General features: G+C 38.0%; 1 protein-coding gene across 4 annotated transcripts; it reads left to right on the top strand.

The window, feature by feature from the left end:
* Positions 1-29593: 29593 nt before the first annotated feature.
* LOC104219919 (aladin) lies at positions 29594-65121 on the top strand. 4 transcript variants are annotated; one of them, XM_009770687.2, is made up of 15 exons: positions 29594-29753; positions 29901-29956; positions 37922-38077; positions 42449-42563; positions 42758-42857; positions 42980-43153; positions 44934-44992; positions 46561-46648; positions 46755-46830; positions 47371-47470; positions 50873-50924; positions 63906-64043; positions 64229-64316; positions 64518-64585; positions 64752-65121. In XM_009770687.2, exons 1-14 carry the CDS (start codon positions 29696-29698, stop codon positions 64578-64580), a joined length of 1323 nt encoding a protein of 440 aa, XP_009768989.1. In that variant the 5' UTR covers positions 29594-29695; the 3' UTR covers positions 64581-64585; positions 64752-65121. The 4 variants fall into 4 exon arrangements, with proteins under 4 accessions (XP_009768989.1, XP_070012446.1, XP_009768990.1 ...); XM_070156345.1 differs by having other exon boundaries at positions 42980-43157; positions 44938-44992; XM_009770688.2 differs by having other exon boundaries at positions 29617-29753; positions 42761-42857.
* The last annotated feature ends 6968 nt before the right edge of the window (positions 65122-72089 follow it).

Below are 72089 nucleotides of genomic sequence, written 5' to 3'. Positions count from 1 at the left end.
GAATTTCTAAGCCTATCAAGTTGAAGAAACACAGTACCACTTTCGGTTTATGATATGAATACACTTGGGAGGAATTCAACCACTAGTCGCCACCATGGCGCAGTCCTTACTACCCACTGGAGCATCCAATACCTTGCTTGGAACAGACTTTCCAGCCCGCCAATGTCATATATGGGTCGGGAGAAGAGGAAGCACTAGGGGCGATGAGGAATTCATTTTTGGAAGATGACAATATGGACTGTTGTGTCATTTTAGAGGAGAAGGGGGAGGAAAGCCCTTCTATACAGGCTGTGAGCCGAGGAGCACGCCTCAACAATTGGTCCATCAGAACCACCAGGGCCCGGAAAGCTTCGGGTTAGCAAGGCTGAACAAAGCACCATGCATTATATTTATTTTTTCTCTAATTGCCTTTCTTTCCGCATTTTTAATATTTAAATAAGAGCTCCAATGTTCAAAACAGTTATAAAAATTTATCAAAGCATTTCAGTTTCTTATAAATCTTGCTTTTATTACTTTTTATCGTTTACTTTATTCACACAGCATTACTATTACTTCTCTTGATGAACCGACGATTGTGACGTGCGACGAGGCAACGCAACAAACGGATATGGACTCAGAAGAAGATGATATACCAGAAGAGGTTGTTAAAGAGGTTGAGGAATTTGAGAACAGACCTAAGTCTAACCTGGACGAAATTGAGATTGTCAACCTGGGAGATGCAGAAAATGTCAAAGAAACACGAATCAGCGTTCATCTGTCACCATCAGAAAAGAAAGAGTACACAGAATTTCTAAGGGAATATAAGGACATATTCGCCTGGTCTTATGATGACATGACTGGTCTTAGTACATCTATTGTAGCTCACAAACTGCCAACCGATCCGACATGTCCACCAGTAAAATAGAAGCTCAGGAAGTTCAAACCTGACATGAGTTTGAAAATCAAGGAAGAAGTCACCAAGCAAGTCATAGCCAACGTTCTCAGGGTAGTAGAGTATCCAACATGGTTAGCCAATATTGTGCCAGTGCCGAAGAAAGACGGGAAGGTTAGAGTCTGTATCGACTACCGGGATCTCAACCGGGCTAGTCCGAAAGATGATTTCAACTTGCCGAACATACACATTCTAATTGACAACTGCGCTAAGCATGAACTGCAGTCGTTCATTGATTATTTTGTTGGATATCATCAGATATGGATGGATGAGGAATATGCGGAAAAAACGGCTTTCATTACGTCGTGGGGGATGTATTGTTACAAGATGATGTCGTTCGGGTTAAAGAATGCTGGGGCTACCTACGTGAGGGCCATGACTGCTATTTTCCATGACATGATACACAAAGAGATCGAGGTATATATAGACGACGTCATCATTAAATCTAAGAGAGCCAATGACCACATGGAAGATCTGAGGAAGTTCTTCAATAGACTAAGGAGGTACAACTTGAAGTTAATCCCGCCAAGTGTGCATTCGAGATTCCTGCCGGAAAACTACTTGGGTTCATTATGAGTCGTCGAGGAATAGAACTGGATCTGTCAAAGGTCAAAGCCATCCAAGAATTGCCACCACCGAAGAACAAGAAAGAAGTTATGAGTTTCTTGGGAAGACTTAACTACATCAGTCGGTTCATAGCTCAATCCACTGTCATTTGTGAGCCAATCTTTAAGATGTTGAAGAAGGACGCCACTACCAAATGGACCGATGAATGTCAGAAAGCCTTTGACAGAATCAAGGAATACCTGTCAACGCCGCCAGTTTTGGTCCCGCCCGAGCCGAGTAGACCTCTATTACTCTACCTTGCAGTATTGGATGGAGCTTTCGATTGTGTTCTGGGGCAGCATGATGAAACGGGAAGAAAGGAGCAGGCCATCTATTATCTCAGCAAGAAGTTCACCCTGTCGAGGCCCGGTATTCTCTATTGGAACGCACCTGTTGGCCCTGACTTGGGTAGCTCAGAAGTTGAGGCACTATTTCTGTGCCTATACTACTTATCTCCTATCAAGAATGGATCCTTTGAAGTACATTTTTCAGAAGCCCATGCCCACTGGCAAGCTAGCCAAGTGGAAATTCCTGCTGAGTGAATTCGACATTGTTTACGTGACTTAGAAGGCAATCAAAGGACAAGCACTAGCAGATCATCTTGCTGAAAATCCTGTGGATGGAGAATATGAGCCTCTAAAGACGTATTTTCCTGATAAAGAGGTATCTTTCATAGGAGAAGACATTGCAGAATCCTATGACGGTTGGAGAATGTTTTTCGATGAAGCAGCAAATTTCAAAGGAGTTGGCATAGGAGCAGTCCTAGTATCAGAAACCGGTCAGCATTATCTGGTATCTGCCAAGCTCAGGTTCCTGTGCACCAACAACATGGCCAAGTACGAAGCCTGCATCTTAGGGCTCAAGATGGCCATTGACATGAACATTCAGGAATTGCTAGTGATCGGAGATTCAGACTTGCTTATACATCAGGTCCGAAAAGAATGGGCAACCAAGAACTCCAAGATACTCTCTTATCTGCATCATGTACAGGAACTGAGGAAGAGGTTCACAAAGACAAAGTTCCAACATGTTCCCAGGGTTCAGAATGAGTTTGCTGATGCATTGGCTACCCTATCGCCCATGATACAGCACCCAGACAAGAACTTCATTGATCCTATTCCGGTAAAGATCTATGATCAGCCAGCTTACTGCACTCATGTAGAAGAAGAAGCGGACGAAAAACCTTGGTTTCATGATATCAAGGAATATTTGGCGAAAGGAGAATATCCAGAACTCGCAAATCTTACTTAGAAATGCACACTTCGGAGACTATCTAACAACTTCTTTCATAGCGAAGGAATCCTGTATAGGAGGACTCCTGATTTGGGGTTACTAAGGTGTGTCGACGCAAAGGAAGCATCCAGGCTATTGGAAGAAATTCATGCAGGGACCTGCGGTCTGCATATAAACGGCTTTGCCTTAGCCAAGAAGATACTCCGAGCTGGTTATTTTTGGATGACTATGGAAACGGACTGCATCCAGTATGTCCAAAAATGCCATCGCTGTCAGATACATGCAGACATGATAAAGGTGCCTCCAAACGAGCTTACTGCAACAAGATCGCCATGGCCGTTCGCCGCTTGGGGAATGGATATTATCGGACCTATCAAGCCTGCAGCATCAAACAGGCATAGATTCATTCTAGTGGCAATTGATTATTTCACCAAATGGGTTGAAGCAGCATCATACAAAGTAGTGACTAAGAAAGTGGTAGCAGATTTTGTCCGCGATCGCATTGTTTGTCAGTTCGGAATTCCGGAGTCAATCATCACTGATAACGGTTCCAATCTCAACAGTGACCTGATGAAATCCATGTGTGAAACCTTCAGGATCAAACACAAGAATTCTATAGCTTACAGACCTCAGATAAACGGAGCTGTAGAAGCCGCCAATAAGAATATCAAGAAGATACTGAGGAAGATGATAGAAAAGCATAAGCAGTGGCATGAGAAGTTATCATTTGCCTTGTTGGGATACCGCACCACAGTCCGCACATCAACTAGAGCAACTCCCTATATGTTGGTTTATGGTACAGAAGCATTCATTCCCGCCGAGGTAGAAATTCCCTCCTTAAGAATCATACAGGAAGCCGAACTTGACGATACAGAATGGGTAGAGAGTCGCTACGAGCAGCTAGCTCTTATAGATGGGAAAAGAATGAATACAGTTTGCCATGGTCAACTTTATCAAAACGGAATGTCCAGAGCCTTCAACAAAAGAGTCAAGCCAAGACAGTTTACACCGGAGCAGCTGGCGTTAAAGAAGATTTTCCCGCATCAAGATGAATCCAAAGGAAAGTTCTCTCCCAACTGGTAGGGGCCATATATGGTTCACCGGGTTCTAACCGGAGGAGCCCTCATACTTGCAGAAATGGACGCGAATTTTGGCCGAAGCCGATCAATTCAGATGTAGTGAAGCGATACTATGTGTAACTTTTATGTTGTCCTCATATGATGTAATTTGAACTACGCCTGACCTGAACGTAGGCAGCCCTATGGGTTCGGTCATAATTCAATAAAATTTTCATTTTCCCCCGCTATTGGATACTGGGGCAGAATTTTGAGGAGGACCCTCAAAATTCCGAAATGATTTCAGCCATTCGACGCAAGCACCCGTTGGAAGAAGCAGCTCGGTAAACTGGGGCAGAATTTTGAGGAGGACCCTCAAAATTCCGAAGTGATTTTAGCCATTCGACGCAAGCAGCCATCGGAAGCAGTAGCCCGGTAAACTGGGGTAGAATTTTGAGGAGGACCCTCAAAATTCCGGAGCGAGAGAAGTTGCAGTATCTTGGGCCACGTCACAGTCGTCAGTTCATCTAAAGAAAACTATTCTTAATTATGTATTTATTGTCACATTTCTTTACTAAATCATGCATATATGTTACCAAAGTTGCTTCGTTTAGCAACGCTACCCCAATGATATGCCTAATATCATCGGAACGGAGCCAAGCAGAACCAGTGGGAATACGAACTAACCTCCCCTTTTTACAAAACTCACGATTTTTCTTTGAATGCAGGCACTTGAGTTGCAAAATCATCGAACATACTATACACTCACGAGACTCACATTGCTCAGGAATATAACTCTCAGGACCGTTGCACTTACTCACAGCTGCTATCCACACACAGTGCTCCCAGCAGACATAGTATCCCCAGCAATCACAATATCTCAATCCGCTATCAGCTAAGAAAATTCTATCATCATTTTGCCCTTTTACTCCTTGCATAAGGCTACCTTTCTACCTTCCGAGACTAAGCATTGTCTCCATCTGCATTCTTGCATTGCATAAGGCTATCTTTCTGCCTTCCGAGGTTAAGCTCTACCTCTATCTGCATTTCTCTGCATTGCATAAGGCTACCTTTCTGCCTTCCGAGGTTAAGCTTTACCTCCATCTGCATTTCCTGCATTGCGTAAGGCTACCTTTATGCCTTTTGAGGTTAAGCTCTACCTCCCTTCTGCCTTCCGAGACTAAGCACTGTCTCCATCCTGCATTGCTCTGTATTGCATAAGGCTATTGTTCTGCCTTCCGAGACTAAGCATTGTCTCCATCCTGCATGGCTAAAATTTCGCCACTTTATCACTTTTGCATCGACTAAAATATCGCCACCTTTTATTTACGTCTTGCATCGGCTGAAATGTCGCCACTTTCTGCATTTCATGGGCTGAAAGATCGCCAAATTATCCAAAGGCGTCATTGTTTGGAGGCACCATTTACATAGCCCGAGAACGCCATGCCATGGCCTGAAGACCTCATTTTATCTCTTGCATATCATTATTCAAAGGCATCATAGTTCGGAAGCATCATTCTCATAGCCCGAGAACATCATTTCATAGCCTGTGAATCCTTTATCATACGCTTCATGGCCCAGGACGTCATCCTAACCGTCCGAGGACAGCATTCATGGTCCAATGGTAACTCGCATCACGTTTAAATTTATGCATAATATATGCTCATTTGCAGGTAAACCGGCTAGCAATGGCCGTCTCAGCAAGGGCGATCTCGCTCCAGTTCCCACAGCTTATCAGACTCTGACCATCCTTCTCAACCCGAACATCGCGTCCGCTTTTCGAAGTCTCCATCGGCATATTCCGCCAATGGATCCTGAACTACATATGACCTGATTCCTATAAGACCAGGGATATGTAGGCAGCTCCGGAGCCAGGGCTCGGTCAAAATTCTTCAAATCGTTTCATTCGGTCAAAATTGGCCATCATATCTTTATCCGGCAACTCTTTCATCCTTCTCGGGTAAAGAGGGGCAGCTGTTGATACTCAATTTTTTCCTATGTATTTTTATATACCAAATACTTTCAAAATAGCATATATATGCATACATAAGCATACCCAAGTATTTTAGTATTTTCCGATCTTTTGAAGAGTTTTTAAAATCAATTTACTATCCATTTTAGCAGTACAAAATCCATAATTATTCCCAAAATCATCAATTTTGGTTAATAATTTATTTTATTCCCATATTTATACCAAAATATAGTTAAGATAATTTTTGTACATTTTTACAAATTTATTTGGTACTTACAAGACTAAATTGCATACAATTGCAATTCTAGCCTACTTTAAGATTAATAGCATTTTATAATTGTAAAATTGGTTCCAGTAATTTTAAATTGATATTTATATATTATTAATTGGCTCAGTACTTTTAATTTGCTTTTAAAATTATTTTTACTATTTTTTATAAAATAAAAGGAAAAACTGGCTATAACATTTAGCCCCATTTCATTTCAATTACAGCCCCATTTTATTTCAATTGTAGCCTCAATTTGACCCCAATACTAACCCCAACCGGACAAGCCTAATTCCAATTTTTACCCAACCCACGACCCGATTTAAATAACCCAACTTGTTCCCCACCTACCACTTAAATCTGGGCCGTTGATCACTCAAGATCAACGGCCAAAAATAACCCTTTCCTAATTAAACCTAAATGACTACCCTACTCTCCTTCAATTCCACCTCTCAGTCGCCTCTGAACTCTCAAAACTCTTCAGAATCGTAGCCTCCTCCTACCCCTTTTCAACCGCCTTTCACCGGAATCCATGGCTTCTCAAGCCATGGATGGTTGGTACTCACCCCCCTCCACCATCAAACCATGGTTGTTCGAAGCATCGAGGCCCGACTCCGATGGCTCTCTTCAGATCCTTCTCAGATCTGCAGTTCTATGGCTTCTCCGGCCATGCTCCGGCATATTCAAGCATTAGGAGCCTGATTCTAACTCATCCGACTCAAGATCGGACCTTCTTCCAAGCCTTTCTCATTTCTAGGGTTTCGCCAAAACCCTAAGCTATTCGAGGTTTTCCTCTGTGTGTTTTCTTAGATCTATGTTGTATCTGTACTGTACTTGATTTTTAAAGTGTTTTCCCCAAATTTTCTTTTCAAAATTATTTGTCTTTGATTTAGGGCTTCTGAAAGGGTTTTCAAAAAACGTCTTTCTAATTCTTCTTCTTCTTTTCTTTATGTGTGTTTGTATATATCATGCTCGTGTGACTTCTTTTTACTAGGCATGTACTATCCTTCTACTTTTCTTTTATACATGTTACTCTTGTGCTCACATGATTATCCTTGTTATGTTTTCATTACTCTTCTACTATATGTGTTTACTGTTAAGTTCTTCAATTTTGTTTGCTTTACTAGACTCTATTTGTGTTCTTGCTAAATGTGTTTCATCTACCGCTTCTTACGTTTGTAACAATTTTTCTTCTGAACTTGTTTAAGTTCTGAGTTTTTCTCAAAACGTGTTCTCTATGCTCTTGACTGTGTATCATGTCTGTTTGTTTCTCATGAGTCTCTAAAAGAGACCTATGAGCCTATTATATGTCCTTTCGTCTCTGCTTCTGATTAAAGTTGAAAACCCTAGGCTTTGGGATTTGGCAAGTTTTATCTTGGACTAGGGTTCTACTTCGGGACCCTGGACTCTCAGACTCATTAAGAGTCTACAAACTGAACTCGTACCCCTTTGCTTATGATTCTGAATCTTTCTATGTTAGACTCTTTTCTAAGTAACATGACAGTTCCTTCTTGATTCACATATTTGTGTGCTTTATATATGAGAAACTCTGCTTTCAAAAGGTTTTTACCAAATAATGATTGATTCTGAAATCCTCTAATGGGGGTTTGATTGATTGTTACTGATTTTCTTTGATTGAACCTCCTTTACCTTTTTCTGACTTGGTTCATTCGAATTGAACTTGTAATTTTGATTTTCCTGGCTGTTTGAATGATTCCCTTCCTTATTTTTCACAAATCGTGTTGCTATCAAACTCTTTCCTTAAATAGTTTCTATGTATTTGCCTTTCTTGTACTACTTTGGAAAAGATTTTAATCCAATTCTTTCCTTAATTGTCGTCTATCCATTTGAAATCAGAATCCCTTAACTGAAGGGAGATTCTGTATGATTGATTGCAAACTATTCCCTTACCTTTTCTTACTTGTTTTCTGCACTATAAAAGGGGCATGACCCTTCTGCACTTAGACACCTTGAACCTTCAGATCAACACTTCGAATTCAACACTTTACACGCACACCTCTCAATTACAATCCTGCCTATAAGTTTTCTGCATTCATGCACGTCATATAGAAATCCCGCCTATAAGTTTTCTACATTCATGCACGTCATATAGAAATCCTGCCTATAGTTTTCTGCATTCATGCACGTCATATAGAAATCATGCCTCTAGTTTCTGCATTTCTGCATTTTACATCTTTCATTAGGCAAATAGTTATAGGTTAAACAATAATCAGTTGCATTCTAGATACCATGTCTATAGAACTCCTACACTTTTATAATCGTCTTAAAGCAACAACGCCTAGAAATCATGCCTGTAGGAGTAACCAGTTGAATCTGATTCGTTTACTTTATCTACAAGTCTAAAATCAGTGGTAATGTCGTTTAACATCTGCAGAACTTATGTGTTTTGTACAATCAGTAAGCCTTCTTTAAAATTTGAGTAAGCACTGTTAGATATCATGCTTATAGGTCTCACTTAGGCAAACCATTAGATAATTAATTAACTGCATCAGTCTTTGATAAATTACAACCAGGGAAGGCTAATTCGGACTCCTCATCTAAGAAATATGTGATGAATCAACCTATCCTATGCTTTAATTTGATTTCAGACCATAACCAGTACTTGTAAGTCATGCTAGCCAATTTGTCTCTTTAAATGAGGAGGCATGTTTGAGCCATTTAAACTATTATGTGTTATCCCATACCTGCCTTATATGTTTTGATTGTCGCCCTAGAATTTTATCCTTTTAAAACTCTGAAAATCCAAATTTCCTTTCCTTTAGGACTAGTAGTCCCAAATGCCTCCGGGACTGATAGGATTGGGGCAGGTACTAGCATGCAATAAGTAACAATACTATTCCGCGCTTAATACCTGAACGGGGTGGGAAAGGGTAGATATAGATATGATGACCGGTGCACTAATACCACGTGCAACCCCTCTTCTGAGGAGCGATTGCCGGGTATTGCATTGATGTGATCCATATTGTTTGTAAACCTAGGACCTCCTTCCTTTTAACTTGTTTTATTGTCCGAACTATTTCTGCTTTCCTTATTCTCTCCAAACTTTCAATTTGCTTGCAATAATATGTGAAAATCCCCTTCTATTTGAGGCCCTTAATTGTTTACTTGATTATGTGAAGTCACAATTGTAACATGGCCGGGAACCACACTAGTGGATCTTGAGGGGTGCCTAACACCTTCCCCTCGAGATAATTTCTAGCCCTTACCCAAACTCTGGTTCTTCAAACTCAAACCCTTCTTAGTGTCCTAATGCACTTATTCATTAGGTGGCGACTCTTCAAGTTCCAAAACTCAATTCCCAAAAGGGAACGAGTTGTCCTCCTAAATGTCACAAGCCTGATTTCGCAAGAAAAAGGGGGCGCGACATAAGTTGACTTGTCCCGACAACGGATCTTGTTCGACGGGGTTCTTGAAGGTCTAAGTCAACGTTAAAAAAAGGGAATATAAGGACTCTTCCTGATGACGGATCCTTTAGACAATTTCTTGAGGGAAGTAAGTCTAGAGAAAAGACCAAAAAGATTTTTTATTTTTAGGTAGTGTAGTAACTCCCCCTTGGTTTTTCTTTGGGTCACAGTTCTTTTTCAGGAGTTTAGCTTGAACCGGGTGTAGGTAGTTTTTGTTTATTTTGTTTTTTAGTTTTTAGTTAGTATTGATAGGCTACGAGCTGAAATCGAAAGAGAAACCCTGGCGTTGATACACTTGAACACAATAGACACTAGAGTATAACGCTTAGTCTTAGTGGTTGATTCTTGCTAAAGTGCCTTAAATTGTATGTTTGTCACTGACTTGAATACTCAAACGTGATAAGCCAACCTAGAGTGAGTCATGTGCCATGTGTGTATGAGTTGTACTATATTCTATGATTTATATTTGATGCCTAGAACTTGCCCCGTGTGTTTGCAAAGCGAAATAGTAGTTTCATTCAGTCTTAGAAGTGATATAGGCATTTCTTTGTTGAGCCAGATATATAAAGTAGACCTACCTAAATGTAATGCATCGTAGTCAACCCTGTTGAGCTTATAAGCATGTTTCTTTGGCAACCACATTGAGAACCTTACCCAATTGTTTGAATGGACATCTGTTTGAACCCCTTTACCTCCCATAAGCACTTGAATGGTATTGAAATTATGCAAAAGCAAAAGTGTGGGGTGGTGGTTTGGTTTTTCAGTGGAACCGATGAAATAGAGGAAAGGTGCAGTGTTTGGAAAAGTAAAAGAATAAGCACCACTTAAAAGAAAAAGAAAAAAAAAGAAGAATTTTTTTTAGCAAATGTAGTAGTCGATAAGTTGTGGTTTGTTACAATTGCACCTAATGGGGTGAGATGTTATAAATAAAAATGGGGTGGAATGTCTCGTTGACATAAGTATGGTTGAAGGTTGATGTGATTGTATTAAAAGTTCTTAGGGAGGTTAGTCACTATATCCAAATATATCCTACTGGTCCCTTAGCCTACATTACAACCAAGTGAAGTCCTAATTGATCTTAGACTGGGTGGGCTCGATTAGTAGAGTAGTACACTACAGGCAAGCCTATGGTGCGTCTTTGTGGCATGTGAATGTTCTTTGTGAGGGTGAGCAAATTTTGTTTATCTACGTTTCTAATTGTTCTTAAACTTAATATTTGTGGAACTACTCTCTTGTGTGATGTGAGGGCATATGATTCATGAAGGAAAGGCAAGTCTTGACTTTTGTATAGAGTAATTTGAGTAAGTATGAATGTTGCACGGCACGTGAGAGTCGACTTTTGAGTCAAAGATTGTTCACTACTAGGCGTAACTTTGGTGATTTGTTCTTGGTGTGATACGTTAGGGAAAAATACTTAATGAAGGAACCTCTATAGAGTGCGGTGGATTGCTCGAGGACTAGCAATGATTTAAGTGTGGGGTGTTGATAATAGGCTAGATTTATGTAATTTGGCGACTGTTTATGCCCTAGCTTGGCTATGTTTCACTGTTATAGGATAGTTAAATGATGATAAATTGGCTCTAATTGTGAATTTCGTGATTTGCAGGAGCGAGTTGCATGCATGAGAACTTAGAACTGTGATTGGAGATAAATTGAAGCAAGGGAAGCCCCTCGGAGCTGAGTACGTGGTAAAGAAGAGAGAAAGAAGAGCTGAAATGGTGACCCAGACTAGCGCGCCCACTAGCGCGACCGCGCTAGCCCAGGAGTTCGAGGCAGAATGATAGGCCATATGTGCGGTTATTAGCGCACCCATTAGCGCGACCGCGCTAGCCCAGTTCCGGAAAAATAAAGTTTAGGGGTAAACTTGGAAGTTCGGGCGTAAATCCACTTAACCTATAGAAGGTCCAGCTCGCCCAAGGGAAGATTATCAAGGTTTTTATAGCTTAGTTCAAGGCAAGGAGAGGCAAGAGGCAAAAAGGATAATTCAACATCGAGTTCTTCCTTTCTTCCTTTTGTGTTTTACCAATTGTGATGAATTTGATTATTGTTATGATGAACACTAGTATGAGTAGCTAAATATTTAGTCTATGGCTTTGATGGAACCTATTGAAGGATGAACTTCTTGTTATGTTAATATAGTTTGCCTGGTTTAATCTCTATTTGTTCAACTATGTTCTTGTTGTAGTTAATTGATATGATCCTCAATTAGTTGTGCCTATTTAGTGTGCATAACTAGGGAGAGAGTGCATATTTAGGTAATTGTTGAACACCACCACTCCCAAAGTATATGAGGGATCAATAACCGAGGGTTTAAAGGCGGGATTAGGGATAACGAAGCCTTGGGTGCATTCTAAAGTGAGCTGTAATAAACAAAGCCAGCTAGCGTAACTCGGGAGAGTGCGTCTAGTAAATTGTCGTGATTACTCGGGAGAGATTTACGGTAATAAGAGTGCTCGTGATTGATAGAGACGATTAGGCAATTCTATGTGAAACATTACCGGAAGGGATTCCATCAATAGAGGAAATCATAACCTTAGATCCTTCTCTTAACTGTTTACACCTTAATCATAGTTAGTCTTTATTTGAGTACTTACATTCAGTCTTAGTTAGTACAAACATCCTCAATTTTTATTCAGAACGTTTGGGAAGTTGACTACGTAGAATTAGATAAGTCTAACGAGAGTAATTGATAGGTTAATTCCTTGTGGGTTCGACTCTAGGCTAAATACTCAGATTATATTTGCAACGTCCGCTTAGTCCTTTTCATAAGGCATAGTTGGGCGTGATCATCGATATTACGTTCAGCAGTATTATATTACGACGATGTTGCACCCTGTAGTATTGTACGTTGAATTTGTCGTAAGAAAATTGACATCAATCCAAGGAAAAGATTATTTGGGGATTATAAGGATCATAAGTGATGAGTAAATTCGTGAAGGTAAGAGGGTAAGTAAAATCGAAGAAAATGAATTTTGCCAAAGTTTGGCATTTTGGGATAAAATACGGCCCGGGCTAAAATACCTGGTATTTATGGACTAGTGTCATACAAGGTACTACATGGTCATGATAGTAAGGTGTACAAGGTATGTTAAAATAGAGTAATATTTAATTAAGTTGAGATAACTTTTAAATTATAGGGGTAATTGATTAATTATCGGGTAACAAGGCATTACCCAGTTAACCAATAAGTGGATAGGAATTACACGTGGCAAGAAGCCACAATTCAAGAAATGACTAAGGATCTTATTTGCTTAGGTGGCTACCTAAGGACACTTGAAATTATATAGGAAAAGACTTAATTTTCAAGTCTTATCCATTTCATTCTTGGACAAAGACAAGAAACGTTTCTGACCAAACAACTAAAACAAATGCTTGGTTAATTCATTCCAAGTTTAGATGCTTCATTAAGCAAAAGCATTTCAAATTTTTAATGAAATTGCTTCTTGTAATTCCTTGTAAAAGGCCAACCAATCTGCATTTGGCTTTAAAAGCCAAGAACGGTGAAAACAAAAGCTTTTTAATTTCAAGCAAAAGCTTCAATTGAAGCAATTTTTGTCCAAATTTTGCCAAGATGTCAAGTGAGATTTCAAACCAAGAACATAGGAACATCTTTCCAAAACTTCAAGAATCAGAAACATTTTGCTTTTAAAATTTCAAACCAAGAATGTAGGAACAGAATCCACCAATTTTGTTCATCAAGTTCAAAGGAGCAGAAGCTTAAATCCAATTTTTTGGTTCAAAATTCAATCCACGAAGGTTTCTTTGGGGCGCTGACTAGCCCTGCTCAACTCCCTACACCCTTCTCTTGAGCGCTTTATTGAGCATTTCTCTTTCCTATCCCGTCCTTACGCTACGCTATACAACGGGATAATTATACAGAGTTGTTCCTACTCCAGGTATATTAAGGCTAAGCTCTTCCTTCATTTTGGCATGATCTCGTCATTATACAAGTTTGATAACGAGGCATAAATAAAAATTCATATCCCGAAATTTAGGTATATTTTGCTAGTCTGGAAAATTAAGTATATTTTCTTAGTTTTGTTAGTTACAATATTCTCCTTATTGGGACTTCATATTTAATTGAGTATTTCCTTCTTCCAGTCAAGAGAGCAGAGAATTTATATATACAGTATTAAAGTATTTCATTACCATCGAGCTATAATTGATGGGCAGGCCCCTATTGGGCAACCTCTGATTAGATGATAAGTTATATACTAAGCCTATTGTGGCCGAGCACTGATGAGTGAGCCCAGTTGGTCAAAATACACAGCCTAGTATGCCCGAGCGCATACGAGCAAGCCTACTATGACAAAGCAGTTTTATATATATATATATATATATACCGAGCCTTATAGGGCCGGACAACTATTTTACTTACTATATTGAGATAATTGAGTCAGCACCAGCAGGTAAGCATATCTTCAGATTTTCTTTGACTTCCAGCTACTTGCAGTTATTATATTATTAGTTCAGTTTCAGCTTTCAGTATATTGCCTTACATGCTTAGTACATTATTTCGTATTGACGTCCATTTTGCTTGGGGACACTGCGTTTCATCCCCACAGGTCCCGATGAACAAGTCGAGAGCCCTCCAAGTAGGCTATCAGCTCATCGGAAGTTGTTGGTGCGCTCCATTTGCTTCGGAATTGCTTGTTTAGTTAGTATGATTTAGACGTATATTGTTTGGTATGGCGGGACTCTATCCCGACTTTTATGATATTTATGTACTCTTAGAGGCTTGTAGACATATGTCGTGTACGTGAAAGATTGTACGGCCTTGTCGGGCTATGTTTTGAGTTTATAAATGATCATGTTGGCCTATTAGGGTCGTATGTCACGTGTATATGATGATGTAATAAAGAAGATACGTTACGTTGGTACTCGGTAAGTAAGGTACCGGGCGCCCAGTGTGGCCCATCGGTTTGGGTCGTGACATTTCTGGGCCCGGTATGGGCCTTAATAAAAGAGTCCACAAGCAATTCAAAGGAATCTATGGAATGCTCGGGTAACAACGAATACCACGTCAAGGCTCCTTTCGTGAGAGTCTCTTTGAATTTCTTCAGCAAAGCAAATTCAATCTCGTGGGGAGCTAAATCGTCCCTCTTCACCGCCGTTGTATAGGTGGTAATATGCTCCTAAGGATCTGAAGTTCCATCATACTTCGGCATGTCAGGCATTTTAAACTGCTTCGGGATTAATTCTGGTGTCGCACTTGGTTTATACGGCAACTGAGTATACTTCTTTGAGTCTAGCCCTTTCAACACCGGTGGTGCACCCGGGATTTGGTCCATGCGAGCGTTCACTTCCCTCATAAATCGTAAGAGTTCGCTCTTGAAGGGATTGTTCTCATTGTTGGGGACGGATCCGCTCCCCCAGCCCCATAGGAGCCAACCTCACCCCTCGGGGTGTTGTTGTGGACCCTATGCATTGTTTGATTCGCAAGAGCACCGGGAGGAACTTGACCTCGTCCATTTGCGTTATTAGAAGACCCCGACTATGCTTGCTTCAACTCCGTCATAACCTTATCCTGGCATGTGAGATGGCCTAGAATGACTGCTTGTTGCTCTTGCAGGACCTTTACCACTTCAACAACATGCTCCTCTTCATTATCATTAGGAGTCGCCTCCCGAAGATGTCGCGAGTACAACGTATCGTGGATCCGCGTAGCATCATTTCCTAAATTACGAGTGTCACTAACTGAATCCTCGTGATGAGGATGGTCTCCTTAGGCCTCGATATTGTGTGTGTTGTTAACACCATTATCTTCCTTTTGTGATTTTTTTCTAAGAATCAAAACACGTTAGTAAAAGAGGCAAGGATCAACTTAATTATATGTCCATCTATGCCCCACGGTGGGCACCAAACTGTTTACCCATAAAATGGTACAATTGAATTTATACGTGGTTTCTAGACAAGAAAATTAATTCGATCCTGAAATAATAAAAGAATTGGAGAAATACGCAATTCTTAGCCGTGGGATGAAGATGAAATAGCAGAAAAAGTAAATTCGGGAGCAAGGCTTCCAGGCACAACAATAATGAAATGAAAAAGTAAGAAGATAAAACTGTATAGAGTTTTGAATAGATTATAGCGTAGGTTTGCCAGAAAAAATTCGTGTCCTTTACAATAATAATAGAGCTCACTATTTATAGTTGCACCTAGGGAACAAGGTCTTAGGATCATGCCCTTCTTTAATGTCAATTATGAGGCACATTGAAGAATGCGTAACGATGAGCATAAATGACAAATTCTTTATAACGGGCAGTGTACTAAATGTTATAAAATATTCCCCATTAAATGCTACCGGGTCACAAGTAGTTATTGCATCTTTATGAGCGTCATTCTTTCCGGTGACAAATGGAACAATTGTCTTCGATTTTAACGATCCTCTACCTTCGGCTCCACATGTCACTCTCTTATGCAACCACTTAATATAGCATATTTTACCCTATACACTCTTATTTCATGGATTTTCTATAAGATTCAAATATAGCTATGAATGGTAAATTTGTTGAACGTATAGGTACGAATAGTAAATATAATGTAAATGTTTGGACAAAAGGAGTCGCTCAGATGTTCAGCACTCCCACCTACAACCCAGGATCGTGGGTTCGAGTCACCAAACAAAAGGGAATTAAAAAAAAAGTAAATGTTTGATGTGTGGCGTACCCCTTCTATCTTCCCATTGGCAAGGTTAAGAGCCCGTTTGGACATACAAAATTTTTCCATTTTTTTCAATTTTATTTTGAAAACAATGTTTGGTTATCCTATTCTTACCAATTTTTCCTTTTTAATTGAAAATCTATTTTCAAATTTGAAAAACTGATTCTCACCAGTTTTTCAATTGAAAATTGGAATTTGCTAGTTTTTAGTTTTATAAATTTACCCTATATTTCTAAATTTATAAAATGACCCCATCAGTTTTTCATCTTTTTCAAATACATCTTTGGCGATTGATGGTGGAACATCCGTCCTAGTTAATACTTGAACTCTGCCTATTGGAAGTTTGATTGTATGGTTATAAGAAATATGTGGCTATGCCTGTTTTTGCACATTCTCTGTGTGTTAGTAGAATTAAAAAATATGATATCGATTTTGCATCTTCCGTGTATTGCTGTAAAAGAGAATATGATAACAGTTAAACAATATCATTTTGATTGTTTATTTAAAGTAGGATAACGCCTACTAAGGTCTTATTTGTTTTTTAAAAAAATTAAGACGTCTGAATCTGAATACACATCTGAATATCAAGATGTGTATTAAGATTAAGACATCTGAATCTGAATACACATCTGAATATATTAAGATGTGTATTAAGATCTGAATAGAAATAATTAAGACTATTTGATTTTTAACATCTGAATGTATAAAACTTATTTTTATTTGAAAATTAATAAACATAAAATTCAAATGAAATACTAACTAATCTAATATTCTACCAATATATATAGTTTTTTAAAATATGATTGTTATTAGTGGTGATAGCTAATGGGTGAATGTCGACTAGAGACGATGGTTGGTGGTAATTTTGGTTGATGGTGGTGGTTCATGCTAGTAGCTAGTAGTGATTAGTAATGGTGGTGAATATGATTGAGGATGGTGGTAGTGGGTGGTGATAGTTAATAATGGCGGGTGATGGTAATAGTTGTGACTGATGAAGGTGGTGGGTGGGTGGTGGTAGGTTATAAGATGGGCAGTACCGGTTGTGATTGTTGATGGTGATGGGGTGGTCAGTTGTGGTAGTTGAGGTAGATAAGTGTTGATTGTGGGTAAGAATGATGGTGGCCGGAGTGGTGGGGATAGTGGGTGGAGTTGGTTGATAATGGTGGCAGCTATGATTGAGGATGATTGTGGCATGGTGGTGGGGGTGGTGTCGGTGGTTGAGTATGGTGGTGGCGGTGGTATGTCACACCCTAAAACCGAGGGGCATGACCAGCGCTCAACCGAGCAAACCCAACTGAGCAAGCCTATTAGGTTTCATTCTATCCAAAATTAATTTATGAATAACAAGGAGATGAACTCCATAAATCCTACTTTATGAGCATTACATTGACAATTTTTATCATTGTCTTTCATTAACAGTTCAACCATACCAACCAAATTATTACAATTAATAGATACGAAGGAAACATTCACCAAATAACAACATATCTAGCTCAAATTTTTAATACCCAACACCACCTACAATCTGTCTAAGGAGCCTCTAAATACAACTGAAGAGTAATATGAAATGCCGGCAACAAGGCTCCGGTTATACCTCAAAATATAAAGCACATGATAAACAACGATACAGGACCCCAAAATGAAGTGGGGCTCACCAAGTCAGCTAAAAGGGAGATGCGTCACTAGCTACAACCAACACTGCCTGCTATGGAACCACCTACATCCATATAAAGACGTAGCGCCCCCACCAAAAGGGACGTTAGTTCCATCGAATAGCACTAGTATGTATAACTAAACACCATCTCATTAGAAAATACAACCATACAAGAACAAAGAAGTCATAAGGATTCAACAAAAGCTTTAAACAATCACTACATCATCAAATAAAAGGAATCACATAGCTTTTACATAATTTCCATAGCTTTAGTTTGGGGCATTTAACACAGTTCATCGCCATTCACAATACCACCGCTTTCTTGAGCGGAGTCCGTTCACGACCCGATCGGCTAGGTTGCCTCATTTGAGACATGTACCTCAATCACAATCTCATTCTCACTTTCCGGAACTCAATATCAGCATAATACCACCATGTGTGCGGCATGACGTCTGATCACGGCCTGATCGGTTATGCCACCTTACCAAGGTGTTGTTCCTTTCTCATTAATCATCTCATTTCAATCTTTACTTCAAATATATCAATTCATAGGCACTTAGGGCCACAATTATCACATCATACTTGGCACTAGGCCACATTTCATAACTCACATTCCACATGACTTTCACTTTCAACATCAAGCTTGCAATTTAAGATAATGGGCACATACAAGAGCAATTCAAGTTATAAGCATAGAGGGAAATTCTCATGATTCGGTATAATAATCACAATTTAAATTTGACTTGAAATCTAGGCAATTTAGCATATAGTTCACATTCTCACATATCCCAAATTTACCAAGAATAACATATTAAACATATTGAGACACATATTTCACATATATTCTTGCAATACCAAATCCTTTGAAATAACAAATACTACATAAATCAGATTCAGGACTTACAACATATGCGGGGATATCATGGGAGCTCCATTTCTAACAAGAGGGGTTTTTAGCCATACATAACTCAAAGAGCTTTTTCTTAAGTTTCTACAATCCATCGACACCTCTAGCAATAATAATATGAGGACATAGCGGGAATCGATTAATAATTAAGAAGATTACCCATGGTGTAACTCTCTTAGGAATTTCATCAAACACCTAACATGTGAAGTAGTCTACAAGGTCTGAAAATGGAAATTCCTTCCTCCCTCAACCAATTTTAACAAGAACTACCCAAATTAGTTCTTTAATATCACATACTACAACTTAGTCCCACATGCATGGCCTATTTCTAATCCTGCAACATATTCGAACCCTTAACCTCTTACATGAAATTTTGGAAGAAGGACTTACCCGGATGGAGGACAATCAAGTGGTTATCTTCTTTAATTCTTGAAAACTAGAGCAAGATTTGGGTGATTATGAAGCTAGGCTCCTTCTCTGTCCTTATATCTCTATATGCTCTCAACTCTCTCTAAAATCAGTAGAAAATGACCCCAAATGAAGCCCAAAAGCCTATATATTAAAATGGGGTCGGGTTATAAAAATAAGAAAAATAAGCCTCCGAAATCGGGTCTGCGGTCGCATAATGGACCGTAAAATTGTGGGTCGCAAAATGCATAGCAGAACTAGTGTGCAAAATTGGGCTACACTAGTCCAGTTTGCGACCAGATTTGCGATCGCAGATCAATTATGCGGACAGCATAATGGTTTTGCGATCGCAGAACTGACACATGATCGCATTTTTCAGCCTTTGGTAATTTGAATATAACTTTGTATAGGAATGCCCAAATGACGAACAGTTTGAAGCGTTGGAAACTAGACTAGAAGACCTCTCATATAATAGGGTTTTCATACCTTATATATATATATATTTAGATATGCTCGTTCAAAGTGTGGACTTGTGCAAACGCATTTGGAATTTTAGCCCATTATGAAATTTTCGATTTGACTTAGACTTAGGCCCCTCCTTGGACCCCACATTACTTATTATACGACCTATACACTTATTTACCAAATCCAATTGATGCCCATCATGTTAATAGCACATAAAATATTATAGTTAGCTTACCTGGCACCACGAAATCCTAAATTACTTAGCGAAATTTTTCGGGGCCTTATATTCTCCCCCGCTTAGGATCATTCGTCCTCGAATGAGGGATAGAGTCCTCCCTAAATGCTTAACATAATATATCTCTTTTCTCACCTACCTCAAGTGCCTAAATTTTGACTAACTCCTAAATTTTTCAGAAATTTCGATAGCATCTCCTTTGTAACTAGGCCTATCCACCTTCTAGAGAACTATCAAAACATCCTAACAACTCATCCACAACTCGACAAAGCATCACAATGTATATTTCCATAACACTAATCTTACCATACAAGCGCTACATTATCATAATGATACTTGAATATGGATAGCACATTTTTAAATCATAACACCTATAAGGTACCTTTCAAGTCGAAACTCATTGTTACACAATCAAGCGAAAATATTTTCTTTCCACGACACTTTCGGCCTTCAAGGTGGCCTCCTCGACTTACAGGCTTTACCATAACACATTCACGAAAACAATCCCAACCTCCAAACTTATCTAATAAGGATGACAACTAGATACCTTGCATCAACTAACTATCCATTAACTTCACCTTCAATAGTTTCCACCGGGATGATACACAAAGGTTCTCCAACTACCTTCTTAGACATAGACATGTGAAAATACAAAATATATGTGGAACAACTATGGGGAAACTTCGTACTTCTAGTGCGGTCTAATGTAGCACACACTTATGCAACCTTCATTATCAAATCACATAACATCTTCATGGGAAAATATTCCTAACAACCTGTTCGCCCTCCTAAATTCTAAATCTTTACGCGAACACCCACACTAAGCCTTTGATGACCTTCAATGATTACACCAAGATGTGTTATCCTGAACTGACCATAAAAATTACCTATCGAATATATGTGATCACACGAGGGTGCTTCCTCTTTGACATGTTTGAACCTTCAATACCCAATAGATTTAATACAATAAGGAGCAACGGAGTTCAAGATCCGGCTGGAATTATTCAAGAACCTATTAATGTACGGAGTAGAGTATTTCATGAGGTTATATACTAAGAGACATAAAGATTACTATTAATAATATGGACATGGTTAATCATTGTGACGAAATCAATTATTAGACAAATGAGGCATATGGGTAACTCGCACATTGGCAATAGGAACCATTAAGGAGGAATATTCAAGTACGTGACCCATTAGTCTCCTGGAGTGTAGGGAAAGTCAGTTAATCAAGAATAAGAATACTCTAGCACCTTGAATGCGGTATAGGTTTCAAAATACATGAAGTTGAATTACACTCTTAACATTAACTGACACAAGGAATCTATGCCACAAGCCCATGAGGATGAGAAGAAGTTGAACACTTATGAGATTATCATATTTCAAAAAGCTTAACCCTTCCTGATAATTGACCCTATATGAGAGAACTAAAGATACGACAACTTGTCTTCCAAATCAATATGCTCATGATATGTGCAAAAATTTGAAGGCATCTAATCTCAACCTTTCACGAGTGAAACTACAAAGCTAGGACATCCTACCATAGGGGTGAAATCATGTATTGGTTAGAGGGGTTCTAATGGTTGACGTAACGCTCCGGGAAGAAAGACAATTAAAACTCCTATCCTCCTTAAGGAGGTGGAATGCCAGGGGTAGCAAAATTTCCTTCACATGACAATGACGTTGTCAATAATCCTAGAAGCTGAGTGAGTAGAAGGCCATGTAACCCATCCAATCCGACCCATTTAAGACTTTTGAAAAGGGGACACACTTTGGTTTGAAATCATGGCAATACAAGCTTTATTTTAGGGGAAATCATTACTTTTGGAGCCCATGAGACAAGCCCACGTAGTCCTAGAAAATTGTTAACAATGGCGAGAAAGTACTTAAAACCATTATGAGTTGGTATAGAACAAGGCCTCAAATTGCCCACATGGATAAGTTTGAAGTAATGAGACGTCATAATGTATTTATCGGGGAAAAGTAACCTAGGTTATCTAGTCACAGCGACAAGCAAAGTAGATAAATGAAAAGAAAGTGAGAGAGCCTATGGAAGTAACCTTTACATTGTAACCACTAGGAAGGGTGGTAATATAAAGGGATTACGAGAAGCTAAATTTCTGAAAGAAGATCTCTGTATGAAGTCACGTGATGTATAGCTCCAGAGTTCAAAAATCCAATTATGTTTAGCAAGTCTACTTCATAATGAAGCACTACAACATACTTCTACACAATCAGCTATTACAAGCCACATTGGAAGATGCTATAAGACTTGACTGAGAGAAAGGCTTTGACATATGAATGTGTTACTAGGTGTATTGCTCCTTGGTCAACCCAAAACCAAAAGGCGAGAGTTATAATGATAAGCATATCATTGGATTAGCACATGTGTAGGTAATCCATTATCGAAAGGAGATCATTCAATCTCAGCAATTGAGGCATATTATCAACCCTTGATGAACTTGAAGTGAGGTGGGGGACCCAATGAGATAGTATAAAATAGCCATAGAAGGTTTGCAGATAATCATAATGAGTTCTCTATGGATTTTGACTTGAGAAATACCCCATATGCTAATGAAAGACAAAAAACAGAAGAAACAGGCGTTGTGCTATGATAACCCCCAAAGGTGCGCTTGGTCTTGACGGAGAGCCTAGTAAGGGTCCTTACGAGAAAGGAAGTGTGTGAGTTTTAAAATGAAATTCTACGTTCTAAGGCCTTAAAAACCTCTCTTAGTATCACCTCGATTTGCGTGCACAGTCTGGACGCGTAGCCGAAAAGCCTATATGTAAAAAATCTATGAAAATGATAAATTTTGACTATAAAATGAATTAATTTGACTTTGGTCAACGTTTTGGGTAAATAGACTCGGACCATGATTTGACGATTCCGGAGGGTCCGTAGGAAAATATGGGACTTGGGCGTATGCCCGGAATTGAATTCTGAGGTCCCAAGCCCGAGAAATGAATTTTTGAAGAAAATTGTTTTCTAAAATTGTTTATAAGGTTTTGAAATTAATTTTGATTAGAACATGTTGGTATCAGGCCCGTATTTTGGTTCTGGCGTCTGGTACAGGTTTTATATATGATTTAAGATAATTCTGTGAAGTTTGGTAAAAACGGAATCCGTTTGACGTGATTCGGACCTTAAATGCAAATTTGATGTTTAAATAAGTTTTAAGAAATTTCATTGATCTTGAGGTTTAGTTCGATGTTTATGATGTTATTTTGGTGATTTGAGTACACGAATAAGTCCGTAGGATGTTTTTGCGGTTGTGTGTATATTTGGTTTGGAGCCCCGAGAGCTCGGGTGAGTTATGGATAGGCCACGGGATGCATTTTAAACTAAGAAAATTGCTGGTGTGTTTCAGACCTCCAGGCTTCGCATGCGAATCCAGTCTCGCAAATGCGAACCATGCATCGCAAATGCGAGAGGTGGCCTGGGCAGCTTTCTTCGCAAATGCGACACCTGTTTAGATCCTCTATGTTCGCAAATGCGAGTCCCCCAGTCGCAAATGCGACTTCGCAATTTCGACTCCTTCTTCGCATTTCTCAACCCTTCAGAGGTCGGGGTTCGCAATTGCGAACCCCTGTTCTCAATTCCCATACTTGCAACCTGCAACTTTTATACTTAGTCAATTTTAAACCCATTTTTCATATCCTCTCAAAACATAAACACATTAGGGCGATTTTTCAAAGACTTCTTCTTCTCTAAATCAATTGTAAGTCGTTTTTCACTAGTTTTCTTCAATTATTAACATCCTTTAACATGATTTCAACTTCAAATTAATGATTTTTATGGGGGAAATTGGGTGTTTCGGGTAGAACCTAGGTTTTTCAAAAATTGGGAATTTGGACCTTGATTAGAGGTCCGATTTCAAAACAAATTATATATTTGGGTTGTGGGGAAATGGGTAATCGGATTTTGGTTCGAACCTCGGATTTTGACCATGTGGTCCCGGGGGCGATTTTTGACATTTTGGGCAAAACTTTAGAAAACTCATTTTTATGCATTCAAATTGATTCATTTGGCGTTTATTGATGTAATTAAGTAACTTCTGACTAGATACGAGCGAATTGGTGGTGGAATCAAGGGGTAAAGCTATAATTGAATCGTGAATTGCGTTCGTGGCATCGAGGTAAGTGTTTGTTCTAACCTTAGCTTGAGGGATTATGAGTCGAGTCTTATTTGCTATGTAGTAGTTGTTGAGTACGACGTATAGGCATGGTGACGAGTATCTATATGTTGGTATCTAGCATGCACGTGAGTCTTTATATTGTGATTATCATGGCTTCGTTGTATCTTTCATGGCTTAGTGGAAACTTCTATTTGTTGTATAAAGTTTGTGGAAGGAATTGTGATCTATGAACATTGAGGAGCGTTGGCTCAAGCTATATTACGAATTGTGAAAGTATAAGAGTTGATTGAACCCTTTGGAGCATTGGCTCAAGTGGTAAAGTGAGTTGTGAAGTAAAAGTAAAAAAAGAGAGAAAGAAGTCATTAAATTATTCCCTTGCTGGGATATTGTTGCTTTATTGGTTATCTCCCTTACCAGGATGTTGATATTATTGATGTTGTTCCCTTGCCGGGATTTAATTATTGACCTGCTATTCCCTTGCCGGGATTCCTATTATAATTTTATTTATTCCCTTGCCCCATTGATTGTGATTGTTGTTTGGGTGAGTAAGAGTGTTAAAGCACTAAGGGTGATGCCGTGTATTATTTGTTTTGTGAGGAAAGAGTGTAAAGCGTGAAGGGTGATATCGTGTATGATAGTGAGGAAAGAGTGTAAAGTACGAAGGGTGATGTCGTGCCGCACGATGTACCATTCCGTGTCGATTTTATTGATTATATGGTGAGGAAAGAGAGTAAAAGCACGAAGGGTGATGCCGTGCATATTTTTATTATATAATTGCTTTGGTGAGGACGAGAGTAAAAGTACGAAGGGTGATGCCGTGCATTTATTGATTCTGATTCTTTGTTGATATCCGAGTTATGTTGTTTCTTGTGTTTACTTGAAGTCTTTCTATTCGGAACTGTTATATCCCCCACAACATGCTCCCCCTCCCATATTGACTGGTTATTTCTGTATTTCTTTTCGCTGTATATATATTTGAACTGCACAAGTTTATTTGGTAGTTTGGTCCTAGCCTCGTCACTACATCGTCGAGGTTAGGCTAGACACTTACCAACACATGGGGTCGGTTGTGCTGATACTACACTCTGCACTATGTGCAGATCCTCGAGCAGCTTTTGGACCGTAGTGTAGAGGCTACCTTCATTCCGCGCGGAGATCCAAGGTAGACCTGCAGGCATCCGCTGGCCCTGACATCTCCCTCTATCCCTATTTTCCTGTTTCGTTTTCCTTATATTCAGAAATAATGTATTATTATTTCTTCAGACTTTGTATATAGTAAATCTTAGACCGTCTGTGACACCAGATTTTGGGTGGTTAAGACTTAAGTATTTGTAATAGATGCAATTTTCAGATATTTAATTGTTATCTTTCGCTTAATTATTTAAAGTTCCGTTGTTTTCATGTTATCGCCTTATATTTGTTAAAAAGAAGTAATTGGATAATGAAGTAAGCAGTTAAGGATTGGTTTGCCTAGCTCTCATTAGTAGACGCCATCACGACTCTTGAGAGTGGGAAATCCGGGTCGTTATAAAGTGTTACAATGGCACATAGAAGGAGATGTTCTCTCATGGTTATCAAACAAGTGTGGGGAAACTAGCACAATGAATTCACTAACTAAGGAACACAATCATCACACGTTGTGGAGGTGTAAAGAGAAAATAAACATTTGTTATGAGCTGGACATGCTTCTGTTATATTAACTCCCAACTGCAATACACGACCACGCCACGGGCAACCACGATACTAGGAACAAAGTGATCTACTTACTGCGGGATGTCCCAAGTGGACACGAAAGTTATGCTAAGATGGCGACACAAGATATTCCTATGACGGGGATGTGAGGATCTCAATTTTCAGAGAGACTTTATGCACATGGTGACAATTTCGATTGACATGCACTCATGTGATAGGTGTTAAGGTATACGCTTATGTTACTAGACATTGAGAAGCTTTCATGATGATACTCGCAAGAGCTTATAGTGATTGTTCAAACCATATAAGCCATATACACAAGTGAGTAAAAGAGTGACTCGAGAAGGATCGCAACACTAGGATGCTTTACATGGAACTTGACACCACATAGGTAAACTTTACAATGGTGCATGCATAGGCACAAATGAGCAGACGTTGTCCATAAAAAAAGATTTTGTAACAAATTCATCGGATGTAGTCCCCTGTTGAGAATTTAGGAAAGAAAGTGGGAAGTATTATTCCTAGAGTTATAACTCCATTCAAGGGTGTATTTATAGAACTTAATTCTACAAGAGAATGTAAATAAGAGAATTTGTGATAGAGTGGATTCACGAACAATACATATCCTTCAAGGAGTAGGTACACACAAGTTTTTGTGACTCACATCTTATTAAGACCATGTTTATGAGGACTCTTCAATATGGATGTAGACATACAATGAGTAAAATTTTTGTTGTTCATAATGATGTACTAGGGAGTGACTTACTTGGTGACTTTAGGTTGATAGGGCAATAACTTAATCGATGCCCCTCGACTCTACATCCCTAACGCACGTTGGTAACATACTAATATACTACATTATCTGGTGGTGCAGTGATATTAATAGGAACAAGGGTATTCCCCTTAGCAACAAGTTCTACCAATCCCTCCATGGCTCGATACATTCTCCTAACAAACGCTTGGGCAATCTTCCTCAGATTTAATGGTGTGGTCATTCCCTCCTTAATGCTTCAAACTCGTGGATTATGGTATCGAGATTACGCATCTGGAGAATAAGACATAACGAGGAAATCAGCTCCCTATCTTGGGTTCTACCGCACGATCTGGAGTATCAAAGAAGGGTGAAATTCCTAAATGTCTGAATAGCCTCAAACTTATAGATGTGGTCGACAACACACTGATAAGAAGGACTCTACTAGACACGACTTCGAGACATTCTAGGACACTTTAAAATCTTAGGCTCTGATACCAAGTTTGTCATACCCCAAAACCGAGGGGCGCGACCGACGCTCAACCAAGCAAGCCCGACTTAGCAAGCTTATTAAGTTTCATTCTACCCAAAATTAATTTATGAATAACAAGGAGATAAACTCTATAAATCCTACTTTATGAGCATTACATTGACAATTGTTGTCTTTGTCTTTCATTAACAGTTCAACCATACCAACCAAATTATTACAATTAATAGATACAAAAGTAACATTCTGCCAAATAACAACATATCTAGTTCAAATTTTTAATACCCGACACCACCCACAATCTGTCTACGGAGCCTCTAAATACAATTGAAGAGTAATATAGAAATGCCGGCAACAAGGCTCCGGCTATACCTCAAAGTACAAAGTACATGATAAACAACGATACATGACCCCGAAATGAAGTGGGGCTCACCAAGTCAGCTGAAAGGGAGATGCGTCACTAGTTGCGACCAACACTATCTGCTATGGAACCACCTACATCCATTTAAAGACGTAGCGCCCCCGGCAAAAGAGACATTAGTACCATCGAATAGCACTAGTATGTATAACTAAACACTATCTCATTAGAAAGAACAACCATACAAGAACAAAGAAATCATAAGGATTCAATAAAAGCTTTAAACAATCACTACATCATCAAATAAAAGGAATCACATAACTTTCACATAATTGCCATAGCTTTAGTTTGGGGCATTTAATACAGTTCATCATTATTCACAATACCACTACTTTCTTGAGCGGAGTTCACGACCCGATAGGCTAGTTTGCCTCATTTGAGACATGTACCTCAATCACAATCTCATTCTCACTTTCCGAAATTCAATATCAGCACAATACCACCATGTGTGCGGCATAGCATCCGATCACGGCCTGATCGGCTAGGCCGCCTTACCAAGGCATTGTTCCTTTCTCATTAATCGTCTCATTTCAATCTTTACTTCGCATATATCAATTCATAGGCACTTAGGGCCATAATTATCACATCATACTTGGCACTAGGTCACATTTCATAACTCACATTCCACATCACCTTCACTTTCAACATCAAGCTTGCAATTTAAGATAATGGGCACATACAAGAGCAATTCAAGTTATAAGCATAGAGAGGAATTCTCATGATTCGGTATGATAATCACAATTTAAACTTGACTTGAAATCTAGGCAATTTAGCATATAATTCACATTCTTCACATATCCCCAATTTACCAAGAATAGCATATTGAACACATTGAGACACACCTTTCACATATATTCTTGCAACACTAAATCCTTTGAAATAACAAATACTACATAAATCAGATTCCGGACTTACAACATATGCGGGGACACCATGTGAGCTCAATTTCTAAGAAGAGAGGGTTTTAGCCATACATACCTCAAAGAGCTTTTCCTTAAGTTTCTACAATCCACCGGCACCTCTAGCAATAACAATCTATAAAGAGATAGCGGGAATCGATCAATAATTAGGAAGATTACCCATGGTGTGACTCTCTTAGGAATTTCATCAAATACCTAACATGTGAAGTAGTCTACAAGGTCTGAAAATGGAAATTCTTTTTTCCCTCAACCAAATTTAACAGGAACTAACCAAATTAGTTCTTTAATATCACATACTACAATTTAGTCCCACATGCATGACCTATTTCTAATCCCCGCAACATATTTGAACCCTTAACCTCTTACATAAAATCTTGGAAGAAGAACTTACCCGGATGAAGGACAATCAAGTGGTTATCTTCCTTGATTCTTGAAAACTTGAGCAATATTTGGGTGATTATGAAGCTAGGCTCCTTCTCTCTCTCTCTATATGCTCTTAACTCTCTCTAAAATCAGTAGAAAATTACCCCAAATAAAGCCCCAAAGCCTATATATTAAAATGGGGTCGAGTTATAAAAATAGAAAAAAATAAGCCCCCGAAATCGGGTCTGCGGTCGCATAATGGACCGCAAAACAAGAATGTGGGTCGCAAAATTCATCGCGGAACTGGTGCCCAAAACTGGGCTACACTGGTCCAGTTTGCGACCAGATTTGTGATCGCAGATCAATTATGCGGACCCCATAATGGTTTTGCGATCGCAGAACTGACACATGATCACATTTTTCCAGCCTTTGGTAATTTGATCATAACTTTGTGTAGGAAGTCCAAATGACGAACGGTTTGAAGCGTTGGAAACTAGACTTGAAGACCTTTCATATGATATGTTGTTCATCACATAAAACCTTATATATATATATATTTAGATATGCTCGTTCAAAGTGTGTACTTGTGCAAACTCATTTGGAATTTTAGCCTATTATGAAATTTTCCGATTTGACTTAGACTTAGGCCCCTCCTTGGACCCCACATTACTTATTATACGACTTATACACTTATTTACCCAATCCAATTGAAGCCCATCATGTTAATAGCACATAAAATATTATAATTAGCCTACCTGGCACCACGAAATCCTAAATTACTTAGCGAAATTTTCCAGGGCCTTACATGGTGGCACGATGGTAGTTGATAATGGTAGGCGGTGACAGAAATTAATAATGAATATGTGATAGCATCTTAATGAAATTAAGTCGCTGTTATAGATTTTAATCATAAGACTCATTAAGTGGTTATTAAGTAAAAAAACAAATGCACTTAATGTATAATATTTGAACAATTAATAAGATTTGAATAATTAAGATTTAAAATTGCATCAAGCGTAAACAAATGATAACGCTAGCGGAAAAGGGAATATACCACAAAACAGAAACCATAACCCTATTTCTCTCTGTCCCTCTCCCAATAAAGAAAAATGCCGTCATTTCCTCGAGCAGGTTCAGTTACCATCTGCGAGATCAACCGAGACCTCAGTATGGAACCCCTTTCACGTTCGGTTATTTGGCTTGTTTTTCCTATTTATTTCAAACAAACATACATGGCCCAATTGCTCTATTTTGCTTTAGAAATTCAATGGTTCTTCAACTTTGCATTTGAGTTTGCTTTTGATTAAATTTCAGTCACTGCGGATGAACTCTCTGATGATGGAGCTAAGGAAACCTACGGCAAGGTTCTGGTAAGTTCTTGAACTTGTAAAAGAATATTGTTAAAAATTCATCCAATTAGGGTTGGTTTTCAGTTCTTTTTTTCTTTGGGTTTTGTTTATTTTCCGTAGAATTGGTATTGGACTGATTTCCTGCTATTGTTTATGCCAGACAGTGCTTATTCTCTCTATTTGGTGGTGCTCATATTATGAGTATATTCCTATAGTTGGTACAAGAAATAGTTGTGAAGTGGTGCAGATACTGAATTTCAGAGGAAAAAGAAGCTAACTAAGTCTCTCAGTTAAAGCTAAGAAGAGAAGAAAACTAGGGCAACAATAAGATACTTTCCTCGCATAGGTAGTGGAGGGACTAAAACTAAAAGAAAACTGAGAAGCTAAAATGTAAACAACATAAGTAATTAGACTAATGTGGAATAAAAAGAACTATGGTGTATTTAATAATATCATCAACTTCACAATATTAGCATCTTCCAAACTTGTAGCAGTAGCATATCTGTCAGATCCCTCCCCTTAAAATAACCCTTGTCCTCAAGGGTGGTAATTCCACCAGAATCAAATGGAAATTTTGACGAATCATAAAAAACTGGAAGACTTTGATCCTTAGCTGCAATAGACCACAACAGTCCTTCAAAAGGCACTAGTGGCAAGTTGGCAAAATTGTGTTTAATTCCTCTTCAGCAATGTTTCAATACCAGCTGGAGTACAAGATTTCTCATAATTTTGACATGCTTCAGCAACGAGAGAAGCAACCTCAACGTCTTGGTACTAGCGTTATCAATTTTAATTTCAGTGTTATTGTCATGAAACAGCTCAGCAAGATTACCTATAACTTCAGTATTGATCAAAACAATTGTAGGCTGGTGCTTTTGATAGTGATGAAGTCCAAGAAACTGAAATTTCATATTCTCAGGCTACGATGAAATGCACCTCCATTCCCACAGTTCCTACTTGTTCAAGAGCGTTTGCTGCTTCTCAAACAGCTGCAGCTTCTCCCATGTCAAACTTCATTAGCTCATGCAAACAACCAGGTCCAATCTTGATTTTATATCCACCATTGTCAAAAACTAATCCCTTTCCAACCATTAATACTCTTCCTTCGCATTAGCTTGTACCTCTGAATGTGTTAACTGAACATTAAAATTACTCCATTTGATGTCTCCAACACATAGAAGTGTGTGGAGACATTTAAGAATTTTCATGTTTATAACCCCATACAACACAAACAAAATTAGAGGAAGCTTGACTACATAGAAGTGCTTGCAAAGTCGATCTTCTTTTCTGACCCAATGTAGAGCAAGCAAACAGAGAATACCATCTTCATCTTTCTTCACTGAGTGGATATCATCACTCTGTTCTTTCATAGTCATCAATAGTTCTGTTTGCAACAAATTTTCAACAATACGAAATATAATTGCAATCACAAAACAATAGAATAATTTTATTATTCAATTGTGAGTACAATTCTGTTTCTCCTTTAATTCTTCTTTCTGGATTATCTCCGTGATTCAAGGGTTGGAGCAGCGTGTTTCTCGAATGTAAGATGATGCACTTACTTGGATGTATCTGATATTCATGAAAGTATGTTGTGGATCTTCTTGAAGTGTTTGATTATCAAAAATTATTCGGCCACATTTTGATCTCTTTGTGAGTATCCCGCGATTTCATGGGATATTCTAGATGATCTCCACTTTTTGAGATCCCCTTTTAAGGGAATATGTAACTCTTTTTATAAAAATGACCTAGGTTTAGGGTAGAGTAGCCTCCAAGTTAGGGTTTTGGTAGTGTAGCCTCCAAGCAACTCTAAGACTCCTAAAATTTCAAGAGACGTCTTGTAGTATCTTGAATTTAGGATTTAGGTTGATCCGTTAAAATTTTGATGTCTACAAATGCCCCCTACTTCAAGGTTTGGCGGTGTGCAGGTTTGCTGAAACTTGAAGACAAGACTTGAAGTACCCCGTCACCGTAACAAATATTTTTGAAACTTGTAGTTTTCGATTTGCAGGAGGAAGAGATGAAGGGCAAAATTGGTCCCACTGGGCGTGCTAATTTGTTTGCAACAAGTTTTCAACAATAAAAATAATTGCAATCACAAAAGAGTAAAGTAATTTTATTAATCAATTGTGAGTACAATTCTATTTCTCCCTTGATTCTTCTCATGATTATCTCCGTGATTCGGGGGTTAGAGCAGCGTGTTTCTTGAATGTAGGATGATGCACTTACTTGGATGTATCTGATATCCATGAAAGTATGTTGTGGATCTTTAATTGTTTGATTATCAAGAATTATCCGGCCACGTCTTGATCTCTTTGTGAGTATCCCGCGAGTTTATGGGATATTCGAGATTATCTCCACTTTTTGAGATCCTTTTTAAGGGAATATGCAACCCTTTTTATAGGAATGACCTAGGGTTAGAGTAGAGTAGCCTCTAAGTTAGAGTTTTGGTAGAGTGGCCTCCAAGCAACCCCAGTAGACTCCTAGAATTTCAAGAGACGTCTTGTAGTATCTTGAATTTAGGATTTAGGTTGATCCGTTAAAATTTCGATGTCTACAAGTTCATTTATGAAAAAAGATACAAAGGGCCTTTTACTCAATTGAACAGCAAATACTTCATACTCTTGGTGCAGATTTTCACCAACCATTGCCTCCAAGTAATCTGCAATACCAATTATCTTTGGATGATAAGTAGCTATGAGGATCATCATGCCCCACTTTAGAACTCATTGTATGACTTATCCATAAGCCCACATGAGTGATTAATACACCAAGAAACTTCTGTGTTGAGTAACTGGAATATAAACCTTCCGTTGGAATGGCAATTAGCATAAAAGTGTGCTCGCCATTATAAAGAATTGCGGGTGAGCAAAAGAGTTGAGTACACAACTTTGTTAACCATGGTACTTAGACTGTCCATTTGGACAAAAGAATCAGATGCACCATGATAAAATTTAGCCGCATAGCAAGATGCACAGAATAGCAGCCTATCATCATTGATAAGACCTTTTTCCTCCAATCTTCTTTTGTATTGTTCACGCAGCATGACATAGATAACCATATTCACTGAGGTTACCACTACGTGCTTCACCAATGTCTTCTCAATTTGATCAATTAATAGTTCGGCTAATAAAGAATTGGAGTCCGTTGCATGGTCCTTTCTACTAACACTTAGAGCATTTCCAATATAAACATCTGCTGGCTGCTCTCCAACCACTAAGTTGACAGTTGCTGCCTCCATAAAATCTCTTTCCAGAGCTACATAGTAGTCTAGGCCATTGCATGAACCATCTTTTGAAATTCCAGCCGACGAGCACGAATAAACTACTTGGTCATTCACATGAAGCCGACAAAAGTCGGCAACCCGCTTCTCTATCAAGTCACCCTTATCATCAAAGGTGATATGTGGAAATGAAGAAATAACAACACTCTGGATCAAACAAGTTGATAGAAATCCCCAATTATATGATTCCTTACTAACACGAGAAAAACTAGTATTATTAGTCAGCAATTCCCTTAGTGAAAGCACTTGCTTCATGTATTCGTCAACAATACCATATTGGCTAAAATGTGTACTTGTCACCCTTCTCCAATGCAAACAATTCTACACCTGCTATTTCTGGCACATCTTTTCCATTCAAAAATGTATCAACACCAAATAAGGAACAAAGTTTCCCATAGTATTGGCATGCAAGCTTCAACAAGTGAAAACTTCTTTAGCTCCTCATAAGTGGTGTGGAGAAACTAGGCCAAGAGGAGATTTAAGGACCTCCTTCAAGAACTCAAAGCATTCCTCATACAAGACATATTTAGATGTGTTTAAGATATTGCTCAACCATTTCTCCAAATCCATGAGCTCTTGGTGAGCGGCAATGACAAGAAGTCTAATGCCGAAATCATAAAGAATCATATCCAGTATGGTTGATAAACTCTTTAGCTTTTGACAGAAATCCAAAACTGTGTGCTTGTTGTGGAGGTCAACGCTCAAAGCATCTAGTAGATTTTGCAACAAGATGCTAGGATTAACATGCCACCAATAAAAAATTATATCGCGAGCGACAACATTTCTTTGTATAATTGGGAAAACAATAACCGAAACTTCTTCCTGGAGTAGAGCCCGAGCAGTTTTGATGTGGGCCATCTTAAAAAGCATGTTTTTGGAACATTGCTTTAGAGGGTGATCCAGCATAGAAAATGCACAACCTCTCCCAGCCTGCATTAGCTCCAGCAATAGCTTAAGAGCAGCTCACCTCTTCTCTTTCAATGCCTTGGTGTGTTGCAATATTGGCATCGTGATCCAGATTGCAAGCTTTGAGGGAAACTTATCTCTTGCCTTATGAAAACTTTTAAAGAATTCTCATACATTTCTAACTTTGCAAGAATAAGACACTTGTCTTCACGTAGTGGACAACATTCCCATGTCAAGCACAAGACCGTCATCTTGCTCATAGGCCAATTCCGCAACAACCTTAGTTTGAGGAGAGAATTCTTTGAAATTAGCATAGATGCACATTCTTTGAAATTAGCATAAATGATTGCATCTGGAGCAATTGCACTAGGACTTGCTGCAACAACAACTTAAGTGCTCCAATCAGTACCAATAAAAGAAGGCAAATTAGAGGACTTATTTTTTTCCACCCTCAACATGTTCTCTCCATGGTTCATCCATCTTTTGCTTGACCTCATAAGCATCGAAACATGTGCCGTCACCCCTGTGCTTCTTACTTTTCCTAGATCTTAAGAGACGTGCATTAATCCATCAAAAGACTCCACTACTTCATCAATGCTAATTTTGAAAGAATTTGAAATGCACGTCTTATCCCTTGTTTTTTCTCTAGCTGAATTGAATTAAGCCTCCTGCACTCCTTAATAGTGGAACATGTGCCAGTGAAGCATTCCTCGGTTCTGATTATATTCTCTTCAATAGCAAGGCTGTCATTTAGGGGAAGCGACCCTATTTCTTTTACATCATTCAACAGAAGGGTTTTTCCTTCCCTTGTTGAACAAGCACCAAGTGCCAAATCCAACTCCGTATGGATTATAAATTCATTATGTGCAATAACATCATTGAGAAATAGAGTTTCAAAAGTATGAACCTCGCGAGAAGATATAGAATCAGTCTCAAGTCCATGGATAGGAGAAGAGGCATTTACTTGATGACCATAATAGACAGTACCCTTAATTGGAGGTTGTTGATGTTAAAATGGCAATTAGCTCTCTTGTCCTAGATTGAGACTGTATTGGGGCTAGCAACTCACTTTTGTTATTTTTGTATATCTGCTTCTTGTACTCTTGCATCTTCTTGATGGCTTTTTATTTCATAAAAAAAATGGCAAAGGCGGATGGAGATGTTCAGTGCTATGGTTTGTTCCCACCATCCTTGTGCTAGAGAAGGAAGTTGTGTTGTTGTAAGAGATAAAACTCATAGTAGCCGCACCTTCTGGAACCACGCTGGCGGTCCAGAAATTCAAGGATGCCCTAGCGAACGCTGACGATCAGTAGAGATAGGGGGAAGCTTGGAAACTTGAGGCTTGCCACAAATGTCTAGGACTGAAATTAGAAGTGTATAGAGCAGTGTTTTAAATAGCGCTCGCCTCAGCGCTAATAGCATGAGGCGATGCGATGCGATCTTCCAACGCTATTTGCCTCTGTTGCGTGGCGATTTCAAACAGGCAAACGTCTCTGCCTGTCTAGCGAGAGGCGCCCTGTAGCGTTGCTATTTGAAAAAAGAAAAGAAAAAGGCAGTAGACCGACGATTAAAAGAAAAAATTTAGGGCTTCAGCGATTTCTTCTTCTTTCTCCTTCAAGTCGACCTAGTCACATGAGCGATTCTTCTTTCTTCTTCAAGCTTCTTCATCAGGTATGCTTCTCTTCATCTCTTTTCTTCTTTCTTTTTCTCCTTTCTTCGTCTTCTTCGCGTTTCCGCCCTTTTTTTACTTTCTTCTTCTTCTTCTCATTCTTCTTTATCTTTTTTGCTCTGTTGTTTTTGATCGAGCAACAGAGAACTTTTTCTTTCTTTCATTATTTCTTTCTTCCTTCCTTCCCTTTCTTCTTCTCTTCCTTTTTTGGCTCTGTTTTTCCATTGGCCAAACCCATAAGCGGCCCCTTTAAGTTGGCTCCGCTTTTCATTTTGACACCTCTACTTAGACCTTTTCCATTTTGACACTCCAACCCCTTTATCTCATGTGCCATTTAAACACAAAACACTGACCTGTCACATTGAGTTAGCCTCGTCACCCAGCTCGCGCGTGAGGCCTCTAGGAGGGTAAAATCACTCACCTTTTAATGGTATTAAATTTTACCCCATTTATACCCAACTTCCCCTACCCTTTCTCCATTATCATATGTAAAAAAAAGTCCTAATTCTCAAAGGCTCCATCTCCATGAATATTCAAGCTTTCTTTTTTGCAATTTGTCGAAGCTTTAGTCGAAATTAATAGGAAAGTGAACCCTATTGCCCTAATTTGTTAGTTGCTTCTTCTTCTTCTTCCCTGATTTTTAATTCGAACCCCATAGCCCTAATTTGTTAGTTGCTTCTTCTTCTTCCCCCATTTTTAACTCGAACTGCATAACCATTATAACCATGTCAGACAGAGAGTTCTCAAAAGGGATTGGATATCTGTTGTTGTGGTTTTGCACCAAACGCAGCCAGATTAATATTTGACGAAGTCACATAAGCGACTGGACTCCGAAAAGGAGCTTCAAAGAGATTTCAACCTAGCCTCAACGTAGAAAGGAAAAGAGATCACCAAAAATCGAAAACAAAACAACACCAAACTGATATGTATCCCCAACAACAGAAATGATAAATATAGCATAGAGAGAATCAAAAAAAATCAAAGACTCATATAGTAAAATAATGGCTAATCAATGGTAAAATCCGGCAAAGCCAAACGACGAGCACATGCAAAACAATTTAATTTTACCGGGTGCGGGTTATTTTTCATGGGCATAGGTGCGGGTTCATATTTTTTGGTAGGGAATTACGTGGATAATAAATCCAAGTGGCAGTAAATAATTCGTTAGCTTTACATGTTGGCAGCGATCATGAACACGCGCCTGAGTTATAAGTACATGTCAGTGTTTTTTGTTTAAATGACACATGAGATAAGCGGTTGGAGTGTCAAAATGGAATATATATATATATATATATATATATATATATATATATATATATATATATATGTATATGCAAATTTAATATTTTATTTTTTATATATATTGTCGCTTCACATAAAAAAGTAGAGTGCTTCGCTTCTCGCCTCAATGAAGCGGGCCCTCATCACTATTTGTCGCCTCACGCTATTCAAAACACGGGCATAGAGGGTATATTTGATTGAATTGCTGCCGATGCCCAGAGTAGTGAGCTCCATATCCTGGTGCAGTAGCTAAAGCATTTAATACAACGTTCAACCATAACTGTGTAGCACGTAGGTCACTATAGTAACAACGTGGTGAGAAAAATCTTTCGATGTCCATTACAAAAGAGGTCAGATGTTCGACGCTTTGATACTGAATTTTAGAGGAAGAATAAGCTAACTAGGTCTAAGCTAAAGCTAAAAAGAGAAGAAAACTAGGGCAAAAATAAGGTAAAGATTTTCATTCATAACTTTCTTCTGCTGATTTATAAGTTAAATAACGCATAGGTAATGGAGGGACTAATACTAATAAAACATAACTTACAAGCTAAAATGTAAATAACATAATTAATTAGACTAATGTGGAATAAAAAGAACTATGGTGTAATTAATAATATCATCAACTTCACAAGATTATCATCTTCCAAACTTGTAGCAATAGCATATCGTATCAAATCGTCTGCGATATTCTCTAGATTTGTTGTGTATAATTATTGACTCTTCGTATAAGAGGTTCTTACTTGAACTTACACCAATGTTATGTCTTTTAGTTATAGTTTATAGGTTGACTGTAGAATTTTTTGGTGGTCATGGTCCATATTAACTGTGGTTCCGTTTGTAATTGCAGGGAATTGTATTCAGTCCCGTTCCTTTTCAATCAGAAAATTTGTCGAGTGCACTGAGCCATGAACAAGGTCCCGACCAGAGGAAGAGTGGTTTACTTTGGGCAGCATTGCAGGCAGTCTCTACTGGTTCACCAAGCCGCTTTTTTCGCCCCGTTGATGTAAACATCCATTTCTTAATCTTTATTCAAATAGAAAAAGGAACAATTGATTTCTTAATCAATATAAAGCAGCTTCTCGTTGCATGTACGAGTCCATGCAAAAACTTTTCAATGTTGTGAACATCTTTTACAACTTTGTAAACAATTTACAGTTTTAATTTTCTAAAACTTTCTTTGGAAACATACAGGTAAATATGATTAAGCTTGAGATGCTTGATGGAGGATGTTGTGTCTAGAGTGTTATAAAGAAGTTATTTTGACTGAGAAGCCTATAGTCGATAAATGACATCAACAACATTGGATTAGTAGTGTTTCAACTATATTGCGTAGGTCCACATAACAACTCAATTGGAACAAATTTCTAAAAAGATAGACTAATCAGAAGAGGGAAAAAAGGGATTACTGTTAATTGCTACCACTAGTTTGAGCTGCCTTTTGTATATGACTTCATACGATCCTTTTTGAAATGGAAGTTGCTTTACAAAAGGTATTCACATAGATAATACTGCTCAATATGGGTATGCTTTGACTTACACACAAATAAATAGAAATTAATTCGAGTTGTTTAAAAAAAAATTAATTCAAGAAGAGGGAAACAAAAGGTAAAAGTAAAACCAAACACAACTAATTGGTATTTTGGTCCATTAGTTTTGAGAGGTTGTAGGTCATTTAAAAGAATATACTTTCATGTGATTTTAGGTTTACCTCATTCCTTTCACCTTCAATTTTCATAATATTGCATTCATTGACTAGAATTACCTAGACATGACAAATCATTTCAGGCGACCTTGTTTTATATTATCCTTTCTATGTTAATTGCACACTCTATCTAAGATCATTTATAATGTTTGCTTATATTATATGGCCGTACAACGATCTTAATGTCTTTATTTTTTAAGACATCATCATGTGGATCTATTGGGCCATAGTGGCTACGCATTCACGCCCACATATTAATGTTATCACATCCATATTATAGAACTCACCTTTTACTTTAGTGTGTATCTTCTTTTCCATAGCACCCTAGCAAACTCAACTACACTACAACTACAACTATGCATCAATCCCAAATTTGGGATCAACTTTAAGAATTCTCATTTGCCATGACGCTCTACAACTACAACTATGCATCAATCCCAAAGTTGGGATCAACTTTAAAAATTCTCATTTGCCATGACGCTCTATTTAAGCTCATCTCAGACCCATATTATACAATCTAAAAATAAAAATAAAAGTAGAAGCTTAATATATTTTGGAAAAGTATATAAATCTTTGTCATGACAAAAATACTTCTAGACAGCATAGGACATGAAGTAACCATACTAACATGACTAAAACACATCCCAAACTAATTGGTGTCACTTGCATAGATCATTTTCTTCCATTGTACTCCACTTTTATCTGAACCTACATGGAGTCTAAAATATTGTAGGTCTTTCAAGACAATTTCCTTCTATGTGATTTTGGGTCTAACTCCTCTTTTAACATCATCACTTATCATGATTTCATGCATATAGACCAATGCACCGGACGTGACTAAACCATCTCAAGTGATCTTATCTCATTTTATCTTTTTGTGCTATTTGCACCTTTGTCGAATGTAGTCATTTTTAATCTTGTCTAATCTTATAAGGCCACTCATTCACCTTAGCATCTACATGTGTGCGACATTTATCCTGTGGATGTGTTGGACTTTAGTATCCATTTCAACCATCGTATTTTGATTCTAGGTGTAACATATTCATCCGTCATACCATTCTCCTAAAATATCGAGTGTGGATATTTGAATTGTTTGCATATACGTACCGTAATCCCATCTATTCTCACCTCAATTTCATGCTTCATATGTTGACTAATCTTATCCTAAAACTCTTACTTTCTACCGTGCTTCTCCATAGTGAAAGCTTTTGGTTGATACCCTTGTTGGTTACTTCAATTAGCACAATATTGTTACCAAATAACATACACCATGTGACTTAATCTTGTATTATGTTAGTTAGCTCATGCAAGATTACGGTAATGAAGTATGAGCTCAGTATCGTTCTTTAATGTAAACACACGATTATGGGAAACTCCTATTGTATCTCCTTGGACTATTCTTACACTTGTGATGACTCCTCCATACATATCCTTTATGGTATTTATATATTTCATTAATATGAATTCTTTTTTCTCAAACACCCACCAAACGACCTTTCTTGAATGAACACCATGTGTGCTCTTTCTTCCTTTTGCAATAAATTTTCATTAATCTTTTTATCAAGAATATAGTCTCCTTTGTTAATTTACTGGGCATAAATCCTAATGGGTTCTCGTCACTTTCATAGTGCCCCTAAGTTCACGCTGTATCACTTTTTCCCTAAATTTTATCTATGACTCATAATTTCACACTTTGAATTCCTTTGTTCTTATATATTACTATTAGAATCATGGTACTCTCTCCACTCGTCGGGCATCCTACCATTTATTAGTATATCATCAAAATAGCTTAATAAGCCATCCTAATACAATGTCTCCATGATATTCCAGACTTCTATGAGGATACTATCTTACCAGTCTTTTCTAAGCCTTATATTTTTCATTACATCCTCTATTTCTGCCGGCCGAATTCTATTAGTGTATCTAAAGTTTCCATCGCACAGATGTATGGAGACCTAAAAGGTTATCTCGTGGTTTGAGTTGAACATTTGGTCAAAGTAGACTCTCCATTTCTTCTTGATCTCATCATCTCATGTCAACACTTGTTGAAAATCGTCTTTAATATATTTCACTTGGTTTAAATTCTTACTCCTGTTCTCTCTCCTGCACTGCTTGTTTACACATTTCTTTTTCGTCTTCTTGTGTCTCTAACCTTTGGTACAAACCATTTGTGGCTTCTCCTACGGGCACTACTAATAGTCTTGTTTAGCTTCTATCTTATCTCTCTTATAGTCTTCAAAGACTTCTCCGCCTTTTGTTTTTGATAATATCTTACAACACTCTTTTGCTTTAATAACTCATTCCACTGCCAAGATTCTTATGGTCAACAAGATCCTAAGCCTTTAGAGACACCTAACACTCACTTGCTAGTTTCTTAATGCTACCTAACATTTCCTTTTGCAGGGTGTCTTCATCCCGTTCGCAGTCCCATGCTCCCTCATCGCATAGTTTTTCTTGAAAAGCTAACTGGTTTGTTCCTTTTAATGCTCACCACCGAATTTTTAGTTACTTACAGGTGTTCTCGCTCTACTCTTAGACTATACATCCAAGACCACCAACCTATGTTGGGTGTTCATTGATTCTCTTAATATAATCTTACAATCCCTTGGTTCTATAATTCTATCACGCCGTCGGGTAAGGCTAAACTCTAATTTATAACTCGTGTTGCCCATCTCTCCAGCCTTTGGCCCTACCCATTTGGTTTCTTGTGGGCATGCAATATCAAATCTCTCTTTTTTAAGGTATCCATCAATCCAATCGATTTTCCAGTTAAAGAGCTAAAATTCTGCCCAAATCCGATTCTCTTGGACTAGTTTTTCCCCAATCATCTATAATGCAGGAAACCTTTCTTATTTTGCACTACGTACAGATGTTTAATGTGGCGAAACTGACTTCTTTACTCATAGTCGTCCATTATGTGGGAACCCTTTCTAATTTAGCTCCACATGTGGGCACTGATCTGGCAGGACTAACTTCTATGAAGATGTAGGAACTCTAGCTCATATTCCCTCACAGCCAGGTGACAAGGTGATGGAACCCCTAGCCTAGTTTTTATCACATTAGGGTGCCGATGTAATTTATGCCTAGGTGAGCACGTTCCAACGACATAAGTATTGTGAAGATTATCATAAATTGACTACCGCAATCGTCCTCCTTTATCCCGGTTTAGGACCAAGAACGTGAGCACGTTTACACAGAGTTAGCAACTTCAACCATCCTGTTATAGAATTTCCATAATGTTTCTTCCCCTTCCTTTCTGGTGCTCCTTTATTATATGAGTATGCCTGTTATTGATGAAATTCTCTTGATTAAAAGAACATTAATTCATAGAAACAAAAGAAGTTAGCTGAATATAGCCCATTAGACTATTCTAAATCATGAACTTGTACTCCTTGAAGATTTCTCAGCATTGCACTAAACCCACTAACCTAGTGATTTAGATGGTCTCTGATTTTATCTTGTGCAAAACTTTATGCTTATGACTAAAAGTGTCCGCCTTAAAGTATCCTGGGAGTGGGGGTGGGGGTGGGGGTAAATGACAATAGATACAGTAATTTTTACCTTTTCAATTAGATATATTTATGCATTTACCTACACTGGTGGTTAATTCAAAACTGTAAAGGAAGTAAATCGCCAATGCTGTTTTCATTTTTCTTAAAATGTGTTTTGTAGGTCAAATTGTTACAAGATGTTGATTTACATGGCCTTGGTTGGAACCAGCACAAGCATATTTTAGCCTTTATTTCAGGGTTGCATCAGGTGACAATTCATGACTATGAAGATTCTGGTTAGTACTTGTATGGCCCTTCGTGCATTTACTTGCTTGGTTCTATTTTTAGTTCAAGCCAAGATATCCTACTTCATATTGGTTATTGGACTCTATTGCTTTTGTCTGGCAGTGTTAATCTTTCATCTTTATATGCTGTTCTCAAGTGACGTTTGAAATTTTTCATGTTTTGAAAACCTTTTTATCTGCGCCAGAAGGAAAGAGTCCCTGTACTTTGATCAATGAATCCCAAAAAGATGTTAGAAGTCTAGCATGGCGGCCAAATGGTGGGAGGTCACTCTATGTGGCCTGCAAGTTAGTATCTTAGTTTTTCATATCTTAGATTTCCTGAATCTATCAGATCTCTCATATTCCTTTGATACATACTTCATGTGTTCATTTATCTGGTGCTTGTTTCCAACTGCTTCTCTGTATAGGGGTCGCATTTGCATTTGGGCTGCTTCATATCCAGGCAACTCAGCTTCAGTGAGATCAGGAGTCACATCGGGCACTCTCTCTAGAGGCTCAGGAACTAAATGGACTCTTGTGGATTTTCTTCAAAGTCCTGAACATGAACAAATTACTGCACTTTCCTGGAGCCCAAATGGAAGATATCCTAAATGGTTGCCAAACATTTATTTTGTTATTCTTGCAAATTTTACCTCCTTCATGGACCTAAGTGGGATATTTGATTTTATTTGATGAGTAGATTTTATGGTAACCACTACCTGTAAAATAATTGCACCATAAATAGAATGCACGGATAAATTTTCATTTGGATGATAAATAAGGCAGTAATAGGATGAACTTTGCGAATTAAAAGTTAGGACTCCTTTATCCAAAGTAATTTAAAATCTATACATATGGTCTAGGATGCATTTGCATATACTAGAAGTATATCCTTACTGCTAGAGCATTCTGGGTATTTTCCGTTTTAATTCACAGCAACTAACAGTATTTTGCGAGCCTCAATCTCTCAAATTTTCCCATCTCTTCCTTGTATTAATTTTTCAAATGCATATTATCTGAGCCGAGGGTCTACCAGAAACAACCTCTCTACCTTCTTAAGGTAAGTGCAAGGTCTGCGTACACCTGTGTTGTAAATAGCGCTCGCCTCAGCGCTAATAGCGTGAGGCGAGGCGATGCGAGCTGCCATCACTATTTTACAGTGTGGCGTAGCATTTTCAAAAAGGCGAGCGCCTCTGCCTTTGTAGCGTGTGGCGAGCTGTAGCGTCGCTTTTTGCAAAAAAGAAAAGAAGGCAGTAGCAGCGATCTGTTAAAACAAAAAATTAGGGCTCGTGATATCTTTACTCTTTCTCCTTCAAGTTGACAGCAAACCTACAGCAGACCAGCGATTTCCTTTCTTCTTTCTTCATCAGGTATGCTTCTGTTCATCTCTTTTCTTCTTTCTTCTTTCTTCGAGTTTCAGTTCTGTGACTCTATCCAACTTTTTTTTTCCTTCTTTCTTCTTTCTTCTCTCTTCTTTCTTTTTGTTTTGGGCTCTGTTTTTAATCGTTGCTGCTGCAACAGAACAGAGCAACACCGTGTTCTTCCTTTTTAATCGTTGGCTCTGTTTTTTTATCTTGGGATTAGCTTGAAGAAGAATAGACGTTGCTTGTTAGTATGAATCTACTATAGCTATATATTGAGTTTTTAATTTTTGAAAATTGATATATTTATTATTGCTATTTGAGTTCTTAGTTGTATATAGAATATTTTATTTTTTTGTATAAATTGTCGCTTCACAGCAAAAAGGCAAGCGCTTCGCTGCTCGCCTCTCTCCTCAGTGAAGCGGACCCTCGTCGCTATTTGTCGCCGCACGCTATCCAAAACACTGGCGTACACTCTACCTTCCCCAGATCCCACCTTTGGGATTTCACTGGGTTTGTTGTTGTATATTATCTTGTGATTGACATCAGAATAGGTTCCTGGTGATGCTGATCTATGTTCATGACAAATTGTTATATTGTTTATGAGTATGGTGAAGTACATGGTCATAGCAAAGCCATTGTCCAATCTGCTCTCTTGTAGCATGAAGCTTCTTTGCTCACATTCTTTTAATACTTTGTTTCCAAATCTAACCAAATTATGCTTCCATTGCGCGATACTTCCATATTCTTTTTATTTGAACTCAGGTCTTGTGCATTTTAACTCTGAAGTGATTAAAATTTCTCTCATAAACCATGTGATTTCTGTTTCATTTAGTTGTTTTCCTCTCGCTGATTGTCATTATGAGAAAGTGATATGACCGTCGTATAAACGGATAGATATAAGCTGGTAGAACAGTATTTGGAGAATGTAGCTTACTTTAGATGGGTAACAAAGGGCCTGACAATTACTTGTTTGAGAATGGAACTTCTGATGATTGGAAAATTTCCTTGACCTTTTTACATATTTGGCATCAGCTTCATTTGAGAGCTCTTCATTCATCATATGGGATGTTGCTCAAGGTATGCTACTTTTTCTACTTGTTTAAGTGCCAGGCACTGTTTCCTTTGTACCTGCAACAGGTTGGTAACTTATTCTGTGCAGTTCTTAGCTCGCTCAGAGCACATCATGATTAGTTTCTTCACCATTAAAATATTCTTCCTGCCTTTTCTCTCTGTTCCTTTTTTCTCAACCTCATTTATGGGCATCACTTTAACTTTGATGCCTGGAGTGATGGTGCTTAATGATAGCATTTACAGCTTTCTCAGGTGAAATGTACGCAAGCCTTTTTATTTTTTTGATTTTTTTAATTCTTTAGTTTTCTTTGCTCCACTTTCAAAATTCGTGGTCTCTCTGAAATTCATGAGGCTCGGAATGATCTTTTAATTTTGATGATCAAGATGACAACATCAAGGGATACTATGACTTCAAAGAAAATCTTCTTGACAGTGGAATTCAAACCATGACGAATTGAAGATTCCTGAATATTATAAACATTAGACAAGTGTCCAGAAGATATGCAAAGGGGAAAAGGTTTCTAGGGAGTAGTCTGCTAGGAAACCCAAAACTAATAACCTTTGGGAACTCTGATTCAATGTACCTGAGGACATCACAGTTTGCCATGTCAATATGAGTTCTGGATGATCGCGTTGCTCTATTGGAATTTTCTTAAAATTAAGCAGTGTATGAGAGATGCTCTTTCAAGTTTGAATCTCTTTTTTACTTCAATAATCATTGTATTGCCAAATCAAGAGGTCAATGGTACTTCATCCTCCCAGTAATTGTGACATTGACAGTATGTAAAAATGTTCTTCCCGAAGTGCAAAAAAAATATTAAAGCAAGTTATCCTTACTTTGTGGCATATCTGGATCTAAAGAAACTAACTGCATTAATGAGGGGAGAAGGAGAGTAGTATCACTTTTTCTTTTCTTTTCTTTTTCTTTCTAAAAAAAGAATAGTATCGCTTTTCCCGTGTTGGGTATTGAAAGAAGAGCAGGAACAATATCTTTTTACATCGTTACATTCTAACAAATCTTCATTCTGCACAACTTAAAATCTCTCTTGGGACTATGAGAAGTTTTATCAAGAGGGTTTTGTTTTCTTGGAAGGCTTCCCACTTTTATACTGGAAAGATAAGCCTCCTGTTCTTATTTCCTGTATCTCCATAAAGCTTTTGCCACTGCAGGAACAAATTTCTTTGAATACTTCGCTTCAGTGCAAATATGCTTGTAATTGTCCTAGATAAACCAGAACGAGATCTAGTGGATAGTGACTTTGTCTTGGGCTTGTTAAAGTGGAAAAATGAAAGAGCTTATAAGTTAGCTGGTCTATATATGTTTGCCTATGCGAGTCTTACCTTAGATGTTTGCCTATGCATATTTATCGAACTTCTCTTATCCCATTTCTTTTTAAGATGTACTGTTTGTCTATAAAAAGTATTACAGTTTTAATATGTATTATGTGTATTTGTTACAGTTTTGTGGTTTAGGGTTTTAACTGATCTATGTATATATATGTTTGTGTTTATGAGTATACTATGTTGCAAATTTGCAGTTCTAATTTTGTTATAAGCATTAATGTATGCTACAGGAGTGGGGACGCCTATTCGACGTGGCTTAGGGGGCATATCTTTGTTGAGATGGTCCCCATCAGGAGACTATTTCTTCTCTGCAAAATTGTAATGCGACTTTATTAAATTTCTGAATCCCGTATGCACATGAATGAAGCTTACAAAATATTACTTTTTTGCTGATTATTCTCCCTGGTATCCTCTCTTTTCACAGTGATGGGACATTCTATCTCTGGGAGACTAACACATGGACATCAGAACCATGGTCCTCAACAAATGGCTTTGTCACGGTTAGTTGAAGCAGATATTATCTTTTTATCTCCACTTTGTACTATATTGTTAATTGAGAGAGCTCTTTGCTTTTTTTGTTTTGTGCTCATTTTGGGTCTTAGGATCTTGCATTGACATAACTATGAAATTTGGTAAAGTCATTGTGTTTTTGTGCATGGATATACATGGATGCTCCATTTGAATTATGCTTATTCAGAAGGCTAAATATGATGGTTAAAGAGTGAATAGAGGCATGGTAATATAGTGAAGTTCGGTTTAATCTTCATAGTTAGAGATGCACTCTTCCCCCTCATCATTCTGTTTCTTAGTAATGGTCTGTGGATAGATGATATGATTGGTGTTTTTCTGGATAAGATGCGAAACCTAATTGGTTGATGCTCTTGTTTTGCAATTTATGCCCTGTTATTAGGCTACAGAGGCCCTGGTTTGGCGCATTGTATGTTGATTTGCTAGACAGTGTTGTGGACTGTTTTACATAGTATTGCTGGTCCATTGATACGTTTACACAATTTAACTTTAATCATGTTTTTCTTTACCAGGGAGCAGCTTGGGATCCTGATGGCAGTAGAATAATTGTTGCCTTCTCTGAATCTTCAACCTTGGGTTCCATTCACTTTGCAGCCAGGTCACCATCTCTAGGTGTGTGACATGTTTTCCAGCTTCCTTGCTGTTAATCTATGTTTTATTTTAAATTTTTCAAAGCTATATCTGAAAGAAATTCTTTCGATAGGCCGAATAGATAGACTAAATTGTCCGGATATTTCGTTTAGCCTTTGAACATTTGAACAGTTGACCTCTGCTGAAACTGAGCCACTTAGACACATCTCGCTCAAGCAATTAACCAAGTAAATGAGTGTAGTTCACACGTGGTGACTTGGCAAAAACACCAATTAAAGAACACCTCGGCTTTTGATCCCAAATAAATTTTAAAAAATCTTTTGAATCAGAAAAAAATTTCATCTCCTTCACCTGTCAACTCATCATCTTCCCTATCCAAAAAATATCATTATTCATATCCTCCAACTTTCACTCACCAATAACCTGTACACCACCTTCTCTTCCTATTTGTTGTGATAACCCCTCTAAGCTCCCCTTTTTCATCTCCATCATCACCACATCCTTACATCTTCACAAACGTCAAATCCAAAACAGAGCACTTCTCCACTCTCTGGCAAGAACCCATCTGAAAAGCAACTTCATGGGACACAGACCCTAAAAGCTCGACCATTTCACCTCAGCATCGAACTCCAAGATTTCCACAGTTTCCATCATTACGCCCCACCTCCATTTCACTTTGACTGGAGCTTCCAACTGAAAGTTACGTGTTTTTCTTCCGGAATTCCACAGAGATGGATGAATAATGGCTGGAATAACAGAGGCAATTTAATGTATAGAGGAAGAGGACGACGGCTTGGTGGTATTTTTATGGACGAATGCTGGCTGGTTTTAAGTTAATGTGGGTGGAGATGGTGGTGATCTGGTGGAGGCAGTGGTGGCGGTGGAGCCGCTATAGGGGGACCACATGGTGATGGATATGTTGAAGGCGCATGAGTAGGTGGGAGGAGCTACAGTGGTGGAGGCAGTGACTATGATAAATGGTGGTGGCACCAGAGAAGATGAAGGATAGATATTGTATACTTCTCCGGTCCAAAATAAGTGATTTTTTGGCCTTTTTCTTGTGGTCCAAAATAAGTGATTTTTCCAAATTTCAAGAATGAATTAATTATTTTTTTCCTATATTGTCCTTGGAGTAAATAGTGTTGGAATATGTGTTAGGAGTGTTTATGTGAGATAGTAAAGGTTAATACGGTCAATTCCATTGCTAATTAATGTTAAAAGGTGGATTTCTTAATCTGTGTGAAAACATCCAAAAAATCACTTATTTTGGACCGGAAAGAGTATTAGTTAATCCATATCAGTCCTTTTTTAACATTCATGCTAACATTTGTGATGCCCGCGGCCCACACTATGTGACTTCTAAGTGGCAGGATTTGAGTAGAGGTTAAGTGTTCCAGTGGTCATAGGTTTAGTTTGGGTGGCTAGATGAAATATCTTGACAAGTTCAAGTTTCCATATGTGTTTGGCCTTCTGGGTATTATTACGCTACTAGCGCTGTGTGATCAGGAGGCATGGGATGTTGTTTTCTTGAGTGGACTGCCGTGAACATGTAAGAGAGTGCCAGTTGTGGAGACTCAATGATAGAGCTAAGGAGAGATATTCCCTGAAGAAACTCCTTATCTGTAAGAACTAAGCCTATCCAAAAAGGAAATTTCAGAGATGTACCAGAAACTTGATTATATGGCCAATGACAATATTAGTGTTTTCTTCCTGTTTCCATTTTTTCTTACTGGATGTTTCTTTTGGTTTATAGTAGTGAGAGTAAATGGGGGACTTTTTCAATTTATCTGCTTTACGAAGAAGAAATAACAGAAAAGAAGGAAAATTGAGATTTGAGGAAAATAAAGATAAGAATTCATTTATCCTTTTAAATGCTTTCCCATTTTATATTCTGATAAATGTAGATGACTAACATTGTTAACATTGTGACAATGCTGGATATAGGAGACTGGAAAATCCCCCACCCCCAGGAAACATCCCAGAAAAATACGGAAGAATGTTATTATGCTGTGTGTAAATTGAAAGAAGGTTACTAATGTCACTTGTTATTACTTCACAGACAGAATCTGGTTCATACTGATAAGCAGCTTTGCCGTCCTTGTAGTAATTAACTGTGCATCACCAACATTGTAATTTTTAAGTTGAGAAGAGATTATTTAGATCTTTAGGTGATGAAATTGTCCATCTCACATAATATTTCTAGATACCTCGCTAGTGTTGTACTTAGTTTTACAAAAGAATCTGGTAGTGTGTACGGTCTCAGAGTAAACAATAATACTGGGGATATAGCTTGCTGGAACATGGTAGTTATCATGCTGGCTATACTAGAAAGTACCACCCAAATTAGGATATTCTCTGTTTTGTGGTTAGGATGTGAAGTAGAGCCTAAATTATGTCCTGTATTTTATGTACTTTGGCTGATTCAGTTCCTTTCATTGTATCTATTTTACTAACCATATTAACTTTGGCCTCAACTGTTAAAGGTTAGTTTCTGGCTGACTCTTCTGCTGACATTACACATCTTCTTCATACATATCGTTCATTCCCTTTATTGCTGATTTTCTACTGTGTTTCTCATTTGATGTATACTCTGCTGTAAGTTTCTTCTTAAATCTGGAATATTTCTTATCCAAAGTCAAAGCAACTTGGGATGTCCAACATTACTTTTAAGATGATAAGAGATGTGATATCTCAATTAAGACATATTCGTATGGTCAGTAGCTTAAGCTGAAAAGGAATTGGGTAGAAAAATCAGTATGAAAAATTTGTTTAGTAATATACTGTTCATCGAGGCTGAGGTTGGAAACTAGGAAGACTAGAATAAACATGCTAATCATAAGTAGATGTGCGACGTTCTGGAGGATCATAATTAAGCTAGCGAACTGCCATGTGGTTGGATATTGCTCAACTGTTAGTACTCCTTCTGTGTGTCAATTGCATCAACAGTTTTGTTTAAATCGGGTGGTTCCTCTGTTTGCTTGATAACATTAGAAAAACATATCTTGGTATGAAGAATGCGTGCAGAATCATTTTTTTTCTTACAAAGTTATTCATTATATAGTCTCTGTCGCTTTTCAGGACTTTAGGCCCTATTCCTATTTCAGTCTTTCATATTATTCCTAACATCTTGCTGTGATCAACTTCTCTTTTGGCTTCTAATATAGTGTCTCACTAAGGGAATAAGCCATGTTGCTCTCCTAAAATTTTTTCTGATAGTTCTTGTTGTATGAATTTTGGTTCTCAGTAGTAGTTTATTAAGCAAGCATCAGCCAAACAAGGTGCCTGTTAGATGTTTGGGATTTCTGTTTCTCCCTTGTTTGACATTTAGGGTAATAGTAATTTGAGGAATTTACCCAATCTGTTAGATGCTGATTAGCTTTTCACAAGCTTGACTCTTGTTGTCTTTTTTGTTATTCTGTGCAGATGCTCATCTTATACCTGTTGATTTGCCAGAGATACAGACCTTGACTGGCAGGTACTGATACTAAGCTTCCAGTATGGTGCATATTTCTTCTAATGATTACTCAATTTGTCAATGGTGTTTCAGCTTGTTGTGTTAACATTTAGCTTAGACTCTCATCTTGGATGTTTTAATTGTGAATGATGTGTATCCTCAACTAGCGATGTTGATGGTTCTGCAGATAAATTTGTCTCCATCTTTTATTATTTAGAAATATAGTGCTAGTGCTCTTGTTATCTCTATCTTGGAAAACTAATATGCACATAGCATTTCGCTAAATAACATAAGGTGAAGTTACTACTATCATACATAATCGGCCCTCATATGTCAAATTCTGTGCTTGGTTTTTTATCTTGTTTTTCTTTCTCCATTTAAGAAATCTATAATGGTTATCCTGTTCTCGACCAGTTTTCTCATTAAAACCAAACCTTAATTTTTTGCGATCGATCAAATATATTCCATTGATGATGAGTAAAACTGTGTATATTATACAAAAGTGTCATGTTTAGGCATATAAAAATCTGACTAGTTGTACAAATTGGTATGTCCTCTTCACACCAACAACACAAAAGAAATGAGAAATAACTTTTGAATCTTGACATTGGATTTTCAACACTCTAAAAAATTCTGCTATTCCTTTCTCTCCATATCACTCAAAAGTTACATTAGGCTGTTGTCTTCCATGTCCTTTTCTTTTGAGCATCCAATTCCTTTGAATTTGCCATTGTTTCTCGGTTGTTCTAGGAACCACCCAGTGAATGTTGAATATGGAATATATCAAATTAATGAAACTGACCTTTTGGCCATAGCAACATTACGATCAACTTCTTCTTATTTAGAAAGATTTTCTACTTCTTAAATGTAGTAGGAGATAGCCCACATGCTCTTTTACATATTTTTTATAACAGCGATGTTCAGATCAGTTTGCGTGCACCTCAACTATTCCATTAGGTACTTTATACCTCCCAGCAGTACATGTATCGACTAACTTTGCCCCCCGAGACTTAGGCAGATGGGAATAAATTACTATTGTCTTTTGTAAGCAGTACGTTCTAGCTTATGCATCATCATCTTCTTTCACTACGTGGGATCCATATGGCACCCCAAGTTGCACACTATTTCAAAAAAGCCACTTTCTCGGGTGCCTTGCTTTTTCTACGAGGGCTTCCATATAGCCTTGAGTCTTCTCCATCAATTTTAAGTGATTGTAATCGAATTGATCTTTCAATCGAGCAATTTATTAACCTCCCCAAATTGTTTGTAGCTATATGGCATCTTTAAGAGTACTTCTACTTATTCACATTTTGAGTGCTGCACACATCTTCCGAAGGACACATTCCGATGTTACCTGGGATTTGCTCCTTTTAAGGAGCTTTGCTATTGTGGCATCTTTAGCATTCGGTAATAAGTGAAATTGGTGTACTTTCAAGGTTTTGCACCTCTCAAGCACAGAGAAGAGAGAAAAACAAAAGCACTTCGCTAAAGTTTTTCACAAAACTGGCGAAAGCGTTCTTCAAACTCTCGTTAGAAGAATGTAAGATGAAAAGCAACCTCACCCACATATTCTTCAATCCCGCAAGATTGCAAGAAGCGTTGAATAAGGAAGAACAATGGAATAAAAAGTAAATCACGGTTTTGAAGCAACTGCTTTGAAAAACTAATCACTAATGTTTATTTTAGCTTATTAAGCCCTTTAAATAGGCCTTACAATGAGTACAATTGATAAGGTTAAGGAAAACTAATGTTAATTAAATTAATAAGAATAAGGCTAAGAAAACCTATCCTAATTGAAATGAGAAAAAGAAGTCTAGTAGGATTGGACTACTAACTAACAATCCTAGTTTGACTAGAACTATAAATATAATCCTACTAAAACAAGAATTAAGAAATCCTAATCTTGTAAGGAAAAGAATCCTAATTTGGAATGGATTCTTGGATTCTTCAATTTCTTGAAATTTTTGGGCCTTAATTGGAGTAAGGCTAATTAGTGTAAGCATTTTAAATTCGTGGCCCAATTCTCCATATCCATTGGCACCTTCATGAGCCCAATAAGCCTCCATTGTTGTAAAAAACGTGGTCTCTATATGTTCATCATTCTCCCCCTGGTTTAAAAGGACTCGTCCTCGAGTCATCGGAATGTTAGGGAGCAAGATCAGCTACATTGAAGATAAGTGATATTTCAAAGCCATTGGGAAGCTCCAAGTGATAAGCAGTATCACCAATCTTTTGCAGTACCTTTTAAGGTCCATCAACTCGCTTCTGTAATTTAGAAAACTTGCGGTTCAGAAATCTCTCTTTACTCAATTGAACCTAAACCGGGTTGCCTTCCTTGAACACCACATGTTTCCGACGTGTATCAGCCTTTTCATTATATTTAGCATTTTGCTTCTCGATATGTGCCCGAACTTTCTCATGTTTCTTGAGTTGCTTGACTCGATCAACAACATCTCCACTAAAAGAATGAGTAACTAGAAGAGGGGAAAGATCAAGTGGTCTAAGAGGATTCTTACTATAGACAACTTCGAATGGACTCTTTCCTGTATTGCGGTTGGTTGAGTTGTTGAAGGCAAACCCAGTAGTAGGAAGCAACGATTCCCACTCTTTGAGATTTTTCTTTTAAACCCACGAAGCAAAGCACATAAACTTCCATTGACAACTTCGGTTGCCCATCAATTTGGGTATGATGAGAAGTGCTAGGTGATAGCTTAGTACCAAGTTTAGCCCATTAAGTCCTCTAAAAATGACCTAGGAACCTCGAATCCCTATCTGAAACAATAGTTTTGGGAATTCGATGCAATTTCACAATATGATTAAAGAATAGATCAACAATATTTGTTGCATCTGAAGTCTTATTGCAAGGAATAAAGTGAGCCATCTTCGAAAATCGATCGACAACCACGAAGATGGAATCCTTACCTTTTTGAGTCCTTGGAAGGCCCAACACAAAGTCTATGGTAATGTCTTCCCAAGGTTGAGTAGGAATTGGCAGAGGAATGTAAAGACCCGAATTGCTTTTGTGCATTTTTGCCTTTATATAAGTTTCACATTTTGCAATCACCTTATTGACATCCCGAATCATCTTAGGCCATTAGAAGTTTTCTTGAACTAGGCGTAGAGTTTTTGTTTGCCCAAAGTGGCCAGCTAACCCTTCCTCTTGGGACTCACGGATTATAAATTCATGCAAACTTCCTTGTGGAACACAAAGCTGCCTACCATGATAAAGATAGCCATCCCTAAGCACAAACATACATTGAGAACCCTCCCAGTATTGACCCTAGATAGCTCCGAAGTCTGGATCTGTTGCATATAATTCCTAATGTGTTCAAAACCCGCAAGTGTTTTGCATGGCGGAAACAAAACAAGGCTTGTGACTTAATGCATCAGCTACTTAATTGATCTTTCCAGCGTTGTGTTTAATAACAAAGTGAAAAACTTGCAAAAATTCTTTCCACTTGGCATGCCTAATGTTGAGCTTCTGTTGGCTATTCACATACTTCAAGGCCTCGTATTCAGAATAAAGCACAAATTCTCAAGGTAAAAGATAACGACTCCAATGAGAAAGAGCTCTAACAATGGCGTAGAACTCCTTGTCATAAGTAGAATACTTGAACTTTTGCATCGTTCCGCTTTTCGCTAAAATAAGCAATTAGTCTACCTTCTTGACAAAGAACAACTCCAATCCCAACTTCGGAAGCATCACATTTAACTTCAAAGATTACATCAAAGTTGCACAAAACAAGCACATGTGCTTGAGTCATCTTTGTCTTAATCCGTTCAAAACTCTTTTGGGCATCATCCGTCCATTTAAATGAGTTTACCTTCAAATGCTCGGTAATAAGAGCAACAAGAGAAACACCCTCATAACTGTGCCCTAGATATTCCTGCGTGGATCAAAAGAAACATTGGGAAGATGAGCAAAACATATGGTGTGAGCTTCGAAGGGTGCGAATGGGAAGCTATGGCTTTATTTTTGAAGATAGACAATAGGAAAAAGGAGATGAAGGCAATGGTGCGATCAAAGAATAAAAGCACAAGGGCTTCGCCAAAACTAAAAGGAGCGTATGAAAGGAAAAACTTGAAGATTGGAGTGAAATACAATGACGGAATCCCAAGGATCAGAGGGAGGCAACTTCTCATCAAAAGATAATGAAGATACACCTAATCTCACAGAATGTTAGGGGTCTTAATGTGGGGGGGGGGGGGAAGTTGATAAAATCGACTTTTAAAGAGTGGAGGGCAAATATTTACTGCTAGAAACGAAGGTAGAGGGGGATTGTGATGGTATTGCAAAACAACTGGGCAGCAGTAGGTGGATTGATCACATAAAACTAGAAGCTGAGGGTACAAGAGGACGGATCTTAATTATGTGGGATAAGAGATAATGGAAGGGGGATTTAGTTGAAAAGGGAAGATACTCCATCACTTGCAACTTTAGCTCTGTGATAGACAACTTCCTTTGGGCTTTGAGTGGGGCGTATGCTCCATGCAAGAGAGTGGAAAGAAATGAACTTTGGCTAGAGTTGGGTGCGATGAAAGGGTTATGTAACAGAAACTGGGTGGTATGTGGTGATTTCAACACCACCAGATTTGCTGACGAAAGGAAAAATAGGACCTCATACAGTAGAGCAATGGCAGACTTTTCAGAAACTATGGAAGAGCTGGAATTGATTGATCCTCCTCTATTGGGGGGCCAATTCACCTAGAGCCAAGGTGACAAATCTGAGTCTACTTCTAGAATAGACATGTTTCTCTTCTTTTGGAGTGGGATAAAGAATTCAGTTTTATCAGACAAAGTCTCCTTCCAAAAGTTATTTCTGATCACTCACCAATCTCTTTGAAATGCGGGGAATGGGAATTCAACAAATCCTATTTTAAATTTGAAGACCGGTGGTTAGATGTTCAAGAGTTTCCTGCTAAAGTGTAGACTTCGTGGAATTTTTTTGAGATTGTTGGTAGGCCTGATTTTGTGTTAGCTTCCAAATTAAAGCTTCTCAAATCTAAGTTGAAAGAGTGGCATAAGGAGGAGTATGGTATTCTTAGGCAAGGAAGAAGACAATCCTCAATAGCATCTCAAACTTTGATTAGATTCAAGAAAGCAGAAGGCTCACTGAAGGAGAGTTATTGGAAAATGTTGGCCTCATGTTAGAGATTCAGGAGTTAGCCAAGCATGAAGAGACTGCATGGAGACAAAGGTCCAGATCCTTATGGCTGAAACAAGGGGACAAGAATACAAAGTTCTTCCACATAATGGCTAATGCACATAGGAGATACAATCACATTGATAAGCTGGAGGTGCAAGGGCAGACTTCCACAAACTTGGAAGTAATCAGGAAAGAAATCATAGATTTCTACTAGAAACTGTACGCGGAAACTGAATCACGGCGGCCAAATTTCAATCTGGTTAGGGGGAATTTCTTATCAGAGGAGGAGAACACTTGGTTACAAAGAGAGTTTGAAGAACAGGAAGTGGTGGAATGACTTAAGTCCTTTGCGTCAGACGAAGCACCATGACCCAATGGCTTCACCATGGTTTTTTTTCTAGAAATGCTGGCCAACAGTCGAGGAAGATGTCATGTCAACTTTGAACAATTTCTACTCCAAGGAATTCTTCGAGAAGAGTTTTAATGCATCTTATGTGGCTCTCATCCCAAAAAAGAATGAAGCGAGAGCTTAAAGATTTCAGGCCAATTAGTTTGATTGGAAGTGTTTACAACATTATAGCCAAAGTGCTAACCGAGAGGTTGAAGTGTGTCATCAACAAACTCATTGGTGGTCATCAAATGGCCTTCATAAAAGGAAGACAAATCATGGATGCTTCTCTAATAGCAAATGAGGTGGTCGATTCTAGGCTCAAAAGCAAAGTGCCAGGAGTCCTATGCAAGCTGGATATAGAGAAGGCATACGATCATGTCAACTGGAATTTCCTTCTATGACTAATGGCTGATAGGGGTTTTGGATCTAAATGGATTAACTGGATTCGTTTCCGTCTTAGCACTGTAAAGTTCTCTATCCTGATAAATGGCTCACCCCAAGGCTTTTTCTCCACAAAGAGGGCTAAGGCAAGGGGATCCTCTATCTCCCTTTTTGTTCTTGATGGCAATGGAGGGGCTGAATCAGATGTTAAACACCGCAATGGCAAATGGTTGGATCAAGGGTTTCAAGGTATCTAACATACGGAATTGCATCCTAGAGATCTCACATCTCCTATATGCAGATGACTTTATCATTTTCATGGGAACTCAACCAGAAGAGATGTTGCACCTCAGACTTATTCTAACAACCTTCGAAGCTGTGGCAGGTTTGCATGTGAACTGGGGAAAGAGTAAGCTTTTTCAGGTTAATGAAGTCCCAAACATTCAGGACCTGGCTAATATCTTGGAATGTGGACTAGAGAACCTCCCTACCAAATATCTAGGCCTCCCTCTAGGCTCCAAAAACAAGTCGCAAGATATATGGCAAGGGGTGATTCAAAAGGAGTGAAAAAAGACTGTCAAGATGGAAGAGTCAATATCTGTCACTTGGAGGCAGAGTAACTCTGGTAAACAGTGTCTTAGATGCACTGCCTTCCTATGTGATGTCCTTATTCCCAATTCCAACTAAGGTGAAGAAAAAGATAGACTCCCTGAGAAGGAATTTTATTTGGCAAGGAAAGAGTGAGAAAAGGACTATTCATTTAGTCAAATGGGATACTCTTTTGTGCTCTAGGCAGGCAGAGGGCCTAGGTATCAGAAATCTCAAGGCTCAGAATAACAGTCTCCTTGCAAAATGGTTATGGAGGTATAATCTGGAGGAAACGACTTTATGGAGAAGGGTGATTCAAGAGAAGTATGGCCATGAAGGACATTGGTGCACCAAACCAGTGTTATCCCCTCATGGAGTGGGGGTATGGAAAACAATCAAGGGGCAATAGTGCTTCATTGCTGGCCACTCTAGTTTCAAGGCTGAAATGGTAGGAGAGTACTTTTCTGGTGTGACACATGGTTTGGGCACACTTCTATGAAAGACCAATTTCCATATTTGTATAGCATTGCTGAGAATCAAAGAATTTCAGTAGCAGATGCAAAATCCTTACATGGGTGGAACATTGTCTTCAGAAGGAATTTTAATGGCCGGGAGTTGCAAAGTGTGGCAGATTTTTGGGAGACCTTAGAAGTTTTCCAAGGTGTTACAGAAGAGGAAGATGCTTTGATCTGGAAGGGTCACAAATCAAGTTCCTTTCCAGTGAAATCTGCTTATCATTTCATTATCAATACTCCTAATCCTGCGCAAGGATGGCCATGGAAACAAATTTGGAGGGTCAAGACACCTACAAAAGTTCAATGCTTCACATGGTCAGTAGCAAGGGAAGCTGTCCTAACTCAGGATAACCTCCTTAATAGCGGAATCCAGCTACAAGCTAGGTGCAGTCTTTGTGGCAAAGATGGGGAATCAGTTTCCCACCTCTTTATTCACTGTCCGGTCATTACTCAACTTTGGCACTTCTATCTTAATTTGGCTGGTATATCTTGGACAATGCCCAATAACACTGCAGCTCTTCTCAGTAGCTGGAACAATGGAGGGGCGAATATTAAATGGAAGAAATGGTGGAAAATTGTTCCTGCTTGTATCTAGTGGATCATATGGAAAGAAAGGAATGCCAGAGTTTTTGAAGATAGACCTAGGTCTTACCAGAAAATTAAGCTTAATTGCTTTTTGTTATTTCATTTTTGGTGCAAAGAGAGCTATAGGGTGGATGTATACTCTTTACTAGATTTGCTAGAAGAAATGTAATCGAATAGAATATGCTTTGGTAGTCTCACTGACCCTTTGGGGTCTGATTGTGGCCTTCACAATCTCTTGTAAATACTTTTACCCATTTATATAATTGTTACCATTATCAAAAAGAAAAGAGCAATAAGAGAGCTAAAATATTTTATAAAACACCGATAAAAAGAAACCATACCATGAAAGCTGCGAATCTATGTTAAGCTTTTTGGATGGGCCAACTAGCAATAGCTTCAGTCTTTTCCGAGTCGACATGAATTTCCTCACTAGAGACAATATAATAGAAAAGAACTTGCACTTCCTCAAGTTGGCATAAAGGGTTTGCTCTCTTAAAACTTCAAAAATCTTTCTCATGTGCTTCAAATTTGTTGGTCATCCTTGCTATAAATAAGTATATCATCAAAATAAACGACGACAAATTTTCCCATGTATGGCTGAAATATTTAGATCACGAGTCTCATAAATGTTCTAGGAGCGTTAGAAAGCCCAAATGGCATAACAAGCCATTCGCACAATCCCTTGCTGGTCTTGAATGCAGTCTTCCATTCATCACCCTCCTTCATTTGAATTTGGTGATAGCCACTCTTCAAATCAATTTTAGAAAATATCTTGGCCCCATGTAATTGGTCAAAATGATCATCAAGCCCAGGAATAGGAAATCTATACTTAATGGTGATCTTGTTAATAGCACGATTGTCAACACACATGTGCCAAGATCCATCTTTCTTAGGATCTTGATAATTCTTGCCAATAGAGAAGAATAAGGCATCATTTATTAATTTGTACATTCCTTCCTTCATCTAGCCACCTCATGCGGTATGACTTCTGCAATGGCTCTCTCTCAAACCCAATTTAGTAACCATTTCTTCAAAAACTACGTTGGTACAACTTCTCGGATAAATTATGAGGGTACAAACCTTCCATTAGATGTACATGCATGGAAAATATTATGTCGCAGCCATGGTTCTGCCTTGCTAGAATCTGAATGCAAAAGTCGTTAGATCATAATGTATTCTCCATCATCTCTATATTCAGCTACTTCTTCCAAGTTGTCATCGTGTTGCTCTTCATGAAAATCTTCTTCATCAGTTGCACCTTCAAGGGTGGTGAATGCGTTTTTGTTAGGACAATCAGCTTGTATATGCTCAAGTCCTCCACATTTATGGCATCTCTTTTTTAAAAATAGCTTCTGAAGTCATGGGCTTCCCTTCAACTTTCTGGACACTTGGTTTTGTTGTAGATGGTATGGCTTTGTAGAGCTCAAACTAGCACTCCCATGGTTGAAAGTGTTCGGCTTTTTTATGGTAGTTGATGAAAATGTGGCTTTGGCTTCCTTCTGTTGTGTCTCTACGACCTTGGCTAATTTAACAACATCTTTAAAGGTCCAATGGGTCTGCAATCATATTACATTCTTAATAGGCTTATTTAATCCAGCCAAATATCGAGCAATTAAGCGGACTGGTTTTTCTTTAATGTTACTCTTGAGCCTAAGATATTCAAATTCTCGTGTACTCATCCACGGATAAAGTTCCTTGTCTAAAAGAATGAAACTTCAAGTAAGAACCTTCTTCATATGTCTCTTGCGAGAACTGTTTGCTCAATTCTCGTTTCATTCTCTCCCAAGTGTGAGTTCGTGTTTTTTCCTTCAAGCTCTCGCTTTCTTTTGAGGTTTTCCACCATATGCGTAACCTCTAAGCTTTTATAACAAGTTTGACCTTCTTCTCATCAGAATATTCTTTATAATCAAAAACACACTCAATATTTATAAGCCAATCAATGAATTCATCGCCTTGAGATTTGCCATCATACTCTGAAATTTCAAGCTTAATACCATCACGTTGATACCTCTCTCGATTATTATTGTGCGTCCTTATCTGAAATCTCCTTCTATCATGTTGATACTGAACTTCATCAGAGTCATACTCTTCACTACCTTGATTATCAGAGTATTTCGAATATGAGTTTTTATCATAGTGATCATGGCTTCTCGGTACTCTCATGCCTTGGTCAGCTATAGCTTATTCCGCTTGCTCAATATGTCATACTCTACGCGGTTGAATTGGTGGATCTCGAAGTGGAAGACGTCGCATAGCATTGGTGTGTTGTGTCTTGGTGGTGGTGGAGGTTATAGGCGTTGTGGCAGATTTGATGGCTGATTTTGAATCGCTAAACCTTCAATCAATTGAGATGGATTCTGCGCTGATTTCTTTAAGTCATATAGCTGCACTTTAATTTCTTCGTTGTCTCATTCTAGGTCTGTAGTTCTTAATCTTTCAATCTGAATTTGTTCATCAATTGAAGAGGATACTGGACTTTCAATTTTCTTGTCTGGTGACATGATGAACAAGATAGCAATTCAAGAATTCGAATCTAGAGTCTATGCTCTGATACCAAATTGATGTACTTTCAAGGTTTTGCACCTCTCAAGCACAAAAGGAGAAAAACAAAAGCACCTTGCTAAAGTTTTTCACAAAACTAGCGAAAGCGTTCTTCAAACTCACGTTAGACGTATGTAAGATGAAAAGAAACCTCACCAACACATTCTTCAATCCCGCAAGATTGCAAGAAGCGTTGAATAAGTGAAGAACAATGAAATAAAAAGTAAATCACTTTTTTGAAGCAAAAGCTTAGAAAAACTAATCACCAATGTTTATTTTCAGGATATTAAGCCTTTTAAATAGGCCTTACAATGAGTACAATGGATAAGATTAAGGAAAACTAATCCTAATTAAACTAGAATAAGAATAAGGCTAAGAAAACCTGTCCTAACTGAAATAGGAAAAAGAATTCTAGTAGAAATGGACTACCAACTAACAATCCTAGTTTGACTAGAACTATAAATATAATCCTACTAAAACAAGAATTAAAGAATCTTAATCTTTAAGGAAAAGAAATCCTAATATTGAATGGATTCTTGGACTTCTTCAATTTCTTGAAATTCTTGGGCCTCAATCGGACTAAAGGCTAATTAGTGTAAGCATTTTAAATTCGTGGCCCAATTCTCCAAATCCATTGGCACCTTCATGAGCCCGATAAGCCTCCATTGTTGTAGAAAACATGGTCTCCATATGTTCATCTGAAGGTATTCATCCTTGAGGTGGTGTTACTCCATACATCAAACAAAAATCGTATTTGGTTCATATTTGTTGTCGAAAACCCAATGAATCTTGAGAAACTCATTCTCTCTTTCATACTTCCTTTTCATGAGCTAGTTCCATATGGTTTCTAACCTCGTTTGAAAACTATCCATATTGATTACAACGATATTTCATTGTAATATTTGTCCCCATAGAGCATCTTCTTTGCGCGCAAATCTCGATAACCATTTTCCCAAAACAACTTGCTTAAAAAATAGATTGTTTTCTGATGCCTAATCCCCCATCTTTGATTGGAACCATCAGACTTCCATCTAACCAAGTTGAATTTTCTCTTTTTTTTTTTTCCATCTCCAATAAGAGTCCCACACAGTTCTTCCAGTTCCTTATTAACTAAGAAAGGAAATGGAGATATGGAATATAGCACTTGTTTGGACTGAAAATCCCCCTTGTATTGTTTTAATTCTTCTTTGTTTGTGAGTGTCTGGATTTGGTTTTGAATGAATTATTTTGAGCATATTATGATTAAATTTGTTCTTCAAAAAAGGAAAAAGAAACTTAAAGGAAATGGAGATATGGAACAAAGCACTCGTTTGGACTGGAAAACACTTCTGTACTGTTTATTTTTTCTTTTTTGTGAGTGTCGATTTGGTTTTGAATGAATTATTTTGAGCTTATTATGATTAAATTGGTTCTTCAAAAAGGGAAAAAGAAAAAGAATGGTAAAATTGGTGTTTGTTTCCTCTTATGTTCTCTGAAGAACTCCTCACAGCTTGTCCAACTTCCTCTTCAAAACAGCATTTAAGAGCCTCCTTTATGGTGTTGCTAATTCTCTGGAATGTTGTCGTCCTCAATTGTGGCCCCCGATCCTCAATCCTCATAGTAGGGTGATAGTGTCTGATAGTATTGAAATATAAGTGTTGTATAACTGAAGCTTCTTAATTTGGTGCACGAATTTACTTAATATTTGATGTTCAAGCCGTTAGAGAGCTTATGTGAGGCAATTTCTTTTGTTGGTTCGCTTTGAATATTTTAAAATTTGGAGGCCCAATTCTTTCTCAAGTAATGGCATTTATTGGAAAAAATGAATGAAAAAGTTTTCGGCCAAAATCTATTCCAATTTCTGATCCAGTTGTGTTTGTTTGATAGTTTTTGCAAAACAAGTAAAGATGAAAAGAAGCATAGACAATAAGTAGTAGCAACAAGAGAAGAAGATAATACCCGAAGAGAAAAAAGCAACATATAGTGAACGAAAAATTGCAAATAAGGATAAACGAAAATACAAGAATAGTACTAAAGCTATGTTGGTGAAAAGGAGACACGCACGACTACCTACTAACCTTCTACCCTAATTCTCGACCTCCACACCCTCCTATGAAGGGTCATGTCCTTAGTAAGCTGAAGCGCGCCATGCTCTCCCCAATACTTTTTAGCCCCACCATAGTCAGTCTCTCACACCTCTCATCAGGGCATTTATGCATCTCCTCTTCACATGATCGTACCATCTCAGCCTCGTTTCTTGCATCTTGTCCTCCACGGAGGCCACTCCCACCTTTATATAAACTTTCTCAAAAAAAAAACTTATCCAAAATATAAAGCATCAAAAAATATTCATTCTTCTATATTCTAATTGAATTATTTGCATGTCCAACTTGGCAGAAAAGAATTGCAGCTAGTTGTATACTCTGTTTTTGAGCTTCAACTCCTAAAGCATGAAGGACTTAATCACAAGGGAGTTTAGGCCTTATGGGTGACTCTCTATCCTGCATGTCTCAACTTTTATATTCTCTTTCCTTCTTTGCTTTGATATTCTACATTGTATCAGTTTGCCCTTTTCCCTCTCCAAGCGATTTTTTCATATTGTTTTCATTTCAGTTGAAGTGTAAGGCTAAAAAATGATTAAACTTTATATAAATAGAAAGGATGGAAATGAAAATTTTATCGCTGGCTTATGAATTGAGACTAAGATGCTTTGGTTATCGAAGCAAAAGCTGGTTCCAATAGACCTAATTTACGTGAGTCTGAGTATATTTTCTCTTTGGACTACTTGGAGAAACTGACTGTATATGTGAAAAGGAGGATGCCCATTTTTATATCTAATGCATGATTTGTCGCTGAAGTTTTCTCCTTTATGCAGTCACGGAATTGATAAGATGGCATGGGATGCTTCAGGAGAGCGTCTAGCCTTATCTTATCGAGATGGGGATGACTTGTACAGGGGTCTTATAGCAATATTTGATGTTAGAAGTAGTCCACTGATTTCAGCGTCTTTGGTGTAAGTTGGAATTATCTCTGTTTATGCATGCTTGTCTATTAAAATTTGTACTATTAATTAGTTATTGGTTTCACATATGTGGTGGTTCTGATGGAGATAAATCTCTTCACGTTTTACTGGATTGTGTATGTACTTAATTTTATCCTTAATGTTTCTAACAACTTTTATTTTTATACAAAATCCAGTGGGTTCGTTAGGGGTCCTGGAGATGACCCCAAGCCAATAGCTTTTTCATTTCATGACAAGTTTAAGCAGGGACCATTGCTTTCTGTGGTTAGTTCCCACACACTCTTGAGTTCTTCGTTATAATACTGCTCTTTGTTTAATATTCAATAGTGTCATTGTGGTCCTTCCACCACTGTAATTGCTATAGATCTCCTCAACGCCATAACCAGATGATTCTAAAGGAGATTCAGTTTGCTTCATTAGCTTACAGAAGTTTTGGTTTGTAAACTAAATTAGGATTTTGTGCAGTGTTGGAGCAGTGGATTTTGCTGCACCTATCCCCTTATATTCCGCTCTTATGTTCTTCCATAGTCAAGGTATGTAACATCAGAATTTTTCCAATGTAAAATTGTCATCTGGATGTATAATTTTGCAGAGGGAGTGCCATCTGTGATGGGAAATTCTAGGTAGTAAAAAGAAAGAATTGTAAGTTTGAACCACTGATTAATTCAGCCATGTAATTATTTTACATGAATTATGCAGATACAACAAAATTTTACTATCAACTGTGACGCGAGGAAAACAGTTTCATCCAGGATTTCGATAATGCAGAGCTAGAAATGCTAGATTGAAGAATCCGATTTCATAATTCAAGATGTATTATCTTCAACTCCTTAGGAGATTGCAGGGCAGAGTATTTGACAATTAAATCTTTACCTTCACCAAACAGAAGTTTAGGTTTTAAGTATGCGTCATGACTTTATGTTTCCACAGAGAAGTTCCTACTTTATATACCTATGTTTGGAGGATTTCGTATAGCTGTGGAATTGGATGTGCTAAGAGATGTAGTTTCCTTTTTCGAAGTGTTTACCTTCAAAATCATATATCACGGCGGAAATTTCGGCACATATCAGTGAGAGATTGATTAATTAGCAAATCATGAGATTTCGTACCTTTTATAGAATTGTACCTAAAGTAGGATGAGCATGTTGTTGAAATAGTAAAAATCTTGAGAGAACAGCAAAAACGATTATGGGATCATCTCTCAAGGCAAAATCGCGTGATGAAGAAATTGAAACAAGTGTTATGAAGTGCTTCCAATTATGCCAATGGAAGGGTTCCGGTTCCTCCCAGCGGTCCTTCAAATCAAACAAATCAAAGAACTGAAAACAAAACTCAGGATAAGGCAGGTTTCGACGAAGCCGGAGGGACCAGTAGTGGATCTAGTAACAATAACTTGAAAATCGTTTGAAAACCTAGCTCATGAGGTTCATGAGAGAAATGAACAAATGGGTGGATCAAAATGCAAAGGAGTTCATGCTCGAATGGGTCAGATACCGGGCGCGTAGCCGGTGTTAAAGGGTCTAGATTCAAAAAAGTATATGTGCGACACCTGAGTTGATCCCAAAAAGGTTTAAGATGCCAGATATACCAAAATACGATGGGACTATGGATCCACAGGAGCACATCACCACCTACACTACAACAGTAAAGGGGAACGACTTGGCACATGATGATAGGCTATAATTATGTATTTTAGTCGCTTATTACACTCTAATTTATTGCACTTTAATTGAGTTTGAGCTTTAATCGCTAGTGTTTTGCACTAATGGTGTGTTTTATGTCTTGTAGGAGTGATTTCGAGCTATATAGATGTTATGGAATGAATTCTAGTGATTTGGAGCTTTGAAGTCTGAGTAAAAGCCCAAGTAATTAAGTCGGGATCGTGTTCGAGGGTTAAATTTGATAGTTAAGAACAAACGAAGACTCGAGTAGGCATATTGCGCACTGTCTAGTAAAATAGACGTGACCTTTTGCTCCGAACTCCATTTGGGATATATAATTTATGGTTGGAAAGCTAACTCAAATGAATACTACTTTCATGTTTTACGTTTTTCCAAATTCCAAACATAACAGGGTGAAAAATGCAGTTTAAATCGCGACCGAGGACCTGGACGCGGACTGAGGCAGTGCACTGGTAAAATATCGCGCCCAAACCGCGACCGTGAGCGTCCAGACCTGAAAAATTATCCTTTTTCGCGTAGAAGAAGGTATAATTGTTTGGGCCCGACCCTACTTGGTATATATACATGGAAAAACGATATTTTAAGAGGTAGGACATAGTTTTGACACAGATTCGACCTAAGGAGGTAGAGACACAATAGGAGCAAGGCTGAGAATTTTTCTACAAGTTTTTCCTTCCTTTTCCTATTGTTGGTTATGACTCTTAGTATTGTAGTCTTATATACTATTATGAATATCTAATTTGTTATCTAGGATTTTGATGGAACCTTTTGTAGGAAAAATTCTTGTTATGTTTTTATATAATTAAGTTGTTGGATTTCTCTACTTTTTCAACTACGTGTTTATTGTTGTTGATTGAATGACCATCGATTGACTATGCCTATTTATTATGTGTTGCTTGATAAATGATACATATTTAGGTGGTTGTTGAACAACATCACTCCTAACGTATGTGAGAAATCAATATAGCGGGTTTAAAGGTAGGTTTAGAAATAACAAAGCCTTGACTGGTCATAATGAGCGGTTAGATATAGCCAACTAGCGTTGTTCGAAAGAATATGTCTAGCAAATTATTGTAGTTGCTCAAGAGAGAATTATGACACCTAAAATGCTCACGATCAGTAGAGAATACATATGCGAAATTGTTGGGAACATAGTGGGAAGGATTCCAACATTTGGGAAAATCATAACTCTAGACCTCCTTAGTTTTGTCTCAAATTTCATCATTGTTAGTTGATAATTTTACTACTTTACAATAGTGTTAGTTAATTAGTTAGAAATAAATATTATAATCTCTATAATTAGGAAATTGTTGGACTTGTGGTTCTTAGCAATATTGAACAACTGCAGCTAAGCCTGTGAGATTCGACTTCGGACTTATAGTCCGGATTATATTTGCAGCGATCGCTTATCCTTTTTACGACTAGAGTTGGGTGTGATCAAATTTTAGCGCCGTTACCGGGGAACTAACGGTGTAGTTGTAGTTGTATATATTTCTAAGGTTCAAGTTTAAACTTTTATGTGTTTTGTTGTTTTTGTATTTTTATAACTGTTAATTTGAGAAAATGACATCTTGGAATTATGAGAATTTATGTGTAGATAATTCTACTATTGATCTCCTTACATATTGTGAAGGAAACCACCCGTGGCAAAATTTTTAAAACGTTTCTGAGAGCGAGTTATGCGCACTAACTCAATCTTATTTGTGGAATGTGTGTGATGTGTGTGGTGGTAAAAATGGTCACTTTTATGGTTGTGCTTATATTTCTTATCTTCCCCAACCCCTTACTATGATGGTTCTACCTTTTCTTGTGAAGTTAACAGGAACAAAGAACTTGGGGATGCAGACCTGAAAGAGATCAAGGATATGTTAAAGTGCTTTTTGAAACAAAATAATGAAAAACAATTGCAGATAGAAAAGCAAGAGGCAACTATTCGCAAGTTGGAGGCTCAATTGAGTCAAGTGGTTGGAGCTTTTAATATTCAACAAGCCAATATTGAGGATAGTAGCCAAGAAGAGCATGAATTTGAGGTGTTAATTGAGGAGGTCAGAGTAGAACATCAACAACCTATCCAACTACAATTTGAAGATGTCAATGTTGAAGAAGTGAGACTAGAGCCAGCCATGGATTTTGAGGATATAAATTTTGTTGACTCTAGTATTATTGATGTTGAGGATGTTGAAAATCCTGAAGTTCATGTGTTTGAGTGTATTGGTCCACACTCCATGCATTTTTTCACATTATGTTTGGATGATAATATGGAAATAGAGTCATCCGAACCCATTGAAGAGTCAAGGAATGAGGAACAATATGCATATATTTTGGAATTCTTCTTGCCAGAAAGTCAGGATTACATACCTCATACAAAGGCCAAAGAGTGCAGAATACTACATTATTTCCTCGAGCCAGTTAGATTCGTTCCACCGCCCCAAGAGCATAATCATAAGATTGAAGCAAAACTTGGAGTTCAATTCATAAGCTCGAGGTGGCGACAAAAAGTAATTCATGTCGTGCCGCGACGTTAAATCAAGCTCTTATTGGGAGGCAACCCAACTTTACTATTTTTTTATTTTATTTTTTAATTGTATTATTTTTGTAGTGTCAATTTTTGATATTCTAGGAACATGGAAAGCAAAACTATTGGAAGGATGCAACAACAAAACAAATGGTTAGAACTAAGTGTGAGGTACCCGCACGAAGGACCAAGCTTGGGAGAAGTCTAACTACCCCATGAGCTGTTAGTGCTTCGGCATTTGGCCTACCAGAGAGTCTTTTTTACCCTTTTATTAGTTATGGTGTGCATTTGGGACAATGCACAATTTTAAGTGTGGGGCGAGGAGATTATCTGGGTGTCTTTCTATGCTATTTTAGTTGTATTAGTTTAATTGAATATTTTTTTTTATTTTTTTTAGAAAAACAAAAAAAAAAGATTGGACTTTTCCCGATGATGGATCTATTAGACAATTTTCTTGAAGGATTTACGTCTAAAGAAAAAGACAAAAAGATTTTCTGTTGTTAGGTAGTGTAGCAATTACCTAGTGGTTATTCATTGTGCCGCGATTCTTTTCCAAGGGTTTTGTTTTGAACCGGTGTAGTTAGTTTTATTTTTGTAGGAGTATGAGCTAGTGTGAGATGAATTGAATTGCAGCGATATCTCTTAACTTTGTTATGCTTTGAGAATAGTAAGTACTCTGGTTGTGACGCTTAGGCTCAGTTTTTGACTCTTGTATAAGTACTTTATTTTATATGATCGTAACTTTTCTTAACTGCTTTGACTAGAGTGTCTTGATGAAACCAATCCCGAGTGAGTTATGTGCCATGTGTGTGTGAGGTTTGGGTGTTATTCTGTGCATCACATTTGATGCCTAGAACTTGCCCCGTGTGTTTGCAAAGCGAAATAGTAGTTTTGTTCAGTCTTGGAAGTGATATCGGCATTTCTTTGTTGAGCCAGATATATATATTTTACCTGCCTAATTGTTATGTATCGTAGTTAACCTCTTTGAGCCTGTAATCCTGTTTCTTTGGCAACTACATTACAAGCCTTATCCATATATTTGAATTAACCATCTATTTGAACCATTGTAACCTCTCATGACTGATCGAGGCCAACCCTGCACTACTATTGAGTAGTGAGAGAGGTCAAAGCAGCTTTTACCCGATTAAGGTCGGGATCGATTTCCACAGGGAGCTAGAAATTGGAGTCGGATGTCTATTTAAATCGGAGTTGTGTATTTGCTCTTAATTGCACTTCTACACATTTTTGGTTTTGATTATGATTCTAATTTTATAAAACTACAATGCTTAATTATACTAAAATAAGCTAAGGTTAAACTATTGCGAGTTATTCAAATGATAAAAAAGCACTAGGGTAGTGACTTCCGCCTAGGTGATCAATTGACGGAATCTTGAGTCTAAAGCTAGATTGTCACATTTGGGGAGTATGATATAACCGTTGCTCGATTCTACTCACTCTATACCTCTCGGTAGTTTAAGCGATTTTTGCCCAAATTGACTTTCTCGAGACCAATTGAGTATGCAAATTTGCACAAGCAATCAAGGTTCAAGTCGGGTATTACTATATCTAGGTTTAACCCTTTAATTGGGACTATCAATCTCTTGAGTATGCCCCAATTCCTTGTTGCACCAATTTTAGAGACTTAGGCTCTCTTTCTTAAGAAGAGCCAAGATCAACTAAACACAAACTAGTGTTTGCAACCACTAATTCAACAATTAAACATGAAATTAGTCCAAATATAAAACACCCATAGTCAATCAAGCCCTACAACACAGGACCCATCAATTACCCACACTAGGGTTGAGCCACAACCCTAGCTTATGGGTCTAATTACTCATAATTAGAGAAGAAGACAAAGAAATAGATGAAGAAAAACTCATATTAATTAATTGCTAAATTAAACTTGAAGATTCAATGTTGAAATACAACTAAAATTACTCAAAACAGCTAAAATATTCGAACCCACGAGCGCAACCTTCAGTACTAACTATCTGCTTCACCTAAAAATGGAAAAGAAGCTATTTATACTAAGCTAAAAAATCTGGACTAAAATACCCCTACGGGGTTAGTGCGGACCGCACAAAATCACGTGCGCCCACACTAGGGCTATGAACTTGATTAAATGGCTCTCTGAACTTGCGCAATGCGGACCGCACAGAATCGAATGCGGATGTGGTGGCTTCTAGTGTGGTCCGCATGAAATGGAGTGCGGTCCGCATTGACTCAACACATCAAAGGACTCTTTCTATTACTTTAGTCATTGTGGAACCCAAACTCACACATCCTCAGCTTCCCTTAAGCAAACCTCACTTTTAGAATAATTGCACTCATAACGAGGTTAATGGGAATTCACTTATCTCTCAAAAAGAAAAGTCACAAGTCCGGCTCTAAGTACCATATGCTTGCCCATTATGTGAGTCACCACTAATGTAAACTTCATTCAACTAGAGATCATATAAGGCTTTTGTGGAGACATAGTGAAGGCTTTTGGTTCCGGGAAGACAATGTTTGGTCTAAGTAGGTTCCATCTTCCCTTAAGCACTTCTTTTGTTTCATTTTGGCACAAATTCACTTGACTTTTTGAGTCTTTTCACTTCTTTCAAGGGGTTAGAGAGACACACTGTCACTCTTTCTTAGATATTTCAACTCTTTTCTCCTTTCTCACTTTTCCACACCTTTCATTCTTTGCTTTTCTTGACTCCCTTTTATTTATTTCCACATTGAGTATTCTTTTTGTCCTTTTGCTTTTCTTTCTTTTTCATTGCATTTCCTTTTTCTTCATTTTGTACCCTTTTACCACTTTGTTGCAATCCTCGTCTCCCCCCCCCCCAAACTTATACTTTTGCCATGTGCTAAGGAAAGATCGGGTGCCAAGAGAGGATATCTTTTAGAATGGGTAAAGACTTGTATCGTGGTTCTTGAAGGAAAAAGGTTTAAGGCTCAAAAGGGTTGACTGGGGATTTTATCTTTGGTAGGCTATGGAACTGTTCAAGCTATCATTTGGATCAAGGAGAGCCTATACTCATGTCTCAAGTCAAAATTCACTTAGGATTTCGCCTCAACAAACATTCAGGGCAAGTTCTAGACCAATGGCTCGAGACTTGGACTTGCAATGCAATTTCTCACCACACATGCTATGGGGTCACTAAAGACATAGAGTCGGTGGCCACAAAGACCTTAGATAAGATTTGAGCACACAATAGTCCCGAAAAACCACTTGATGATTATCGATCAACACAAGAGTCTCAAGGTCACTACTTTCACCATCCTAAACATAACACTTTGTTTTTGACCATAAGATCAAAGGCAAATGTGCTAGGCCCAAGTAAAGCATTGCTTGAGGCACCCTTAACCACTAACTACTAAAAAGCAAAAAGAAAAAAAAAACGGACTCAAACCCTTAAGAAGGAGCCACCCAGTTCACACAAACTCCACCTTTGGAAAGAACCGTGGAATTAAGAATACCAAAGGCTTATTGCAAATGTTCAAAACAAGAAGCTACGAACATAAATAAGAAGCTAAGAACGAAAACTTGCGGAAAGTAAAATGAATATATACAAGAGGAGATTTAATCGAATATACAATAGATGGGATGAATATGTACAATGTAACAAAACTTTATATATAAACCCAAAGTAAAATAAAAGTACGAGAAATGTAACGAAATGTTAAAATTATATACAAACCAAAGATGAAAAATAAAGAAAGCATAGAAATTGTCAAATATATAGAATCATCCAAATCCATAAAAGTAGGGCCTACCCCCTCAAATGAAAGCTGGCATTGTCCCCAATGCCAGTTAAACTAAATAAGCACCAAAAAGAAAATGGAAAAGGATAT

Source organism: Nicotiana sylvestris, chromosome 9 (assembly GCF_000393655.2).
Source record: "Nicotiana sylvestris chromosome 9, ASM39365v2, whole genome shotgun sequence".
Taxonomy (NCBI): domain Eukaryota; kingdom Viridiplantae; phylum Streptophyta; class Magnoliopsida; order Solanales; family Solanaceae; genus Nicotiana; species Nicotiana sylvestris.
Note: the sequence above shows the minus strand (reverse complement) of the source record. Positions and strands in the feature narration are given on the sequence as shown.

Coding starts and splice junctions, on each gene's coding strand:
- LOC104219919 (XM_009770687.2), top strand. CDS start 29,696: ATGCCGTCATTTCCTCGAGCAGGTTCAGTTACCATCTGCGAGATCAAC. Junction 46,649..46,754: donor TATTTCTTCTCTGCAAAATT/GTAATGCGACTT, acceptor CTCTTTTCACAG/TGATGGGACATTCTATCTCT. Junction 50,925..63,905: donor ATACAGACCTTGACTGGCAG/GTACTGATACTA, acceptor TCCTTTATGCAG/TCACGGAATTGATAAGATGG.